At 49.5% G+C, this 67,545-nt stretch overlaps 6 protein-coding genes across 18 annotated transcripts in view; 3 read left to right on the forward strand and 3 right to left on the reverse strand.

Moving 5' to 3' along the window:
• Positions 1-3,123: 3,123 nt before the first annotated feature.
• On the reverse strand, positions 3,124-8,291 carry Bckdk (branched chain keto acid dehydrogenase kinase). Of its 2 annotated transcripts, none has more exons than XM_052712297.1 (12): positions 8,171-8,291; positions 7,215-7,577; positions 7,024-7,092; positions 6,840-6,950; positions 6,539-6,586; positions 6,344-6,463; positions 6,164-6,262; positions 5,916-5,989; positions 4,391-4,519; positions 4,226-4,315; positions 3,669-3,827; positions 3,124-3,518 (listed from the first exon to the last, which is right to left on the reverse strand). In XM_052712297.1, the coding sequence occupies exons 2-12, from the start codon at positions 7,407-7,409 to the stop codon at positions 3,395-3,397; spliced, it is 1,218 nt and encodes a 405-aa protein (XP_052568257.1). In that variant the 5' UTR covers positions 7,410-7,577; positions 8,171-8,291; the 3' UTR covers positions 3,124-3,394. The 2 variants fall into 2 exon arrangements, with proteins under 2 accessions (XP_052568257.1, XP_052568256.1); XM_052712296.1 differs by having other exon boundaries at positions 3,124-3,579; positions 8,171-8,290.
• An 8,694-nt stretch (positions 8,292-16,985) lies between these two features.
• Vkorc1 (vitamin K epoxide reductase complex subunit 1) lies at positions 16,986-19,806 on the forward strand. Of its 2 annotated transcripts, XM_052760986.1 has the most exons (3): positions 17,003-17,245; positions 17,994-18,103; positions 19,374-19,806. In XM_052760986.1, exons 1-3 carry the CDS (start codon positions 17,073-17,075, stop codon positions 19,574-19,576), a joined length of 486 nt encoding a protein of 161 aa, XP_052616946.1. In that variant the 5' UTR covers positions 17,003-17,072; the 3' UTR covers positions 19,577-19,806. The 2 variants fall into 2 exon arrangements, with proteins under 2 accessions (XP_052616947.1, XP_052616946.1); XM_052760987.1 differs by lacking the exon at positions 17,994-18,103 and having other exon boundaries at positions 16,986-17,245.
• Positions 19,807-19,931: 125 nt separating this feature from the next.
• Positions 19,932-27,201, forward strand: Prss53 (serine protease 53). Of its 6 annotated transcripts, XM_052760969.1 has the most exons (11): positions 19,932-22,383; positions 23,434-23,454; positions 23,567-23,729; positions 24,023-24,288; positions 24,405-24,559; positions 24,692-24,911; positions 25,575-25,725; positions 25,800-26,041; positions 26,124-26,269; positions 26,466-26,682; positions 26,944-27,201. In XM_052760969.1, exons 1-11 carry the CDS (start codon positions 22,326-22,328, stop codon positions 26,961-26,963), a joined length of 1,659 nt encoding a protein of 552 aa, XP_052616929.1. In that variant the 5' UTR covers positions 19,932-22,325; the 3' UTR covers positions 26,964-27,201. The 6 variants fall into 6 exon arrangements, with proteins under 6 accessions (XP_052616929.1, XP_052616925.1, XP_052616926.1 ...); XM_052760965.1 differs by having other exon boundaries at positions 19,932-20,768; positions 23,434-23,729; XM_052760966.1 differs by having other exon boundaries at positions 19,932-20,142; positions 20,498-23,729.
• A 119-nt stretch (positions 27,202-27,320) lies between these two features.
• Positions 27,321-36,781, reverse strand: Znf646 (zinc finger protein 646). 5 transcript variants are annotated; one of them, XM_052760949.1, is made up of 3 exons: positions 36,668-36,781; positions 29,083-34,477; positions 27,321-27,774 (listed from the first exon to the last, which is right to left on the reverse strand). In XM_052760949.1, the coding sequence occupies exons 2-3, from the start codon at positions 34,391-34,393 to the stop codon at positions 27,674-27,676; spliced, it is 5,412 nt and encodes a 1,803-aa protein (XP_052616909.1). In that variant the 5' UTR covers positions 34,394-34,477; positions 36,668-36,781; the 3' UTR covers positions 27,321-27,673. The 5 variants fall into 5 exon arrangements, with proteins under 5 accessions (XP_052616909.1, XP_052616908.1, XP_052616907.1 ...); XM_052760948.1 differs by lacking the exon at positions 36,668-36,781 and adding an exon at positions 36,063-36,174; XM_052760947.1 differs by lacking the exon at positions 36,668-36,781 and adding an exon at positions 35,808-35,921.
• A 95-nt stretch (positions 36,782-36,876) lies between these two features.
• Znf668 (zinc finger protein 668) lies at positions 36,877-51,663 on the forward strand. Its single transcript, XM_052760961.1, is given in 4 exon segments — positions 36,877-36,981; positions 44,361-45,029; positions 45,599-46,457; positions 46,459-51,663. Coding segments are annotated over 3 exon segments (1,863 nt in total). The 5' UTR covers positions 36,877-36,981; positions 44,361-44,382; the 3' UTR covers positions 46,816-51,663.
• A 13,822-nt stretch (positions 51,664-65,485) lies between these two features.
• The window catches only part of Stx4 (syntaxin 4), a 6,300-nt gene continuing 4,240 nt past the window's right edge, over positions 65,486-67,545 (reverse strand). The window contains exons 7-11 of one of the 2 annotated variants that reach the window (XM_052760980.1): positions 67,453-67,529; positions 67,108-67,245; positions 65,971-66,081; positions 65,802-65,900; positions 65,486-65,718 (exon numbers count right to left, since the gene is read on the reverse strand). In XM_052760980.1, coding sequence (XP_052616940.1) covers positions 65,817-65,900; positions 65,971-66,081; positions 67,108-67,245; positions 67,453-67,529 — 410 coding nt within the window. In that variant the 3' untranslated portion in view covers positions 65,486-65,718; positions 65,802-65,816. The remainder of the gene's footprint in view (positions 65,719-65,801; positions 65,901-65,970; positions 66,082-67,107; positions 67,246-67,452; positions 67,530-67,545) is intronic. The other variant, XM_052760981.1, reaches the window with a different exon arrangement.

Consider the following 67,545-nt stretch of genomic DNA (forward strand, 5'->3'; position numbering starts at 1 on the left):
CACTACAACCCTGTTGTGGAGTATTAGTTTAAGATGTGGGGGATTTAGCTCAGTGGTAGAGTGCTTGCCTAGCAAGTGCAAGGCCCTGGGTTCGGTCCTCAGCTCTAAGGGAAAAAAAAAAAAAAAGATTTATACTCGAAAAACCAAAAAAAAAATGTTACATTCGTTTATGCTGTGGAATATTTGTTTAATGGTGCAAAGATGTGATGCATTCTTTTATGTTGCATTTGCTTAACTCTGTAAAGCTGTGTTACTTAGCCTGTCTAAAACAACTGATGGTCTAATAAAGAGCTGAACGGCCAATAGCAAGGCAGGAGAAAGGATAGGCGGGGCTGGCAGGCAGAGAGAATAAATAAGAGAAAAAGAGGGAAATGAGAAAAGGAGGAGAGAGGACGCCAGGGGCCAGCCAGCCACAGATTAAGAAGGAAAGAAAGATAAAAAGCCCAGAGGCAAAGTGCAGTTAAAGAGAAATGTGATAATTTAAGTTAGAAAAGCTGGCTAGAAACGAGCCAAGCTAAGGCCAGGCATTCATAAGTAATAAGTCTCCGTGTATTTATTTCGGAGCTGGATGGTGGGACCCCAAAGAGTAAAAAACAGAAAACCAAAAAACCCTTTTCAGGATTGCATTTGCTCAGGCTTCTGTTACCTCACTTAATACTTCACCTGACATCTTCAGTTACAGATGATGTCCTTCCTAGGTAAGGATTAGCCTAGGCACAGTAAATCCTTTGATCAGATGTAAACACACACACACACACACACACACACACACACACACACACACACACCCATGCTGCCTTCATGCCAATGTCCACCATGATTCTAACATGCAAATCAACTGTTCTTCCTAAAACTGTATAGGGACCGCACTCAGACCACCCCCTTATTATTATTATTATTATTATTAGTGTGTGTGTGTGTGTGTGTGTGTGTGTGTGTGTGTGTGTGTGTGTGTGTGAGTGTAGACATACATGCATGCAGGTAAGGACTTCTCAGGATTCAGTTTTCCTTCTGTCATGAACCAAGGGCAGAATTCAGTGTCAAGTGCTTTTACGTGCTGAACCATCTCACCGGGCCCAGATCCTTTTTGTTGCTGATGATTAGATGTGTGTTATTTCTCTGTGTGTATCAGCTCTCTGTGCTTTCAAAGACTAGAGACTCTTCTCTGACAGCTGCCTAAGGGATTTGTTGAGACAGGGTTCTGCCAAGCAGCCCAGACAGGCCTTGAACTCACGATCCTCCTGTGTTTAAGTGTCCCAAGTGCCAGGATCCCAGGTGTGTATCACATTTGATTCTGCCAGAAAAGGCTAAAGAGTTTTGTTTTGTTGTTGTTGTTTGAGACAGGGTTTCTCTGTGTAACAGCTCTGGCTCCTGGAACTCACTTTGTAGACCAGGATGGCCTCAAATTCACAGATATCTGCCTGACTCTGCCTCCCAAATGTTGGGATTAAGTGCTGGGATTAAAGGTGTGGGCCACCACCTCTGGCTAAGAGTTTTCAGTCTAGGAATTTAAATACTTTCCCATCTCTATGTCCCCAAACAGGGAATTACCACGGAGCTTATGCTCATGACTACTTCTGAGGAATAGTGTGCTAGCTCTGGACTTTTTATTAAGATCCCTTGATTGACCTCTCCTATTTCCTTTCTTGCTTCCCCTACTTGATTTTGGAAGTAACCCCCCCCACCCCACCCCACCCACACACAATGGAACTGAGGACATTACAGTCTCCCAGCCCTGGAACCACTTTAACAAATTATTTGGACACAAATCTTCCTCAGGATCAGCTCCTAAAGAATCCAGCCTGGGGTGCTGGAGAGATGGCTCAGAGATTAACCACATGGTGGCTCACAGCCATCTATCTATACTGAGATCTGGTGCCCTCTTCTGGTGTGCAGGCATACATGCAGGCAGAACATTGTAAATTAATACTTACATAATAAATAAATAAATCTTTAAAAATGAAAAAAAAAAAGAAGACTCCAACCTGAACCATCCCTTCTTATCTTAAAACCCATCCACAGAGCCCTACTGCCTCAGGGTAAGGCCCAAGTTCCAAGCCAGCAGGATTTTCAGTGTGGCAAATCTTTGTAGTTTCCTACCTGCCATTTGGTCCCCAGATACAATTTCCTGTTTCCCCTCAATCCAACAGTTCTGTCCAGGAGAGGCAGGAGATGGTATTGACCCACAACTAGCCTCACGAAGAGATCTGACAGGGATCAGACATGAAATCAAGAGATGGGTCTATCCCAGCACTTAGAAGGCAGAGGCAGGAGAGACTGAGGCAAGTTTAAGGCCAGCCTGGTCTATAAGTCAAATTTCAAACTAGGTAAGGCTACAGAGAAGCAGTCTCAAAAAAGGAAAGTCTGGGGATGTAACTCACTCGGAAGACTGTTTGTCTAGCATGAAAGAAGCTCTGGTTCTGTCCCTAGCACAGCATAAAAATAGGTATGGTACCGGATGATTGTATTTCCATGGAGAAGATCAGAAGTTCAAGGTCAACCTTGACTGATAGCAAAGGCAAGCCAGCCTGGGCTATAGGATACCCTGACTCAAAGCAAAACAAACAAAAAGATCTGATTCTTCTATCCAGTCCCACCAGGCAAGCCCTTAGGTCCTAAACAAGGGGGAGAGATGCTTTCAGTTGAAATTCTATCAGAAGTTCTGTTCCACCACAGTTCTCCTCGTGCTTCTTCCCCAAGTCCTAGGCCCTCCCTAAGAAGACTTCTTTATCTGTGTGAAGTGGTCTCTGCATAACCTTAGGCATTTCTTTTTGCAGCCACAGCAGCCACAGTTGGCAGGCAGTATTTTTAACCTCACTCAAGCTCAGGAATCAGGTGGCCTAAAAGGCTGCCCGGTCTAGCGACCTTCACCTCTAAACTCCGTGACTGCCAGGAAGGGGAGCGCTCCATCTGGGCCTCTAACACCGTCTGGGGCCCAGAAAGTTTTGTCCAATAAGCGGAAGCTGCCAAAGTCACCCCCACTCCTGCCAAGTCAAATAGGCAAGAACCTTGGGGCCAGTCCTCCTCCTGCCAGGGTGCCAGCTAGAGGCTGGGGCATGGCCCACGTTAACTTCCAGGGCCCAGGGAACCCAAGAGGCAGAAACAAAAGCTCACCTGCCCTCCTAACATTTGGGGCCCAAGAGGGCCTTCAAAATGCAGACTTTAATAAACAGCAGGTCCAATAAGGATTCTTCAAGAGTGAGAACAGCAGAACTGGTATGAGAGGCCTCAGGGGCTCCCACTTCCTCCCTCCAAGACTCGGAGGTAAAAAGCAGTGGGCCCTGCTGAGGAGGAGTGGTGCCCAGCTCCATGTAAGTCCGTCTGTCTGAGGCCCTAAGCTCCACAAAGCAGCAGTGTGTGGAGCATAGTGGCCTCCTGCCAGGCCCAGAAGGTCCTAGGAGGAGTGTGGCAGGCTAGCAGGCCAACATCTGCCGTCAGATCCTGAAGCTTTCCTCCCGGCCATCAATGTGGCGGAGCCGAAGGTAGACATCTGTGCCAATGCCCTGGAGGGACTGTAGCTGCAGGGAGCCACCGAGATACTCCGCATAGGCCCTGGACGTGGGCAGCCCGAAGCCAAAGCTGGGGGCAGTGGATAGGATAGGGGGCTTCAGAAGCTTGAGTGTCCTGGTCTACCCTTCCCCCCATCTTGGGCAGGTAGGGGGCCTTACCCATGCATAGGTCCTGACTGGCTGCCACTGTGCATATCCAGGTGGCCGAAGAGGGGGCTGATTCGGGGGTCCTGGGTGCTGGCCTCAGCTGTGGTGAAGTGGTAGTCCATGACCCGATCCAGGTCTTTGTGAGCGATTCCTCCACCCCGGTCTGAAATCCTGGCAGGATGTTGACAACACGGACTTGGTCAGGTCTGCTGAGGTCTCACTAGCCCTCTAAGCAGACAGTGCTGAGTATGACTTCCTGTTCCATGAAAGTAGAAAGTGGCTTCCTTTATGTTTACCACCTCTGCCTGGGCCACAGACTGCTGATACCCGATCATTCCATTTGACATTTGCTCTTACTCTCATCAAACACCATTTGCCCAACTCCAGGTTCCCCAGCTGGCCCCAAATCCACAGTGCCCAGGTCCTGGCAATCTCAAGATCCAAGAATATCTTTTCTGACCAGGCTCCAAGCCCCAGAGGTGGGTAGGTTCTGGCTTGAGGTCCTACAGCAAGTTAGAAATAGCGCCCAGAATCTTCATCCACCCCAGCCCAATTCAATTTGAGCAAACCTGATGATGAGATCAATATCGTTATTGGCGATGGTGATGACCACATCTGGAACATTGTAGGGAGTATCTAGGTGACTCTCCATTGTGGCTCTGTTCAGGAGAGAGACCAGTCGATGGTGGCACCCTAGCTTGTCTTCCCCCACCTAACACAACCAGCCTGCCTACCTCATAGCATTCTTGAGCAGCTCAGGCAGGATGTAGTCCAGCGGCATGGGGATGAAGGGGAAACGAGCAGCCACGTGTCCGTTGATGCGGACTCGAGGGGCATTGCCATACTTGTGCTCACACAGGCGTCTGTGGATACAAAGGTCCAGTAGGTATTTCTAGAGCTGTAGCTCCTAACCGAGGTAATTCTTCCCAAGGGGCATTGGGCAACACACAGATAGTTTTGCTCATCCCATGGAAGGGCATTCCTGCTGTCAAGTGAGCAGAAATCAAAGGTTGCACTAAACAGCCTATGTCAAATGCACAAAAGCCCTCACTAGCTTAAGATGTCAGTCGTAGGGCTGGAGAGATGGTTCACTGGTTCTTTTTTTTTTTTTTTTTCAGAGCTGAGGACCGAAGTCAGGGCCTTGCGCTTGCTAGGCAAGCACTCTACCACTGAGCTAAATCCCCAACCCCTCACTGGTTCTTAAGAACATTTATCCTTGCAGGGGATTCAAGTTCCCAGCACCCATGTCGGGCAGCTCACAACTGCCTATAACTGGTTCCAGGGGGACCTCTGTGGGCACCCAGCACAAACACGGCACACATCCACCCATGGAGACAAACCCTCATGCACACAGAGAACAAGTAAATCCTTATGGAGATGTCAACAGTGCCACTGAGAACCCTGCCCACACTGCCCACGGTGACATACATCTGTAATCCCAGCACTAAGGAAGACTGACACAAGCCTGGCAGTGGTGGCGCACACCTTTAATCCAGTACTTGAGAGGAAGAGGCAGGTGGATCTCTGAGTTCAAGGCCAGCCTGGTCTACATAAGAGAGTTCCAGGACAGCTAGAGCTACCTAGTGACACCTGATCTCAAAAAAAAAAAAAGAGAAAGAACTGGCTTTGTAGGGGCTAGCAAGACGGCTCAGTGATTAAGAGCACTGGCTGCTCTTGCAGAGGACCTGGGTTCGATTCCTAGCACCCACATGGCAGGTCACAACTGTCTGTAACTCCTCTTCCAGGGGACCCAGCACCCTCACACAGACATACATGCAGGCCAAACGCCAATGTACATAAAATACAATATAAATAAATTATTAAAAGAGAACGAAGTGGCTTAGTGTGTAAAGGCGCCTGCTGCCAAGCCTGACTACCCGAGCTTGATCCCTGACCCCGCACGGTGGGAGGAGAAAACTGACCCCATCACGTTGTCTTCTGACAGAATTGTGGCACATGAATACACACGTTATTGTAATACCCTCAGAAATAATTAAATGTAATAAAATTTAAACCAAAACTGGCCAGAGAGATGGCTTGGTAGTTAAGAGCATCTGGTGTTCTTGCAGAGGACCCAGGTTTGGTTCCCAGCACCCACATGGCACACAGACACACGTGCAGGCAAAACACCCATACGCATAAAATACTGTTTTTAAAAAAGCAAAACGAAAAAGAGCCCTTGCCCTGGACCACACGAGGACTCAGACAGACACTCTCTCTGCCCCTGGACATCAACCCCCTGCTCCATGCTAGTCTCACCTGGCAAAATCCACCCACTTTTCAATAATCTTCTTGGGTGACAGACGGGTGCAGATAATACCGACAAAATCGGGCTGGCAGGAAGAAAGAAGGCCGGAGCTAGCAAGACCCCACCCCAGCTGCCAAATGCCCAGGGTTTCCGGAATGCCAGAGCACCCCCAAAGCCCGTCCCTAGCCCCAAGGGGCTCGTGGCTCATGTGTCCCCATTTAACATTCCCAGGTCAGTCAGTGCTGGCCCTCGGCTCCACCTTGTCTTCATGCAATGCCAGGTGATGAGTGGCCAGCATGCGGATCCCAAGTCTCGAAGTCAGAGTCTTGTCCAAGAAGTACCGGACCAGCTTTTCATCCTATAAAGAGTCGGCCTCTAAAACCTCTGTCCCGTCTCAACCATCCTACTTCGCCGGGCCCCATTCTCTACTGCCGCTGACCTCTATGTGTTTCCGGCTCTCGCGGAGACCCTCAGCTAACAGGGTCACCACATCCTTGTGGTCATCCAGCAGCTGTCGTACCAGCTGGCAATACTGGGCCTCGTCGGCCTGGTCCTTGATCTGCAGGTCACAGAGTCATAAGCACAGTGGTCTGACCCGGACCTTGGCCCCTCACCCTACTCAGCCAAGCCTCACCGGAGGGAAGTCGGTCAGCTTCTGGAAGGCCCGGATGTATAGCTCATGCTGCGTGGAATAAGTATGAGAATTCACAGTGCTGTCACAGACACTCGAATAGAAGAGTCACCAGAGGGCTCACCACCCGACTCAATTAGTAAGGTCCAAGCCCCAATAGACCCTTCCAGTTCCCACTGATGGGCCTCTGATGTACTGAGGCTCAGTCCCCGTCTGGACCTGACACCTTGCAGCAGGCCGGAGCTCCCCCGACCTTTGCCTCTTGGGCAGGGTGCATGCTGACAGGAAGTCCCCTCTACCTTACCACATGCAGTATGGTGGGATTGCAACCAATGATGAAGGGAAGGCTACGGAAGCCCTTGATGCGGTGAGCGATCCTCACTGGTAACTCCTGCTGCAAGTAGCGGCCACTTTTCTATAAGAAAAAGAGGGAGGGCCTAAGCAGCTGGCTAGAGTCTCTGGAGCAGCAAGGGAAGAGAGAGCCTTACCAGAAGGTGGCTGCCATCCTGTGAGCGGCCAGAATAGAGCATCATGGTGGGAGTGAGGCGGACCGAGGGCTGAAAGGGAAGATGGACTTTGAGCACCAGACATTCAAGACCCCACCAACCCCACATTAGCTCAGCCCTTTCCCTTAAGACTTATTCCAACTTGACTTCTGCTAATCACCCAAGCATCCTACCTTCTCTGCTGCCACGTCAATGGCTGACTGGTTGTAAAAAGAGGTGACAGTCTTGGAGCGTTCTCTGGCCAGCTCCACATGGTGTGTATCGGTGGCTGATGTTGATCGAGCCCGGAGTGACAGTGAGGACCCTAAGAGGGGCCGAAGTGAAGGCCCTCTCCGAGGGCCGCTGCCCAGCACCAAAGTCAATATCATTGTCTTGTTTCTTTGTTGGACTAGGCTGCCACTATAGGATTAAGGACCCGACAGGCAGTGGTGACCCCAAAGCGGAGCAGAGGCAGTAGGCAGGGCTTTTCTCGGATTTCAGGGATGTGGGTCCCTCAACGATGCTGACATGCTCCGCGCAGGCACAACAGTTTCCATCTATTGGAGTGGTGGAAGACAGTTGTAAGGATCCGAATCCAGATGGTCTGCACTATTTCTCCAAGTGCACACCAGTATCCTCAGACCTGGACAACCTTGCCCAACCCTTAACAACCACCATCTCCCCAGACACTCAGACTGGACAACACTTTCCGGGGGGGGGGGGGGGGTTGTACTCTTCTACATGAAACTCAACCTGGGGGTACGTATGCGCGCTCGGGGAAGCGGGTGGAGAAATCTCCAGTTCATTCTAGCCATAAAACCTCTCCCCAGCTCCCTCAGGTTCCGGACAACCCCATTCAGGGGTGGATCTGACCCCTAATCGGCATTACGGGACCCCAGCCCTTGAAGACCGGCCTGCGTCCGTGCGACAAGCATAGCGTACGGGAGAACAGGGTGCATGCAGCAAAACTGCGGTCCCAGGGTTCCCCATCGGAGATCCCCCCTTCGCTGGGTCACTTAGTCCGGCCGGGGTCCCCCCATATGGTAGATGCCAGCCCCCGCCCATGCGCACTCCCGCGCAGAGGTGGAGACTGAGGACGTGTGCTGCCGAGCGTCCACCGGAGGGGTTCTGCGCGAGTTACTCCACTTACCTCGAAGCCAGACGCTGGGCCCGGGTCCGAGCGGAACCGCCGAAGCAGTCGACCCGCCCGGCTAGCCGAGCCCGCCTGCGCCCTCCTTCGATGTAACATCGCGCGGGCTGTGTGTGCCCAGTGCCTCCTGGGAGTTGTAGTTTGGCCACGAGGACTTGCGTGGGCTCCTGCCCATCGGGCTATCCCCACCCCCTTCAGATAAGTAGTTTAGTTCCCTCCAGTGGTCCCGAAGTTAACAGTAGCCAATCATCGACTCTACTTTCTGTTTAATAAAATGAGCTCCCTGGGAGCAAAGATTTTGAGAGCAGGAAAAACCCTTAGATCCTTAGATCCCAGGGTCCCATCCTTCAAGCTTCTAACTCACTCATGGTCTGCTTGGTTCAAACTCCAGCTCAGCTTCCTTAACACCCGAGGAAAGTAAGCTAATTTCTCAGTACTCTAATTTTGGTATTGGCAAAAACGAGGACCTCTGTAGATTATATAAATTTATATATTCAAGCTGCCTAGAACAGTGCTAGGTGTGGAATTAGCATGGGCGTTACTATTTCTACCTGCCGGCAAGTTAACATGACTGGGTGACTTTTCTGTCCAAGGGAGGTAGGGTGTCTCAAATAAATAGCTCTCTGCTCTGAGGAGGAAAACGGTGTGATAGCTGTCTAGTGGCTTCACGGGAGTTTGTGAGAGAGCCAGGTGTAGGATACGAGCAGAACGTGGCCAGGCAAGGAGACTGGGACCGGATAAAGAACAGCCTGGAAGATCTGAAGGTATGGCTGGAGCCGTTTGGAATCTCGGAGGGAGGGGATTCATGGAGTGCCTAACAGCTGAAAGTTAGGAACCGCCTAATGATTTTGTTTTATGTTTTGATTGGTGTTTTGAGACCAATCTCAAATAGTGAATCTCACTATTGTGGACAGACTGGCCTGGAACTCTCTTTCCTCCTGCCCCAAGCCTGAGAATCTGGCCCTGCCTACCTCAGCCTCAGTTTACCGGCAAGTGCCACCACACCTGGGTTCAATAAGGGTTTTAATTATCCCCTCCTCCTTAGAACTGTAGTGATGGAAACATGGACCAGGTGGCAAAAAGAACGGAGAAGACAATTAAGCAGAAAGATGATCAGGGGAGGTTTTTCAGAATGTGTGTACTGATTTCTTAATATTTAAAGATAATATGTTAAATAAGGCAGTGGTTTCCTTTGAAAACGTCCTGCCTTGGGGGTGGAATCCCTCACATGGCTGACCTGCCTGAGGAAGTGGGGGAAGGTCTGCAGAGACACCTTCCAGACTTAGAGAATCTCTAGGTCTCCTAATTGATTCTTCCCCTACTCCGGTCCTCCCCCTCCCCCACTTTTTTTTACAACTTCCTGGCAACATCCTGGTGCAAAGCCAGGCCATTCAGCTCTGGCTGGCAGGCATAACTTTAGCACGTGGAAGAAGAGGGAGAGAAGGGTGACAGCCTTCATCACAAGCAGAGGACTCTGAGTGACTGTTAGGTTCCTGGACTTGCCGCTCACGTGGCTGCGGCGTGGATGGGAGCCACCCCAGGCGGCGCCTGTGACAGCCGGTAGGCGGAGGCGTCTGGCAACTGCTTCACCTCATTTAACCTGGCTCTAGACTAGCGCATCATCTGAACTGGCTGTAGCTGCTGGCTACCTAGGTTGAGCACACATGTCCTTAGCTCTTTCTTGTTCACAAAGCTGCCAGCTCATAGGTAGCTTAAAGGTGCTTCGGCACTGCTTTATATGTGTTGATTTTTTATCTTTGTAACTGTTCTATAAGGTGGGCACTGTTTTCATCTTCCTATTACAGATGCAAGAATCGGGACACAGAAAGATGAGAAGATACGTCTCCCTCTCCGTCCTCGCCTCCTCACATTCGTTCTGTTCCACACTGGTGGCCTCTCAGTGGCTCACCAAACATGCTGGGCTTATTCCATCTCTCACTGGCTGTTCTCTCTGCATGGAACACCCTTACCCTAGACAGCCTCATAACGCGTTTCCTCATCTCCGGGATTTTACTCAACTGGATGAAGCTCACACTGTCCATCCTAGTTAAAACTGTGGTCACTTCCACCTCCCCCACTCTGCCTTTTCTTGTCTGTACCTGCCCATTTCTTTGGTTGTGTTTTAGTTTTAGTTTTTTGAGACAGGGTTTCTCTGTGTAGCCTTGGCTGTCCTGGATCTTGCTCTGTAGACCAGGCTGGCCTTGAACTCACAGAGATCCGCCTGCCTCTGCCTCCTAAGTGCTGGGATTAAAGGCGTGTGCCACCACCACCCGGCTATCACCCATTTCTTGTCTGTACCATTCTCCCCAATAACACGCACACACACTGTGGAGATTATATATATCAAAAGTACTGAGGGTTTTATAAATATACACATATATTTTATATATATATAATATATATGTGTGTGTATACATGTGCATGTGGGAAATATAGTGAATCAAACCCAGTATCTCATACATACTAAGCAAGACAATTGATCTCCACCTCCAGCCACCAAATTTATTAGTTGCTAATGTTGGACCCCAAAGTTTAGGGTCTCAAGTGAGCACCCCAAGAACCCAGACTCCAGTCCAGTTGATGCAACAGCATGAGGATTTATTAAGCTTCTATATAGAAGGGCAAACTCTGCTCCTAAGAGCAAGAGCCGCATCTTACTGCAGCCCCATAAGGGCTTTTAAAGGAAAAACCCACAAGATTACAATTCCCATACAATTTCATGGCCTGATCACAGGGTGATCACAGAGGGGGTACAGTTATGTAAACCTCAAGGGGGGTATCAGGGCGGGAGTGGAGCTTACACACAAGTCACGGTGGTCCTTCCTGGAACACCTGCAACTATCCCAGTCACAGTTGAGCACATCTCTTAACAGAAATCTTTTTACATTGTTATATTGTTTTTTTTTTTTTTTTGGTTTTTCGAGACAGGGTTTCTCTGTGTAGCTTTGCGCCTTTCCTGGAACTCGCTTTGGAGACCAGGCTGGCCTCGAACTCACAGAGATCCGCCTGGCTCTGCCTCCCGAGTGCTGGGATCAAAGGCGTGCGCCACCACCGCCCGGCTACATTGTTATATTGTTACAGGGGTGATTGAGTAGTGGCTGAGTCAGGTTGCCCTGGGAACTGATTTTTAGTTTCTCATTTCCTGGTGCTTGAAGTTTCTCTTTTCCTGAGGCTTGGGGGTGTAAACCTGAAGGGCTAGGGTCTTTCATCTAATTCCCTAATTTTAACAATACAGGAAGACAGCATGTAAATTATTTGTTTGACAGGGCTGGAAAGGTGGCTTAGCAGTTAGGAGACCCTGATTGGAATCCCAGCACCCACATGGCAATTAACAACCATCTATAACTTCAGTTCCAGGGGATCTGACACCCTCTTTTGGCCTCTGAGGGCACTGTGTACACACCATGCACAGATATACATGCAGACATAAACACCCATACACATAAAGTCAAAACATAACAAAACAACAAAAATGTGTGCACACCTTGTTTTATGCCACATCCCTAATCTAGTAATCCAACTCTCTCTCTCTCTCTCTCTCTCTCTGTCTCTGTCTCTCTCTCTCTCTCTCTCTCTCTCTCTCTCTCTCTCTCTCTCTCTCTCTCTCACACACACACACACACACACACACACACACTTTATTTTATTATTTTTGTTTTGTTTTGTTTTCGAGACAGGGTTTCTCTGTGTAGTTTTGGTGCCTGTCCTGAATCTCGCTCTGTAGACCAGGCTGGCCTCAAACTCACAAGAGATCCACCTGCCTCTGCCTCCCGAGTGCTGGGATTAAAGGTGTGCACCGCCATCACTGCCTGGCCCAACATTACTTCTTATTGCTTTAACGTATTATTGTTAAGTTGCTATTGCTGTTTTGTGGTTATTTACTAGGTACTGATAGGTCCTCGGCCTTATCTGCTGTGTAAACTCTTCCCATGCTGAATAGAACTGGCCCGTGAGGCTGAATCATAAAGTAACTGTGTCTTCCAACCTTTCCTTGTTGTTGTTTTGCTTTAAGTGACAGGGTCTCAGTATGTAGCTCTGACTAGCCTGAAACTTACTCTGTAGACCAGGCTAGACTCAAATTTGCAGTGATCCTCCTGGCTCTGCTTCCTGTTGTATGACATTTTGTTTGTGTTCTGACAAACAAAGCTTGCCTGGAGATCAGAGGGAAGAGCTAGCCACTAGGTAACCATAGAGGCCAGGCCATGGTGGCACACACCTTTAATCCCAGCACTTGGGAGGAGGAAGCAGGAAGATTGGGAATTCAAGGCCACCCTGGGCTACACAAGATTGATCCAGTCTAAAGGAGAAACAGAGCCAGGCGGTGGTGGCTCACACCTTTAAACCCAGCACTTGAGGTCTCATGCCTTTAATCCTGGCACTAGGGAGGTGGAGACAGGATCTCAGCCGCCATTCAATCTGGGGATTCATAGAGACAGGATTTCCCCCATTCAGTCTGAGACAGGACAGCCCATTTCAGTCTGAGGACTGGTAGAGGCAGGATCTTGCCCTTTCCGTCTGAGGATTCCTAGAGGTAAGAAGTCTCTCTGGTAGCTGGCTGCTCTCATCTTTCAGCTTTGACCCTCGATATCTGACTCTAGGTTTTTATTGTTAAGACTAATTAGGATCACACTTCAGCTTCCCAAGTGCCGGGATCACAGGCACGTACCATCATGCTCAGCTGTGGCTTCTGTCTTTTTCCTACTCATATCACTCTGTCTAATCTAGGAGAAGTCAGCAGTAGATAACAGGAGTTGAGAAATAGGCCTAAATCCTATTGTCTATATTCATTTCCATGAGCTGTTATAACAAATTACAACAGGTTTGGTGGTTAGCAACATCAAAAAGTAATTTTCTTTTTCTTTTAAAAAGGGTATGTGGGGCTGGAGAGATGGCTCAGAGGTTAAAGAGCACTGACTGCTCTTCCAGAGGTCCTGAGTTCAATTCCCAGCAACCACATGGTGGCTCACAACCATCTGTAATGAGATCTGGTGCCCTCTTCTGGCCTGTAGGCATGCATGCAGACAGAACACTGTATACATAATAAATAAATAAATCTTTGCCTGGTGGTGGTGGTGCACGCCTTTAATCCCAGCACTCGGGAGGCAGAGCCTGGTGGATCTCTGTGAGTTCAAGGCCAGCCTGGTCTATTGAGCAAGATCCAGGAAAGGTGCAAAGCTACGCAGAGCAACCCCGTCTCGGAAAAACTAAAAAAATAAAAATAAAAAAAAATAAAAAGGGTATGTGTGTGTGAGTGTGTGTGTGTACAAGTGTGCACATGCATGTGGAGATCGTAGGATAATTTTGTGGAGTTGGTTCCACCTGTTAGATTTTGGGTACAGAGTAAAAAGACGTAATAAGAGACCAGAGTTTGACCTCAACAGACAGGATTGTTTATGTCAAACATCAAAGAACAGACGCTCTCCATGGGAAAGGGGGTCTGCAAAAGGAGAAAGTTGGTTGGGGCCCTTAATGGAGGCAAATGAAAGGCTTGGGAAGAGGAAGTTAATGCAGTTTCAAGGGGCTACATCTGTCCATTGTGCACATGAAGCCATTTTATCTTTAGAAACTGCCTTGCCTGGCTATCAGGAAGCAGGTGATGGTGGGTGACCAAGTCAGGCAGTGGCAGTGATGGGGAAGAGGCTGGAGTGTCAGCACAGGGCAGGGATTTCAGCAAGCCTTAGGGGAACAGAAAGTTCATCGGTCAGGGTCTTGCAGAGTTCAAGGTTTATTGGGAACCCACATCACCTTCACATGGGTTCTGGGGATTAAACTCAGGTCATCAGATTTGTGCAGTAGGAAAACCTTTTTCTGCTGAGCAATCTCATGTAGCTAAATATTTCTAATTGTTCTTTAGTGCAGAAGTCTAATATAGGTGTCACTAGACTAAAAGAAAAATATCAATAGCTTTTTGGGTCTGGTGATCCAGGTCTGTGATCCTAGTAACTAGGGAACTGGAGGCAAGAAAATTGAGGGGGTCAAAGAAATGAGACTGGTTTGTACAGTACCACATCACTGAATCCTGCCTGTATGGCTTCCTCCCAGAAACCTGACTCGGGCAGTGAGGGAAGGAAGAAAGAATTGACACACAAACACAGGTACTGGCCTTGCTCTGATGGAGTGCACCTTCGATACAAAAACCTCAGCCCTCAGAGAGTTTATTATGTGCAGCAGAGGGACAGGCGATAGCTAGTCTCAGTAGGAGGCTCCTGTAGGTGAGCAGTCTCAGGCTGTAACCGCTGGTAGGTGGAAGCTACAGTTGCTACTTTTTGCCCACGTTGGTCAGTTGTTCTCAGACACTCATACTTGCACATACATACTATCAGCATGTTCACTTGGACCAGAGGAAGACTTTGGCATCTCTCTGAGCCTCACTCCAGGACTGAGGAAGCTTTGCCAAATTCCCATGGGTCTGGGGCATTGGTCCTTGAGATGGCCCTGACCATGCCAACAATACACATTCACTCAGGACTTCATCCCGTCCTTACACACTTGTTCAAGGCTTCCTTGGCTCCCCACAGCACAGTACTAACTGATTAATTAGTTAATTCTGGCCAAACATGATGACACATGTCTGTAACCCCAACATTCAGGAAGCTGAGGTAGGAGTCTTGGGAAAAGTTTTGTTAGCCAGGGCTGTATGGAGAGGCTGTTCTAGAAACTCGGGAAGGAAGATCTGTTTCTGTTTCTCTGCCCTTGCCTGCTTTTCAAAGTTACTAACATTCATGATTAGCTCAGGACTCCCTCTGTTGCTTCTGTGGTCACTTCCCTGTGACTCTTTCCTGTGAACTTTCATTTTTTCTTGGGCCCACACAATAATCCAGGGTAGTATCTCTGGCTTATTTATTTGTAGTTCATGTTGAGGATAACCTTGAATTCTTGATCTTTCTGCCTCCAACCTCCCAAGTTTACCATCATGCCTAGCTTATCTTGTATGTATTTATTTTTGCTTGTTTCTCTGTAGGTCGTACCTGGAAAGGAGATCTTGATAAAGACAGGGAAAGATCTTGGCTGGCATAGCGGTGCAACCCTTTAATCTCAGCACACTCTGGAGGCAGGGGCAGGCTGTTCTATGTGGAGAGTTCTAGGACAGACCCCATCCACAAAAATAAAAGGAAGAGATCTTAAATAAGGGAGATGGGAAATAGAAAGGGAAACAGAATACATATAATAGGAAAGCGAAAAGGGGGCTGACTGGGGGAAGAAGGGAACTATTTGGGAGGCATGAGGGGGACAGGAAGAAGAAATTGGGATATAAATAGAGTGAAGTGTAAGTACATATGTACAGAGATGCCACAATAAAACCTGTCGTGGGTATTTGTTCCACCTATGACCTTGGGGTACCAGCCCCTAGGGCATGGCCTCTTGGCTAGCTTAAGACCTGAAGAGCATGTACATGGAGTCCCTTTTCTCTCTCCTGTTCTTGGACAGTGAAGACTGACTCAGGCATTGGGAAACAGCGTGGGACCAGCTCTCAGCCTTGCAGGACTCTACAACAGATTTGCTTTATCCTGTATCAGTGAGTTGATACCCCATACAACCCCTTGATAAATAGATTCATTATCAGTATCTGTGGATTTCTATTCCTGCATAAAAACCCCATTACTCTGTATGCTAATCCTAAAACAATAATAAAAGTCCTATGACATGAATAATAAAACAAATACTTTTGTTTGTTTGTTTTTCAAGACAGGGCTTCTCTGTGTAACAGCTCTGACTGTCCTCCTCTAGGCTGGCCTCAACACGAATAAAATGAAACACCAGGTGCCCACTTTAATTCTATGCAACATTAATTCCTTTTTGCCATACAGCCTAAGGTAGACATGAGTTCTAAGCATCTTTGGAAACTGATGCTGTACCCACCACATTCTCTGAAATAAGAGTAGTAGATCTGAGAAGGAACAGCCAAGGAGGGAGGGCAGCATCAAGAAAGAAAGAGTTACTTGAAAGCAGCAATTCGTACCACTTGGAGGTCAAAACATAAGCGTCTACAAGTAACCATTGGACTAACGTCCCCTGGTTATACTTGCAACTAGGTGTCGGGGGAGTGTTGAGGGGCAGCTAGCTTATTATATGAGTGGCAAGAAAGAAGTAAAGGAGACTGGGAATGTAAAATCTAAACTTGACTGTGAAGGGATTAGATTAAGGACAGTAGGAGAGAAAGGTAGAGGGAGCTGGGTGAAGGAACTCCATGCAGGTGGGAAGGATGGAGAAGTGGACAATATAGAATAGACGGTCCTCGAAGGCTGGGATATCTGTAAAGGGGAAATAATATGAAAGGGGTTGATGTGTTGATTCAGGCTCAGGTTTTGCCAAGAGGGCACCACAACAGTACCAAGGTCTGGGAAACCGCCGGCAGTGTGGCCTAGATAACGGAATTTATTTTGAGAGGAAGGGCGCATTCCGCCACAAGGGGCGCTAGATAGGCAGGAGGGATGGCTGGCGGCTACCTGGAAGCTCACGTTATAGCCGAATGGCATCTGAAACTATTTCAGGGAAATGCTTCCTGAATCGCATCACAGTTTTCGCTAGGTTCCATTAGTCCGTTAATCTCTAGACATGCGAAACGCATAAAACAGGACTTGGCACAGAGAACGCGCTAAGCACCGTCATATTAATAGTAGTTTTACGACTCTAGAGACTCCATTTCCCTTGATGTCTTGCAGCTTCTCCGACTACGATTCCCATCATGCTTGGCAGCTGCCGTACCAGTGATTCCCCACGTCCCTTAATCCAGTTTACTCGCCCAGCATTCCTAGCTGTCGTGCCTAAGAACAACCAATGGGATAGGAGAATGCCAACCGAGGCGGGCCAACCTGCGGGTCGAGGGACGTGGCCACCGCAGGCCCCGCCCCCCCGCCCCGTGGCGGGTTATTCCCTCCAGCTCCGGGTCTGGACTGTAGACATGGGCACCGCCTGGAGGAGCCCGGGACGCGTGCGGTTTGCGTTCTGCCTCGCTGGCTTAGCGCTCTCACTGTACGCGCTGCACGTGAAGGCGGCGCGTGCCCGCGACGAGGATTACCGCGCGCTCTGCGACGTGGGCACGGCCATCAGCTGTTCACGCGTCTTCTCCTCTCGGTGCGTGCAGAAATGAAAAGCATGGGGTCCTTGAAGGCCAGGTGTACCTGACGGCCAGGTTGCCGGATGATTTTGGAGTCTGGGATCGCAGTGTCCGCAGAACGGACACTTTGAGAGCGGATTGGCCTAGGAGTTTTTGGTGGGTAATCAGACGTGCACAGGGGCTGGACCACTCAGAGATACTTGTGTTTGATCGCTTTCTGAGGGTGCCAGTGAATAACTGTGATTGGAAAACTGGAGGAGGCAGGGCAGAATAATACATAGAGATTGAGGATGATTTGGAATGGCACAAAGTGGGAGGAGGTGGTGGAGCATTGCTGTGCTAGGGGCCAAAGGTGCAGGAGGACCGGATGTTAGTGGGTGGGGTGGTGAGGGTCCAGAGCAGATAGACCGTGCTCCAGATTTCCCAGTGTGGTCCCCATAAAGCGCGACCAAGCTGAAAAAATTAAAAACTTTTACACTTGTGGGGTGGCATGTGCATGCCACTACTTGCATGTGGAAGTTGGAGGTGGTTCTCTTCTGCTTTGTGGATCTTGGGGATCGAACTCAGTTGACAGGCTTGGCATTTCACCAGCTCCCGAAGTTACTGATGGTCTGTGATGACAGGCCAGAATAGAGCCAGACACGCCAGAAGGTCACTGACCTTTGGATTCTTGGTGGGTGGAGAGTGTTGCTAATCACTTTTCCGGGATAAAGCCCCAGGGGCTTAGGCTGACCACACTTACCTGGGTTCTTTCACTCCCACCAGGTGGGGCCAGGGCTTTGGGCTGGTGGAACAGGTGCTAGGAACTGACAGCGTCCTCAACCAATCCAACAGCATATTTGGTTGCATGTTCTACACCATACAGCTGTTGTTAGGTGAGTGGCTTTGTCCCTCCATGGCCTGTCTGCCCTAATCCAGATCAGCCTCACTCACCCCACGTCATGGTGACCAGACAGTTGACAGACAGGCAGCTGCCAATCACTGAGCAGCCTCATCACAAGGAGCCGGGAAAGGAGAACACTAGGGACTATGGTAGTTAACCAGAGCCTGAAGGGCCCTCAAGATTTCCTACGATCTCAATTCTTTTTTATCTTTTTATTTGGTTTTGTGTTTTGTTTTTCTTTTTTCTTTTTTTTCTCTTTTCTTTTTTGGTCAAGACAGAGTTTCTCTGTGTAGTCTTGGCTGTCCTGAAACTCCAGATCAGGCCTACCTCAAACTCAGAGATCCGCCTGCCTCTGCCTCCTGAGTGCTGGGATTAAAGGCGTGTGCCACCACCTGATTTTTGTTTTGTTTTGTTTTGTTGTTTTTTGAGACAGGGTTTCTCTGCCTAACAGTTCTGGCTGTCCTGGAACTCTGTAGCCCAGGCTGGCCTCGAACTCACAGAGATCCGCCTGCCTCTGCCTCTCTAGTGCTGGGATTAAAGGTGTGCGCCACCACCGCCCAGCGGTTTTTTTTGTTTTTTTAAACTTTTTTTAAAAGATTTATTTATTTATTATTATGTATACAGTGTTGTGCCTGCATGCCAGAAGAGGGCGCCAGATTTCATTACAGATGGTTGTGAGCCACCATGTGGTTGCTGGGAATTGAACTCAGGACCTCTGGAAGAACAGCCAGTGCTCTTAACCTCTGAGCCATCTCTCCAGCCCCGGTTTGGTTTTTTTTTTTGTTTTTTTTTTTTTTTTGGTTTTTCGAGACAGGGTTTCTCTGTGTAGCTTTGCGCCTTTCCTGGAACTCACTTGGTAGCCCAGGCTGGCCTCGAACTCACAGAGATCCGCCTGGCTCTGCCTCCCAAGTGCTGGGATTAAAGGCATGCGCCACCACCGCCCGGCTGTTTTTTTTTAAGACAAGTTCTCATGCATTCCAGGTTGACCTTGAACTCCTGAGCCTCCGTCTCCCAAGTGCTGAGGTTATACACATATGTTAATACATCTAGTTTACAAATTCTTTTTGAAGGTGACTTGTGTTTCATCTCAGAGAGAGTTTAGCAGGAGAATTTACTGCTCGGGTCCCAAGGATTATTGGACAGATAAGGCCGATGTCAGGTCCTGTCTTAGAAAACTTTCACCAGATGCACCTGCTGTCTGTCACTGGGGAGGCATGGCAGAGTTCTGGAGGTGCCATTACTGATCCTCTCTTGTTTTACAGGTTGCTTGAGGGGACGTTGGGCCTCTGTCCTGCTAGTCCTGAGCTCCCTGCTGTCCTTGGCTGGCTCTGTCTACCTGGCCTGGATCCTCTTCTTTGTGCTCTATGATTTCTGCATCGTCTGTATCACCACCTACGCCATCAATGTGGGCTTGTTGGTGCTGAACTTCCGGGAGGTGCCAGAACACAAGGCCAAAAGGCACTGAGGTCCCACCTCATGCCAGGCTAACGTAACCTGCTTTGCCTTGGCACATGAGCCTTGCCCAAGAGGGTCATGTGTGGGTCCCTAGAAGGCCCTACTCTTCATTCCAGTCCTCTCCATAACCATGCCCAGGACAATGACCACGTGTGCCTCTAAGTTCTGTCCCCAAGAGCCGCTTTCTGCTCTTGGCTAAAGAGAATGGTTTTGAACAATAAATTTTCCTGAGTTGGTCAAGTTTGCAGCGTATGTGTGCCAGGGACCCTTTGGGGTGTTGGTCTTGCCCTATTATTGCCTTCTCTGGAACTGAGATGAGTCAGAGAATGGAGGGCCAGTGGGGAGAGGCGGCTGCATCATCTTTAGCACGTGTAGTCAGCAAAATCTACCACATCAGCCCCCACGTCCAGGAAATAAGCTTACGCCTGCTGCCCACGGATCAGACGTCCTGTTGGAGGAGGGTCTGCCACACACCTGGAGGGCAGGCTTGCTTGGAACAACGTCTTCGATAGTCCAACTTGAATCCCTGCAATTACCTCACCTAGCATCCCAAGCCAGTCTTAACACCTGCAAAAGGTCAGGAGAAGATTCTCTGTTTGTCCTAATGTATACTAAGGACTTGACATCCCAAGCACTAAAAGCCTGTGATAGTTAATTAGATAGTTACTACCATTATTTGTATACTGGTGAGGAAGCTTAGGTACAGAGAAACTAACGTGCCTGAGAGTACATATCTAGTACTGGGAAAGACTTGGGGGAGGAAATCTCAGATGAACACATCCCACAACTCACACGGCAGGACTCTGCACATGCTAGACAAACGCTCTAGTCCTGACCCATGCTCTAGCCCGTCTCATAACCTGAGTCCCCCTGAGCTACTTGGCTCACATCTGCTCTGAACTGCTCACCGTTGCCTCTGTATTGGTGTCAGGGCTCCTGGATGGTGGTGCTAGCCTAAGTGAGGAGTTGGAAGGTTCGAACTCTATCCCAGCATTTGCAAGAAAGGAGAGCAGCAAACGCTTGACTGACAAGGCAGCAGGCCCAGAGAGAGGGTGGCATGAGACCCACCGCTTTAACACACAGTCTGCACATGTTGCCTCTGAAGCAAACCTAGAGAGGTGTATGAAACCTCCCTGGCCTCGGCCTGAGGGAGGCACAGAAGCTGAAAAGTGGAATCTAAGAGGCCTGCCACTGCCCCACAGGTGATGTTTTCATATAAGAAGTAACTTGGTTATTATTAGTCTATTAGTAAACGTTGATTTGTTTTGGGACAGGGTCTTGCTCTATAGTCCAGGTTGGCCCAGAATTTGTTAGATAGCTCAGGCTTAACCTTAAACTCATAATTCTGCCTCAGCCTCCAGGTACTAGGATTACAGACATACATCACTATACTGGGCTTTTAAGAATTAAAAAAAAAAAAAGCTGGGCGGTGGTGGCACATGCCCTTAATCCCAGCACTCGGGAGGCAGAGGCAGGCAGATCTCTGAGTTCGAGGCCAGTCTGGGCTACAGAGTGAGTTCCAGGAAAGGCTCCAAAGCTACACAGAAATCCTGTCTTGAAAAACAAAAAAAAAAAACAAAAAAAAAATTAAAAAAATTTTATGCCACCAGGCAGTGGTGGTACACGCCTTTAATCCCAGCACTTGGGAGGCAGAGCCAGGCGGATCTTTTTGAGTTCGAGGCCAGCCTGGTCTACAGAGCGAGATCCAAGAAAGGCGCAAAGCTACACAGAGAAACCCTGTCTCGGAAAAAAAAAAATTTATGCATATATATCCCTGCATGTCTGTGCACCACATATGTGCCTGGAGAGGACAAAAGAGGGTGTTTGATCCCCTGGAACTGGAATTACAGGTGGATGTCAGCTGGGTTTGGAAATCGAACCTGGGTCCTCCAGAAAGAGCAGACAGTGAAGAAACCAATGAGCAATCTCTCCAGGTCCCTAAGCATTTTTAAAAATTATTATTATTATTTTTTGTGTGTGTGTGTGTGTAAGTGCATGTTGAATGCCATGATGTGTGTAGAATTCAGCTTGCAAGAATCCTTTGTCCACCATGTAGGTCCCAGGAATCCGACTCAGGTCATTAGGCTTGGTGGCAAGTGTCTTAGAGCCAGCCCCCTAACTCTTTTGTTTATGGGCCTGGTGAGATGGCCATGTGAGTTCAAACCCTGGGACCATATGGTAGAGGAAGAAAACCCCCACAGGCTGCCCTCTTTCTGGAATAAATAATTGACAAAACAATAAAAAGAATTCCCTCCAGTCTACTTGATGGGATCAATCAATTTATTATTCTGTGTGTATGGGTGTTTTATCTGCATATATGTCTGTGTGCCACATATGTGCCTGATGACTTGGGAGGACAGAAGAGGGTGTCAGATCCCCTGGAACTGGAGTTACAGATGGTGTGGATTGTCCTATGGGTGCTGGGAATCAAACGGGTTGTGCTGTTAACTGTTGAGCTATCTCTCCAGCCCCCACTCCCCGAAACACTTGAGTTTTTTTCAGGCAAGGCACAATTTCATTGTTCAAAGTCACTGCTGTAGTAAATGGAGGAACTGGGATTTGAACTGGGGGAGTGTGGCTGGTGACAGAAACCCAGAGAGGGATAAGGGCCACACAACCACAGTCCCCAAGCTGTTGGCTCCCTTCTAGCCTAGGAAAAGTAACACCTGACGCTTAGCTGGCTGGGGGCGGAGCAGGGGTGGAGCCAGGGAGACCCAGGTGGCCTCTCTGAACAAGAGCACTGAGTGGCCTGGAGCAGCATGAGGCAGAGCTGGGGACCAGGGCTGCTTATTGTGGGAGCTGTGGTCCTGATAGAGGGTAAGTCACTCAAGCAGACTGCAATTTGGTATGCAAGGGATCCTGAGGGGCTAGTCTCCCTGTGGATGTCCTTGGCTAGGTGTGTGTGTGTTTGTGTGTGTGTGTGTGTGTGTGTGTGTGTGTGTGTGTGTGTGTGTGAGAGAGAGAGAGAGAGAGAGAGAGAGAGAGAGAGAGAGAGAGAGAGAGAGAGAGAGAGAGAGAGTGTTAGTTAGTTGTGGGGGTGAGGAGAGAGAGAGAGAGAGAGAGAGAGAGAGAGAGAGAGAGAGAGAGAGTTAGTTAGTTGTGGGGGTGAGGGGAGGTAATGAATGCACAGCCTTCTGTCACATGGTGGATACCGCCACTGTTCCTAGCTTGGCGAGGAGACAGAAAAGCTAAGTAATGTGCTTGAGACCACAGTCTAGTGTCCGGCTTAGGGAGGGAAGGATCTGAGATCACTCTATCTGTATGGAGTAACCTCTGGCCCCACAGGCTTGGAGCTGTCCACGCTAACTCTGCTTCAGATGTGCAGCAGACCCATTTGTGTGAACGTATGATTGGGTTCCAGGCAGGGCAGGGACCCTCCGGAAAGGTCAGCTTCCAGAAAGTTTGATTCATTAGCACAGTGGTGGAGTGAGTCTCACTTGGGGCCTCCCCCACTTTGGACATGACACAGGCCTCTAATCTACCCTTAGGCTTCCCCAGCTGAAGGGACAATTAAGCTAATGCTCTTCACATACACAGGCCACCTCCCTGACTCAGTGGTAGGGGCAGGAGTCAGGGGTTCAGAAGCCTGGAGGAGGGTTGGCCTACTCCCAAGGTAAATCTCAGGCCTTGCTTCTTGGGACCAGGAGTGCTGAGCACAGCTGAGAATTAATGGCTGTATACTCTGAATGGGCTCCAATAAAAGCTGCTTTTCAGCCTCATATAAATATTTTCATTCTGGGAGAGGCTGGTAAGGTAGCCAGTCATAGAAAAGGACCCAGGGCCCGTCCTTCAACTCAACCCCTCCCTCCACCAAACCTGGGCCCGGCAGTTAAGGCACCTCTACATCTTGTGTCTTTTTCTTCCTAGGTCTTCAAGCAGCTCAGCGTGGTAAGTGGTGGTGGGGACATGGGACCAGGGCTGTGCTCATGGATGATGGAGGAATGGCACCCTGTGGTCCTGAGGTCAGGACAGGGTCAGCATGACTCATCCTTCTCTACAGCATGCGGGCAGCGCGGCCCTGGCCCTCCAGAGCCTCAGGAAGGCAGCACATTACCTGGTGAGTGGCCCTGGCAGGCCAGTGTGAGGCGACGAGGGGCACACATCTGCAGTGGCTCCTTGGTGGCAGATACCTGGGTCCTCACAGCTGCCCACTGCTTTGAAAAGTGAGTCATGCTTCGGTTCAGTCTCGGTTTGAGGGTGGATTTGTCCCTGTACCTTGCAAGACTGTTTTTTGCCTCTAGAATAATAAATACCATTTATGGAGAATGCTATGTAGCAACATGTTAGCAGCTTAACTTTAGCAATCTTTCATGGTGGATGCTTTACAAAGTATATGAGAACTGAGAGGAAGGAACTGTGCTGAAAGCCATGTGCTCTATCTATCCCCCTGCCTCTGCTCTTCTCCAAGTTGTCGTTTCCAATGGCACTCAGCTGGGCCTTGCCCTTCTCCTTTCAGGGTGGCCACAACAGAACTGAGCTCCTGGTCCGTGGTCCTGGGTTCTCTGAAGCAGGAGGGGCTGAGCCCGGGGGCCGAGGAAGTGGGAGTCACTGGCCTGCAGTTGCCCAAGGCCTATAACCACTATAGCCAGGGATCGGACCTGGCCCTGCTCCAGCTCAGCCATCCCACAGCCCATACAACCCTCTGCTTGCCCCAGTCCACCCATCACTTCCCCTTTGGAGCCTCTTGCTGGGCCACAGGCTGGGACCAGAACACCAGTGACGGTAAGTCCTGTCCTAGACAGAAGCCTAGAGAGGCACTGCTTGCGCAGGCCCAACTGTGCCAGGCCCCAGGTCCCACTGCTTCCCAGAGTTAGACTCAGCTTTCTCTTCTTCGCCAGTTTCCAGGACCCTACGGAATCTGCGTCTTCGTCTCATCAGCCGCCCAACTTGTAACTGTCTCTACAATCGGCTACACCAGCGGCTGCTGGCCAGCCCCGCGAGACCTGGGATGCTGTGTGGGGGTGCACAGCCTGGGGTACAGGGACCCTGCCAGGTCTGATGAGCACAGGGAAAAGGGAGGGCCTAGTCTTGGGCTAAGGGTCTACAGAGAAGGGTAATGGGGTACAGCCAGAAGGCATCTTGTTAGTAGTGTTGGGGCTCAGATGACTCCTTTGCCTGGCTCCAGGGAGATTCTGGGGGACCTGTGATGTGCCGGGAGCCTGATGGACACTGGGTCCAGGTTGGAATCATTAGCTTCACATCAAAATGTGCCCAAGAGGACACTCCCGTGCTGCTGACTGACATGGCTACGCACAGTTCATGGCTGGAGGCTCACGTTCACGGGGCAACTTTCCTGGTACAGGACCCAGGAACTGTGGAAACCAGTGACGAGAACAGCTGTGTCGGTAGGTCTGAGCACGGGTATTGGGAGTGGGGTGTATGGGGACACCCAGGCCACATGAAGGCTTCCTGGCAGTGGGGTAGAAAGCCACAAGGGAGCAAACATCAGCTCAGACACTTGAGTCTAGACACTGCCAACGGAGAACTAGGTTTGTTAAGGCCCCTTTTAGCTCCTGGGATAGGACCAGCCCCGCTGGGGCCAGGAAGCTTTACAGACTTGGGTATATGAGTGTCTGTGAAATCTGGCTGGTTTCCGGGGGAAAGCTGCAAGTTCCCAGGCAGAAACCCAGGGAGGTGAGACAGGGCAGTGACTGCAATGCAAATCACATGCAAAGTCATTCCGGGGAAGAAGCTGGGTTCTGATGTTCACAACAGCCAGGCTTCGGAAAATCCAGGTGGGTGGCAGAGTGAGGCAGAGCTTCCAGGTAAGGCTGGCATGGCATACTGTGTGCCATCAGACATCAGGATTAAAAGCAGGCACACTGGCTCTGAGTCCCCAGTGGGCTCCTTGGTGTTGGTTACAGAGCTAGGTCAATCTTTATGTTAGCTTGGTTACCTTTGGTACTGCGAAGATAGGCCACGTCATAGCTGAATAAGGAGCACTCAGCACAGGCCCGAGCACTGAGTGGCCACTTAACAAACTGGGTGATGTAATTCACCTATTTCAGCATGCGGCTCCTTGAGGAGTGGAGGCCCCCAGGCGGGAGCCCTCTCTCAGTGGCCCTGGGATGCCAGGCTGAAGCACCATGGGAAGCTGGCTTGTGGTGGAGCCCTGGTGTCAGAGGCAGTGGTGCTGACTGCTGCTCACTGCTTTATCGGGTGAGCCTCGCGTCTCCCTCCTTTGTGCCCCTTGTCCCAGCTCCGTCAGTGCTGTCAACTCTGCCTCTCAACAGGCGCCAAACCCTAGAGGAGTGGAGTGTAGGTCTGGGGGCTGGACCAGAGGAACGGGGCCTGAAGCAACTCATTCTGCATGGGGCCTACACCCACCCAGAGGGTGGCTATGACGTGGCCCTCCTGCTGCTGGCTCAGCCTGTGACATTGGGCCCTGGCCTGAGGCCCCTTTGCTTGCCCTATGCTGACCACCGCCTGCCTGATGGTGAACATGGCTGGGTTCTCGGGCTGACTCAAGGAGCAGGTACATAGTCCTGGGGACCCTGGCAGCTGTCCACTGGACTTGCAGGCAACCGAGGCATCTAGCCTCGTCTTTTGCTTTATAGGCAACAGCTATCCCCAGACAGTACCTGTGACAGTCTTAGGGCCAACAGCCTGTAGCCAACAACATCCAGCCCCTGGGAGCACAGGCATTCCCATTCTGCCAGGGATGGTATGCACCACTGTTGTGGGTGAGCTGCCTCAATGTGAGGTGAGTTCAAACTCCAACCCTTACCCAGCAGACCCCTGGCTTCTCTCACCTTTCCACCAAGCCTGGCTGCTAGCCCTGCTTTGTCACCTGAAACTAAACCCTTCTACCACCAGCTGGCCCCAAACACCCAGGCTGTAGCCCCCAAGCCCCTCCCACCCGCCACAGGAAGTTACCAGTATAACCTGCTCCCTAACAGGGCCTGTCTGGGGCACCCCTCGTCCATGAGGTCAGGGGCACATGGTTCCTGGCTGGACTGCACAGCTTTGGAGACACCTGCCAAGGCCCTTCGAGGCCTGCCGTCTTTGCTGCCCTCTCTGCCTATGAGGACTGGGTCAGCCATCTAGACTGGCAGGTCTACTTCGCTGAGGAGCCAGAGCCAGAGGCTGAGCCTGGAAGCTGCCTGGTCAACTCAAGTATGTGTCGCTCTTCACTCTTCCTCCTTAGCCCTGGCTCTCATCTCGGGAAACACTGTTGTGACTCATCTCTAGCTGCCTGGGGTGTGGGGTAAGCAACAGACAGACCCACGTGGATGTTAGGCAGCAGGGGGTCTCAGCGTCTTGGTTTTCAGGTCTCCCATACACCACAGGGGCCGAGCTGGGTCCTGCTTCCTCAAGGGAAGTAATAAAGCTATAGGTAGGACGGGGCCAAATTAACTTCCTTCCTCTCCTTGACAGGCCAACCAGCCAGCTGCTGACTGGTGACTCTCTAGTCTACTCACAAGACGCCCGAAAAGCCAGGCAACTCCCACGTCAACACCCAATTCCACACTGATGCCCTTCCCCTCCCTGTCTTGTGGTTCCCAGCCCTGAGGCAGGTCCCACAGCTGTCTGGCTGGGAATGAGCCTGCCCAAGGTCGCTTTCCATGTGTGGCCATGACCCCACCCCTAAGCTCTGCCTTCCAACAGAGATGTCTCCAGTATTCCCTAAACAGTCCTTCAGATACAACACTAGCAGCTGTTGTGAAAAAAAAAAAGTGTTTTTTTTTTTTTAGGGGGTGGGGTGGGGAGCAATTTTCCTTTTTTAAAACTTAAATAAATTGTTACAAAATAGATTTTAGAAAATAAGTTACAAACTGTAGTAAAAGCTCCCCTTCCACAGGCCACTTTCCCACCTGTGGTACACGCTCTGAATCTGCCTCTCCCTGGGTTAGAACCTGGCTAGCCCAGCATTCTGGCCGAGCCTGGCCCTGGAAGAACATGGTGACAAGGCTTAGAAAGGAGACCCTTCATGGACACAGACATTAAGACTACCTTACGCCCTGCTTGCCAAAGAAACCAGGTCAGGGTCCTCTTCATGGGAAGAGGAGGTGGGGATGCCCAAGCAACTCCTGAGCAAATGTGGAGATGAAGCCTCTCCCTGCCTGCATCCCTGCTTCAGTGAACTGTTCTCTGGAGACTTGGAAGTTCACAGGGAGAAGTTGAGGTCTGCAGGCCACTGGGGCGAGGCGTCGAGGCGTGAGGCTGGAGAGGAGTCCCCTCTGCTTGTTGCTGGTGCCATTGAAGCTCCTGGGGAGGAGGAGAAGAGGTCAGAGGGAACCTAAACCACGTCTCCAGACCTGCGGGTCATTCCCTGACATGGCCCTGAGAGACAGAGAAGGTCAAGAGGCCAGGAGAAAAGCTCAGTGTCAAAGTGTTCAACTATCGTGTATAAGGCTTTAGGTACCATGCCCAGCATCTTCCCCTCACCAGGAAGACCAAGCCCAGGAATTCTAGAACCCCTAATATTTTTACAGCCTTGGCTGATAAGCTCCTCACTTACTTTACTTGAAGTCACAAGAAACCTTTTGTCCTGAGAATCATTTCTTTCGTTCTCAGGAACCATCACCACTATTTTGTCTTTCCCAGCCAAGCTCTGGTCAAGGGCATACCATTTCAGGGACACCCACCTTGGGTGGCTATAGATGGGATGGATTTTCCTCTCTAGATGGGGACTATGCGCTTAAGGTGTGCTGAATACACAGACTGCCCCGTGCCTCCACAGCTTTGCCCTTCAATGGGCTGGGTGGAGCAGTTTTACCCCGAGATTCACTGTGATAGAGGATGAGAGATAAGGCTAATGACGGCTGCTGGGCCTGTCTTCAAAGAAACAATTATCTATGAGTCAGTCCTTCAGCTAAAAGGCTGTGTTGGGGGAAGGTGCTGGCAGAGGGCAGTTTGGTTGGTTCTTATAAGATCTGTATCAGGAGATGGAAAAGGTTAACTAAGGAAGAACCAAAAAACTTAGTACAGCACTCACAGAAGGACCACAGGCCTCACTTCCAAGGAAACAAGGCCGAGTAAGAGTAAGTAACCTACTGTCACCCAGCAAACTGGCCGCGTCAGCAGTACAGCAGCCAGTCACAAGTCACCACAGAGCAGGCAGACCCCCTTTGCCTTAGCCCTGCAGGACAACCCAGGAATCTGCAACCCTCCACCACCACTCCCTCTCCTTCTCTGGCTTCCTGCCCACTCTAGGAAAGACCAGAACCGAAACAAAGCCCATTTCATCCCTTTCCTCTGGAAACCACTACTGGCTAAATCAAGATAGCCAGATGTGGTAGTTCCCAGACACCTCTGCCCACTGAAAGAACAAGGCCATTCGTCTTTGGCTATAGAAGAGTCCACACCACTGTCCCATCTACCATAGTGTCCATCTTCCTGACCCAGGATCCATCCTTCAGTGGCTCAAAATCGCTCCAAACTAGTTAGTCCCTGTCCAGGCCTCCCGCCACTTAGAATCTCCTTGCTTCCCTTACCGACTCAGGGTTATGCTTACTCTCCACGGTGTGCCCACCTCTTTCTGGGTCCTCTCAATCCTCTCCTCACCCAACTCACCCCACACACCTGAGCTGGACACTGTCCACTCCTCCTGGTGCTGCTGCTGCTGGTGCTGCAGGAAGCTGATTCGGTGGCGAAAATGGCGGGGACAATGAGAGCAGGGGAATGGTCCCTCCTGGGGAGCATGAACCCGTCCATGGCCCTGTAGCCGGGCAGCTGTTCGGAAAGCCTTGCCACAGATGTTGCAGCTGTAGCGCTTGGGGTCCGTGTGGGTCCTGCTGTGGTTCTTGAGAGAGAGTAGGTTGGGCAGAAGTTTGGGACACAGGGAGCAGGGGTAGAGTCCAGTGGTATGGGCCTTTTGGTGGTTCAGCAGGCTGCCAGCATGGCGGTAGGAACGCCCACACTGGGCACAGCAAAAGGGACGTTCCTTGTCTTCAGCTGCTGTGAAATTGGTTCCTTGTCCTCCATTAGCTGGCTCCCCATTCTCTTCTGGGTCTCTGGGAGGTTCGGATGGGGCCTGAGCTTTCCCTGGACCAGGGGCATCCACCTCTACCATCCCGGCTTGCGGATCTCTGGTGTCGTCTGTCTGACTTGACACCTGCCTATGGTCAACAGCATGAGTCTGCATGTGTGTGGCCAGCTCACTGTGGGTCTCAAACACTTTGCTACAGTTACTACAAGCAAAGGTCTGGGCAGCAATGTGGTTGTGGAGCTTAGTGGTCACAGGATTCAATAACTCTTTGGGACAGAGCAAACAACTGTGACAGTCTTTCTTGGGGTTCAAGAGGCCATCAGGTTGGCAGCAGGTCTTTCCACACTGGCTGCAGCAATAGGGGTGGCTCTCTGGTTGGAGTTGAGAGCTGCTGTCTCCACCATGCCAGCTATCCACATAACCTGCGGTAGGACCATTGGACTGGCTCTCGGGGAGCTGATGAAGATTCCTGGAGACTGTGCCTTCCAACTTGCCTTCTGGCTGGGTTAACTGATCCTGAAGAACCCAGGCACCATTGTGATTCATTTGTCCCCTGTCTCCTTGATACCCATCTACCTTCCCCACTTCCCAAGAAAAAGATTCTGGGACCTCTGAACGTGCTGGCCTGCTGGGACTCTGATTGTGCTCGCCAGGTCTCTTGGTTCCACGCTCCAGCTGCAGTACAGACTGAATACCTTCTGATCTGCCCTCCAGTCCCCAGTCATCAGCAAGGTTCTCCTTACTGCCTTCGGTACCATGTGGGCCTTCCTGGCCACTGGCCAGCTCGAGTTTGGTCTCCTCATGCTCCTGCAGATGCCGCTTCAGAGATCCCTGGCCAGGAAAGCCACAGCCACAAAGGGTACAACGCACGGCTGCTGCCCTCCGGGGTGGCCGCCGGCGCCGGCTATCAGAATGCAGCCTCTGATGGTCTTTCAGGGCTGTGCGGTTGGAATAGGTCTTAAAACAGAAGGGGCAGCTGTACTGGCCTGTCTCATGGATGCACTGATGGTTCAGGAGGCTGCTAGCATGGCGGTAGTTCCGGCCGCACTGCCCACACCTGAAAGGCCGATCCTCACAACTCAGCTTCTGAGCGCCCCTGCCCCTCCGTCGCTCAGTGTGGACCCGCTGGTGGTTGGCCAGCTGCTTCCGCAGGCGAAAAGCTTTCCCACATTCACTGCAGCGGAAACGTCGAGGGTCTGCATGGATGCGCCGGTGGTTCTTAAGGGACATGAGGTTTGAAAAGCCCTTGGAGCAGGCCTGGCAGCCGAAGTGGCCAGTCTGGTGGCTCTGCCGGTGATTGATGAGGCTGCCGGCATGCTTGTAGGTACGGCCACATACTTCACAGCTAAAGGGCCGCTCGGAGCTAACTTCAGTTTGACAGCCTTTCTCTGCCGTCTCCAGCCGCTGCTCCAGCTCCTCCTCCTTCACAGTGGTCTCCTCCCACACTTCTTCTTTCACCCTTGCCAGCTCCTCCAAGGGCTCCACTTTAAGTTCTTCCTGGAGCTGCCCTACGACTGCCTGCTCCTGCCCTGTCTCTGCCACATTCTGGGGTTCGTTGCTGCCTCGTGCTTCTGAGATAGACCCCACTTGGGGCTCTGAACCTTTGCAGCGAGGGTGGTTCCGCAGATGATTCCGGTAGGCAGCCAGGTTGGGGTAGCAGCGGGAACAGACAGGGCAGATGAAGTCACCTGTCTGGTGGATCTTTCGGTGGTTCACCAAGCTGCCTCCATGGCGATAGGTCTTGCCACACTGGTTACATCGGAAAGGGCGGGGGTGGGACTTCAGAAAGCTTTCACCAGCCTGCATGCAAAGGCTGTCTGCAGCTGTGCTACCTACGCCCTCCTCAGACTTTGTGTCCCCCGCCTCTTCTGAGACAGAGGTCACTGCGCCCTCAAAGACATGATCTGTAACCATTTCTATCACATCACCTGATCCTTCCAAGTGGCTAGGAACATTCTCAGTCGTATTGCTGGAACTTTGACTCTGGTGGTGACGCTCCAGGCTCCCCAGGTCATCATAGGTCTGACCACAGCAGCCACAAATGTGCCCATAACCTGCTCCATCTAGAGCTTCCACTTCCCGCTGTAGCTGATTCAGCAGCTCTGCTTCTGAGAGCTGTAGGGGAGGATTGTGGGTAGAGGCTGCTTCTGCTGTGCCTTCCTCCTCCTCCTCTTCTGAGCCCTCAGCTATGCCAGAAGCACCATGAGCCTGGCGCAGGTGACGCCTGTAGCCAGTCCTCCCCGGAAAGATCATACCGCACAGACAGCAGAGGAAGGGCCGTGTTGAGGCCACCTCCCCTGGCCTGTGGTTCTGGAAGTGACTACGCAGGGCAGGCAGAGAATCAAACTCCTTTGGACAGAGAGAGCACTGATAGATGCCTGGAGGGTGGCAGGACCTGTGGCTCAGCAGACCGGCAGCATGGGGGAAAGAGTCCCCACAGTCAGAACACGTGTGAGTGGCTTCGGCTTTCCAGACAGTGTCAGCAGAGTCGGGGGAGTTGGCCGGGCAAATGCCCGGCTTCTGGTCACTGTCCCCTCCAAGGAGGCGATCACAGAAGCCAGTCTCGCCGTTCTCATCACCTGGGATGTCCAAGTGGTCAAGGAAACAGGCCTCTTTCTTCTCTAGTCCTTCCTCAGTGCCAGCATCCTCTTTATCACCCAGGAAACAGGCCTCATCCCTTCCAAGCCCATATTCGCCGCCTTTAGACCCTGCCTGCAAAGAGTCCCCATCCCTTTCCAGGTGGTCTTCAGTCCCACAAGGACTTTCTCCCAAAGGGTCTTGTGAAGAATCCAGGTCCTCGTCATTTTCCAACTTCTTGGTCCAGGTACCCGCAGACGGCAGTTTGGACTTTTCTCCACCAGTACTATCTTGTTTCTGATGCCTCCTGTTCCACTGCCGACTATGACGTCGTAAATGGCTCTTCATGGCAGCCATCGTATGGAAATGCTTGGCACAGGCCCCACAGCTGAAGTCTCCCGTCTGGTGGGTCTGCCTGTGGTTGATAAGGCTGCCTGAGTGGCGATAGCTCTTCCCACAGTCTCGACAAGCAAATGCTCTCGGTGGTGACACTGTGCCGTCTGTCTTGCTCTTTCCTCCGTCCCCTGCCCTGTGCGTCGTGCCATGATGTTCAAGACTCTTGAGATCTTCAAAGAACATCCCACAAATGTTACATGTCTGTGGTGCCGTCCTATCTGCTGTTGCAGGGATACCTGTGGCCTCTTCTTCATGTCTGTATACATGCCCCTGATCTGTGTGGATCGCTGCTTCTGTTTCCACTGGGTCAGGTTGTTCCTTCTTGACAGGGCTAGGGGACCCCTCAGTCCCAGGGTCTGTATTTCGGCGTGGAGCTTTGCAATGGATGCGCACATGGTTGCGCAGAGCCATAAGGTTGGGGTATTTTCGAGGACAGAGTGAGCACTGGTATTCTCCTGTCCGATGGCTGTGGCGGTGGTTCACCAGGCTCCCCCTGTGGCGGTAAGCCCGACCACACTCATTGCACTTATAGGGACGATGGTCCAGGCTGCTGTCAGGGACCTCTTCCTCTTTTTGGGTAGTCTCAGCCAGCATAAGGGCAGTTGAGGACACTGATGACTGGCCATCTTCCCCAGCTCCTTGCCGGGGCCTATGATGAGCACGAACATGGTTTTTCAGAGCAGCTGCATTGAATAGCTGCTTGGAACAAACTGAGCAGGGGTAGATACCTGTTTGGTGGCTCTTTCGATGGTTGATGAGACTACCAGCATGACGGTAAGTACGACCACAGTCCCCACAACAGAAAGGCCGGTACTCCTCTGAGCTACCATCCTCTAGCTGCCCCGACGTGCCGAGTTCCCCAGAACCATTCAGCATCTGTGTTTTAGGTGGCTGATTCCAGCTCCTCCCATTCATACGTCCATTTGTGGTGGGCCTCTCGCCCTCTTCCCATGGCTGTTCCTGCTTTTCCCCCTCATGGGACTGCTGATGTTCTAGCAGATCCCGAGGGAGCCGGAAGGCACGGGGGCAGTGGGGACAATGGTAAGGACGATACTGAGCATGGAGTCGTGAGTGGTTTTTCAGAGCCATGAGGTTAGAAAACTCCTTAAAACAGATGGCGCAGGGGTAGATGCCCAGAGTGTGGCTCTGGCGGTGGTTGGTGAGGCTTCCAGCATGCTTGTAGGTCTTCCCACATTGATTACACTTGTACCTTCGCTGCTCCTCAGCAGGAAGAGGCTCGGTGGACTCCTGGCCCCCTGTGAAGTTCACTACTGATTCAGCCAAATACTGTTCCAAATTGCTGAGGAGGTTGCTAGCTGGAGTGGCGAGTGGTGGAGCCCCATCAGAATTGGTGGTGGGTACCCAGTCCTCTGCACTTTCTTTAGGATCTGGCTGGATTTCTAAGCCTTCTCTTTGTTTGGTAGGTGGATCTTCCCAAGTACCTGGAGCTGCCCTGGGATCAGATCCAGATTCACATTCATGTGTCTCTTGTACATGCCTTGTCTGATTTTCCCAGCCTTCCCTAGAACCAAGCCTCTGACCCCAGGATTCAGTAGACATTGTCTCACTCTGACGATGTGAAGCAGTGTCCTTGGCATGTGGGGGCCTGTGCCTTTGGTGGCCCTCAGGAGCATGAGTCCTCATGTGGCTCTGGAGGGCCAAGGAATTAGTAAAATCCTTGCCACAGGTGGTACAGGGGAAAAGACCAGTCTCGTGGTTCCGCTGGTGGTTGACCGAGCTCCCTGGGTGACCGTAGTCACGCCCACACTGCTGACTTGGAGAGGGGTAAGGGACACTGCCAGCTTCCTCACCGTCCCAGTTAGCAGATGGATGGAGCAGTTCTCGATGTCGTGAAAGTTCTGGGAGGCTAGGAAAGTGACGCTGGCAGTCAGAGCAACTGAACGAGAGGGGCATGTCCTCCATGGGGCAATGTGGTAGAAAAACCTGGAGGTTCAGGAGGAACAGACAGGTGGCAGCAGCATCTTTCTCTGCAGAAGGGGTCAAGGCCTAGAAAGAGGGGCAGTAGTCAGATGGAAGGACTGAGTCAGTTCCGCTTCTTGGCTATATGAACACCACATTCACTAGAAGTCACTGAGAGGTTCCCCAACCATCCACACAAAGGGAGCTGCTTTCTAATATGTCTACAGGTAGCATCATTGAAAGCTTTACTATGCACACTTCTAGGAAAGTTCCCCTAGGTGTAAGTCATCTCCAGAGCCAGAGATAAGGAAACTAAAGTCTAGACTCTAGACAGACCTTAAGACAGTATATAATAAATCCTACTGTTCCAAAGGCTCTGCTCTCTATAATTCTGGAACAAACCAACGACCATTCATGAGATTTTATAACAAACCAGAACTATTTCTGGCGTTGTTGGTGGTGGTATTTGATTCTGAGATAAGGTCTTAGCTCAATCTTTAGCTCAAGCGGCTCTGGAACTCACTATGCAGCCCAAGCTTCAAACTCATGGATTTTCCTACCTCCGCCTCCCAAGAGCTCAGGTTATAGCCACAGCAGCTGGCCAAGCCTTATAATAAGACAAGTCCAATTCTTTCTTCTCCCTTCAGCTAAAGTGAATGTTCTGGAAGCACTGGCAAAGCTTTTCAGCTGCCACCTAAGGCTTCACAGAAGTTAGAGGCCCTTTCAGAAGGGATGATCCCCCTGCCTCCGCCCTTTCGGCATCACATTGTGTTCCTGACGCGGTTAGGCATTTGTTTTACTTACTTCCTTTAAATACATGTATTCCCATCCCATCTCAGGTTGGAATTTCATTTTACCCTCTTTTCTTCTCTATCCCCTCCTGCCTTACCTTGCTGCCACCATCATTTTTCACTCTCTTCTACTGCCTCTCTACATTCTCAAGAGGACAGCAACTCACGCTGTGCAGTACCACGTGCCAGGCACTGCTGATATGTGCACTCATTTGGGGAGGGAGGCATTTGAGGCTCGCTCTCACCATATAGCTCAGTCTTCCCAAGTGCTGGCATTAAAGTCGTGGGCCACCACGCTTGCCTTCTAAGTGTACTTATGCCACTAAATCCAATGCCTGTGTTGCCCCAGTTTTCACATAAACTCCCTGCAAGAGGCAATCTTCATTCCAAAGCCCTCGCTTCCCCAGTAGCTGCCACTCATTTCCGCCACAGCATCTTGCCTTTCTCCGAAATTGACTCCAGTTTCCTGGGACCCTAACACAACTATTTCTAATCTCACCAGCTGAGTCTGTTCCCGGAATTCTCTTTTCTCAAAACTTCTTACGAGTCCCTTTCCCTAATCAACCACCATCATGATTCTCTACAGTCACTCGTCTTTTCTGCCAATTTCCTCTCTAGATCCCTACCTCGCACCAGGAGTGCCTTCTGGTTCCCGCCGCCGGCGCGTCCGTTGGAGGTCGTGAACGGGAGCGCGCCTGCGCACTGGGACCCTTACCCTAACTGCAGCCGCGAGCCCTAAGTGGTTGCTGGTGCGAGGGTTCTCGAGCTCATACACACGCACACTCAGCCAGGGCTCCCGAGAATGGTAGATGAGGGGAAAAGGGGGGGTAAAGAAGGAGATAGACGTAACAGAGCACAGCTGGGATGAGCCAAGACTGTACCCCAGTTCCGCGGACACTTCCTATTGTTAGTCGGAATCAGGAAGTGTCCTAGGTGCTAAAGCTTCCCCCCGAAACTTCCGCCTAGGAACACTTCCTGTCTCTCCTCCGAGCAGTATTTCTACACGGACACGCTTCCGGCGCTAGGTTCCGGGTGGGCCCAACTCTATGTCTGCTTTTTGTTGTTTTTGAGACCGAGTCTAACTATGCAGCCCAGGCTGGCCTCGAACTGGCAGCAATCCTCCTGTCTCAACCTCTGGAACGTGGGAATTACAGGCCGCGCGAGCTCTCACGCTGGACTGTGGGCGCAACTCTGGCTCCGCCCACGCAGGTCGGCGCGGCGCTCGGATGGACTTAAGCCACTGTTCCGTCCAAAGCGGCTGAAATCGTCCCAGCGCTTATTCAGTAAGCACAGTAGTAAATAAAGCACCGACTACAGCACTTTGGTGACACTTTTCACGAGGCTCCATAAAAGACTCTTCCCAAGGCAGGCGTGTGTGTGGGGGGATCCTCACTAAGTTCACTCCTCGCTGTTAAGAGAAAACGTGGACTATAAACGGGTTCAGGCACTACAACAAAACCTGAGTGCCCTGTCCGGTTCTTCCCACCTCCTAGCTCTTGGAGACACTTCCGGCGCCCTGGCGGGTGTACACCGTCAATCGACCCGGCGTCCCATCCCCTTAGCACCCAGAGACCCTTTGCAAGATACTTCTCTGCTACTGTAGGCTCGGGGCTGCTTCCGTAAGTTTTTCCTTCCTCCTGAGCAAGGAAGGCGCCCTTCCACTTCCGCTGTCGGGCCGCCGGCCCCGCCCCTAACCTCCCTCCCGTTGGGTCCTAGCGCCGGCCCCACTCCGAGTGGCCCGGGCTCTGCCGGTGCTGGGCACCGCCGCCGAAGCTGCGGAGCCTGTGCAAGTCGAACCAGGTAGGACACGTCTGCGGGAAGTCGCAAGGGCTTCAGGCAGCGGGCACCAACGCGGTTTGAGCTGCCTCCAGTTTTCCCGCTGATGCCGAGCGGACCGAGTTGACCAGGCGCGAGCATCGCGGGCGGGGCGAGCGGTGAGCGGCCTCGGGCGGGCTGCGGGCCCAGCAGGTCCTAGAACCCGCCCGGTGCCCGCCGGTCAGCGCTCTGGCTGCCTGGGCTCAGCGGACGGACGCGACGGCCGGTCTTGCTCCGCGCGGGCCCGGGGGTCCTAGAGCCCGCCATGTTCCGGGCTTTTGTCTGTGTGGCGAGGGCCTCCCAGCCAAGGCCTCCGCGGCTGCGCGCCCCCCTCCCGGGCCGAGGTCCCGGCCGCCCCTCCCGCGGTCCTAAAGAACGCCATTTTGCAGGCCTTTGTCCTGCTCGGGATCCTCTGTCCATTCATTTGTTCATTCCTTCCTTCTTCATTCATTCTGTCTTGCTACGCTCGCCGAAGCCACGTTATCCTAGGGTTTAGTCCCAAATGAGTCAGCATACAGCCCCGCTCTGCGGGGGCTGCCTGTCTGGCGAGGACACCCGCACAAACACGGTTGCAGAGAGCGAGGAGCGCTGGGTTTCTGCAGCTCTTGTCCCTCCTCAGAGCGTCTGGTAGGCCCTACCGCCCTGCAAACTCCCATTTGCTTCAGGGGCCCCATTCGACTGAAGAAATTGAGGCCCAGAAAGCTATGCATCCCTCATCTTTACTGCTCGTTAAATATTCTTGAGGGCACGGAGTACTGGGGAATGGAGTATTGGAAGCATGCAAGAATCTTCCCGTGGGAGAAGGAAGGGCAAAGGGGATTGCCTATGGAGGTGGTAGTTTGTGAATTTTGGATGGAGCTTAGGTTGCTGACCAGAGGGGACACCGCCGCAGAAACCGGTCAGAAAAATGGGATCATTTTTGCGCTAATTGGTTGTTAGGCCTAGGATATAATTAAACAATCACCCCAACACAGTTCCATCAACTCACCAAAAGGAGATGGGGGATGTAGGTGCCTGTTTTATTGTTTTATTTTTTAACCACACCTGCGGCCGGAGTGGTTAAAAATAACCACTTTGGGGGAACTGAGGCTGTATTCAGAGAGCAAAAATGTCATTCCCCTCATAGGCGAGTAGTGACAGTGTGTTCCATCACAACAGCGAACAAATTGGGAGTGCTGGTGACTGAATCTCACCAACTCCTATGATGGAAGCGGCAGAGGCTGTAGGTAGACCTGGGTTTGAATTCCACCTGAAGTTTGCTTTCAGTCACCAGCTGTGGACATAAAGAGTGCATAGAACAAAGTGCACTGGACCCTAATGCTGGAGGCAGCAAATTAGCAACCAAATAATAAAATGTGTTAGTGCTAGTAAAGCAGTAGTCAAGGGGACAGATGGCAGAAAGTTGAATATCTGACCACCTAGTTCAAATACTAGCGCTATCTATGACTAATTAGCATTTCTGTGCTGTCTCTTATTTTAAGAACTTGTTTAGTTAATTTTTTATTTATCTTGTGTGTGCATATGTGTGTTTTTTGCAGCACATGTGTGGAGGTCAGAGGACAACTTATTGGAGTCTATTCTTTCTTTCCACCATGTGGGTCCTGAGGTGGTCAGGCGTGGTGAAACGCCTTTTTACCTACCCAGCCATCTTGCCAGCCCCAGGGACACTAATCTTACAGGACTAAAGCTCTACCCTTATGGCTTTATTTAACCTAATTATTTCTGAAAAGACCTTAAGTTTCCAAATACAGAATTTTAGAAGAACACAAATGTTCAGCCTATAACAGACTTCTAGGAATTGAGAGATGAGCTTGAGTAGTTGAATCGGTGTGTATAAAATGCTGATGATACCCAGTCCATGACAGTAAGCCTGCAAATAGTATTTGATCCAGACAGCACCATAAAGATTTTTTTTGAAAGAAGTTAAATGGTAGTTAGCCAGGATAAAGATATCATTATTTAAAAGAAGTCTTTGAGGTGTGGTGGCATACACCCTTAAATCCCAGCACTCAGGAGATAGGCAGCCTGATCTCTGTGAGCTCCTGGCCTGCCTGGACTATATAATGAAACCTTGTCTCAGTGGTACAGCGGTAGAGTGCTTACCAAGCATGCATGGGACCCTAAGTTCAATTCTAAGCACTGCCAAAAAGAAATGAAGGTAGGTGATCAAAGCCAGAGTACATGATCCACATCTGTAATCCCAACACCAAGGAGGCTAGGGTAAAAAGAATCAGGACCAGCCTGGGTTACATAGTAAGACCCTGAACACCCCCCCCCCAAGAAAAGATAGTCAAGAAAACCTTTATTTTATGTGTATGAATGTTATGCTTACATGTATGTGTGTGCACCAAGTGTATGCCTGATGCCTATAACTGGAGTTACACATGATTATGAGCTACCATGTGTGTGATGGGAACCAAACCTGGGTCCTCTGGAAGAACAGTAATTGCTCTTAATGCTGTACCATTTCTCCAGTGCCCAGGGAAGCCTCCTTAGGTGGAAGGAGATGACCAAACTTGAGAACTGAGTTCAGCCTCCTAGACCTGTATGGTAAAAGAGTCTTGACTCCTGCAAGTTGTCCTCTGGCCACCACACATGCACCCATGTGAGTGTACATACATAGAGTAAATAAAATTTTTAAAGAAAAAGAGAAGAAAGAACGCCCTAACAAAGGAAGTGTCTGGGAGCTGAGACCCAATGGTAACCCAAGAGATCATACACAAAGATGCTCAGGAGACTGTGAGAAAGAATGGTTCTGACCCAGAGAACTGCTAGTGGAGACACCCTGAGGTGGGAAGAAGTTGAAGTGGAAAAGGAAGACAGGAGGCGTGGAGGAGGGGGCGCCCCTAGTGCTGGAAGCCAGGAATTGAACGGAGCTAAGCAGGAGTGAGATGGATTAGGGATTTGCTGATCAAAGAAAAAGGCTGGTCTTTGTCCTGGGAAGTGTCAGGATTTTGCTAAAGAATTTCAAGTGGATAAAGAGTGATCGAAAGAGTCTAACTCGAGGGTGTGAGGATTTGAGTTTTGACTCTGGGCATCTTAATTAGTTATGTGCACTTTTTGCCTTGTGAGGATTTAAAGTAGAGTTGTAAAAGCACATTTTAAAACAGTTGTAGTAAAAATGTTTCCCCCCTAGAAGCATTTGAAGACCTAGGAAATGTGTGTATCTGTCTATCTATTTTTCTTTCTTTCTCTTATTTGTTTGTGGTACTGAGGATGGAACCCAGTACCTCACATGTGTCGGGCAAGTACTTTTCCTGGCTCACATATCTGGTCCTTAATGATCCACAGAGTTTGTTTAAAGTACAGATTGCAGGGCTGGAGAGATGGTTTGGTGGGTTAAAACACTAGCCGTACAAGCCTAACAACGTGAGTTCAAGCCCCCAAAACACATACAAAAAGCTGGATTTTGTGGCACACATCTGTAATCCAGCACAGCTAGCTATAGGGAGATGGAATGCAGACAGGAGAATGGTCAGGAAGCTTGCCAGCAAGCTAGTCTGGAGTACACAGTCTAGTAACAAAAACAATATGAAAGAGATACCCCCCACCCCTCCACACCCCCACCCCATCAACAAAGTGAAAGACAGGAACTGACTCCTCGTTTTTTTCTGCATGCGCGCGCGCGCACACACACACACACACACACACACACACACACACACACACACACGGAGCTGAGCGTGGTGACACACACCTTTACTCCCAGCACTCAGGAAGCTAAGGCAGGTAGATCTCTGAATTCAAGGACAGTCACAGCTACAGAGAAACCCTGTCTTGAAGAAAAAAAGAAAAAGATTCTGAATGCATGTGTGTTTGTATGTACAGAGGACAGGAAAATGTCAGGAACTGAATTCATGTCCTCTAGAGCATTAGTTCTCAGCCTTCCCAGTGCTGTGACCCTTTAATACAGTTCCTCATGCTGTGGTGACCTCCAGTCATTGCTACTTCATAGCTGTAATTGTTATGAATTGTAATGTGAATATCTGTGTTTTCCAATGGGCTTAGACGACCACTGTTATTCCACCCCAAAAAGAGGTGAGGCCCACGGGCCAAGAACCACTGCTCTAGATCAGTGAGCGCTCTTAACCACTTAGCAATCTCTCCGGCCTATGACTTTTTTTTTTTTTAATTTCAAAGAATAAAAGTACAGATTGTAGTGGCTTACATCAACTTCCTTATATGATGGTTCTTTTTGTTTGCTTATTTCCCCCCTATTTTTTAAAGGGTTTCTCTGTGTAGCCCTGGCTGTCCTGGAACTCACTCTGTAAACCAGGTTGGCCTCGAACTCAGAGTTCGCCTGCCTCTGCCTCCTAAGTGCTGGATTAAAGGCCTGAGCCACCACTGCCTGGCTTTTGTTTGCCTTTTTAAAAGGATTTGTGTGTGTGTGCGTGCGTGCGTGCGTGCGCGCGAGCGAGCGCTCTTTTTCAGACATGTCTGCAGATGTTCAGGGAGGCCAGAAGAGGGTATCGGATCCCTCGGAGCTTAAGTTATGGGTGGTTGTGAGCTGCACAATGCAGTACTAGGAACTGGACTCGGGTCCTGGAAGAGCAGCAAGGCTCTTAACCACAGAGCCATCTCTCCAGCCCCTTGTTTTTGTTAAGTCAGGATCTTACTATATAGCTTAGGCTGGCCTTGACCTAATGATCCTCCCGTCTCAGCCTCCCAAGTATTAGGATTGTAGGTGTGCTTCCTAGATGAGGATTTTGATGCAGGGGTTTGTCAGAGCTCACTTGGAAAAACATCACTCTTGGAAATGTGGCTGCGATGCAGCCTAACCTGCCCGACTCCACTCTTTATGGAGCTGGGTGCCTGCTGGGACCGATTAGGACATCTCCCTACCACTTCCAAGTGCCTTCGGAGGGATTTGCCCCTCCAGCAGCGTGGAGGACTGAAGCACAGACCTGGCAAGGGCCAGGCTAGGGGCCAGAGCTCAAGAGGAGCGAGTCTGGGTGAGACAGTGCTGGCTCCTGGATCTGGTCTCGGCCAGAGTCAGCACGGCGAAGGAAGGTGTGGGTGCCATGAGCTCAGGCTGGGCAGACACTGGGCCAGGCCCAGACGGTAGGCCTGCTCCCAACCTTCTGAGCTGGGGCTCCAACACTTTAAACACAGTCAAGTCTCCGCAGTGCTAAGTCCGAACTGTATGACTTGACAAGTCTCTTTACTCTCAGAACTCCACTCATTCGCATCTATGCAGCGGGGTCAGTGATTCCTGTTTCAGCAGTGTGAGAACTGTGACAGGTGCCACCCCCAGCTGACTGGCTCTGAGGAGACTCCATAACTGAGGGAAGCGATCTGGTTCCTATCAGTCCTCTTCAGTCCCATGAGTTAGTACCATTCTTACCTCCATTTTTCAGCTGAGAAAACAGATTCTAAGATACACAGTAAATTATACAGACAGTCCTATCGGCTTGCAAGTGGCTAGATTTGAAGCTGGGCCTTCTGGCTTCAGAATGTACTTAGTGACTCTGAAGGGCTGTTTCTCTGGATCTTGCTTTCTTATGGTGTTGATATAAGGATGAGTTGATTTATGCAAAAAGGTTAGGATGCTGTGGAATTTGGCGAGTACTTAGTAGATGGGAGCGGTCTTTTTTTTTTTTTTTTAGCAGTCTTAGGGATCAAGACCAGCAAAGCCTCATGTGTCCTCACCCTGTTTTTTGTTTTTTCCCCTCTTGGAGAAATTTAGGAGGCTAAGGATGTGACTCAGTGGTAGAGCACCTGTCTTACCTGCACCAGGCCCTAGGTTCAAGTCTCAAAACTCCCCCCCCCCAAAAAAAAATGCTTCCTGGTATGGGGCTGACCCTAAGGAGCTTCTCACTTAGGACTCCCTCAGTCAGCCACATAAACTGTTTCTGTGTACCGTTTCTGGAATAGGCCCGGAACCCATCTCCCCCTCCACAGCTCCGCCCTCCTTCTCCACCCCAGCTCCTGCCTGTGATGTACAGATGAGGACATAAACATCCTAGTCAATGATCCATAAGCCTGGACATGGAACCCCGGCCTGCCACCCTCTGGGGGGGCACACCTGACTCCTGCCCACTCACCCCTTCCCCAGCACAACACCTAATCTCCCCTAAGAGGATCTGCCCTAATCCTTTTCCCTTCATCCCTCGGGGAGGATGAGCGGGCGTTAAGACCAGTGCAGCTGTTAATCCTATTTTTCCCCAACTATGATCCTAGGAGCAGCTGTGTGGATGTTGTCTGGGCTCTTGGCCAGAAAGTAGGGACTCAGCAAGAGCTAGTATCCCAGGAGGCCTCGCTAGCTCAGACAATCAGTTGTGACTGAGAAAGGCTGACTGCCAGCAGTAGGTCAGGCTGCCTTGAGAGTGAGTGAGCTCCCCATTTCCAGAGTTTTGGAGCAGAGACTAAAAGGGATTCCAGCTCAGAGAATGGACCAAAATTCCTGTCTGGGGTGGAGTCCCTCATAGCCACGCATGGTCAGAATTCTTGGAACGCTTGCTTCTCTCCAAGAGCTGACCAAGCAGGGGGAGAGCAATGCACACATCAGAGACCCATTACCTCCAACATTGCCAGCCACCCTGTCTAAACATGACTCTTCTCTCTGGACCCACGTCTGCCTTCCTTGAGTGCTTGGAGACCTTCAGGCCTTGGTTGAAACTGAGAAAGAAAGACTGTGAGAATAACGGAACCTAGGCATTCTGGGAATGCTGGGGGTCAGAAAACAAGGTTACGGAGCAGGATATAGCTGGTTCTTTTGTGATTCTGGCCTCTTACTTAATGGTTTCTACCCCTAATAAGCAGATCACAGGTGAAACTTGAACACAATATCAAACCTGGGGACCGTTAGCATAAAGGATATAGAGGTCCTGCGGTTTGGGCTGAGGCGCCCCAGGTTTGGAAGTCCTGCTATGATTCAGTTGCCTTTGAGATTGGAGAGATGGTTCAGTGGTTAAGAGCACTTGCTGTTCTTGTAGACCATTTAGGTTTGATTCCCAGCACACACAGCGTAGCTCACAAACATCTGTAACTCCAGTTCCAGGGGATGGAACAGCCTTCCTGGGCACCAGGCATGGGCATGGTGCCAGTAAACCCTCACACAGGTAAAGTAAAAGTGATTTTTTTTTTTTTTTTTTTTTTTTTTTGGTTTTTTGAGACAGGGTTTCTCTGTGTAGCTTTGAGCCTTTCCTGGAACTTACTCTGTAGACCAGGCTGGCCTTGAACTCACAGAGATCCACCTGGCTCTGCCTCCCGAGTGCTGGGATTAAAGGCGTGTGCCACCACAGCCCGGCTGTAATTTTTTCTTAAAGATAGGATTGCCTCCGATCTTGAGAGAGCTTTAGTGAAGAGGGAAGCTTTGAAGAATACAGAGGGATGGCTTTGGTCTAATTTTGCTTCTCTTGCAGAGGAGGCCCACCCACCAAGGCCATGGAAGAGGAGGCTACTGAGGCCAAGTCCCCAGGCCCCTGCTACAAGCGCTCTGGACGCCGTTTCAAGTGCCTATTGTGTACAAAGACGTTTCCAAATGCTCCCAGGGCGGCGCGCCATGCTGCTACACATACGCCTTCCGACTGCCCGGAGGAGGTGAATGAGGTCCAGCCAAAGGCGGACGCAGAGCCCAAGGCCGAGGAGGCCAGTGGAGACAAGGTGTCTGGCTCAGCCGCCAAGCCCAGGCCCTATGCCTGCCCACTGTGCCCCAAGGCCTACAAGACGGCTCCTGAGCTCCGCAGCCATGGGCGCAGTCACACTGGCGAGAAGCCCTTCCCGTGCCCAGAGTGCGGCCGCCGTTTCATGCAGCCAGTGTGCCTGCGTGTGCACCTGGCCTCCCATGCTGGTGAGCTGCCCTTCCGATGTACGCACTGCCCCAAGGCTTATGGTACGCTCTCTAAACTCAAGATCCACCAGCGTGGACACACCGGTGAGCGGCCCTACGCCTGCACCGACTGCGGCAAGAGCTTCGCTGATCCTTCCGTGTTCCGCAAGCATCGGCGCACCCATGCGGGCCTGCGGCCCTACAGCTGCGAGCGCTGTGGCAAGGCCTACGCTGAGCTCAAGGACTTACGAAACCACGAGCGGTGAGACCCCCGGATACCCCGGATACGGCGGGGAAACTTAAGTAGGAACTGGCGTCTTAATAGATTATGCCGACGGGAAAAGGGGCAGCTGGATGCTTACCTAAAGATGGGAGCATCGGGTTGGATAGGGCAGGCTCGTTGACAGAGCGAAGTACCTGGAGATGGGGCCCTGAGAGCGGGCGGGGTCTTATTGGCCTAGATTCCAGTACAGTTGGGAAGGGGATGGCGTTCGGAATCTGTCACTCACAGGGGGAGGGGCATATGTGGGTAGGCCCTAGGAAAGATGGCTCTTTAGATTTTGTTTGTTTGGTTTGGTTTTTGAGACAGGATTCTTTAGTTGCCTTGGCTGTCCTGGAACTCACTCTGTAGCCCAGGCTGGCCTTGAACTCAGAGCTCCGCCTGCCTCTGCCTCCCTCATGCTGGGATTAAAGGCATGCGCCCCCACCGCCCGGCTGGATTTCTTACTCCAGGTCCAGCCCGTGGCTCTTAGGGAGCTGCAGCCCATACAGGCTCTGGGGTGTCCCACGGGAGTCGCTTGCCCTCTAACCAGGCCCTCCGTTACTCCGCAGGTCCCACACGGGTGAGCGCCCCTTCCTCTGCTCTGAGTGTGGTAAAAGCTTCTCCCGATCCTCTTCCCTCACGTGCCACCAGCGTATCCACGCAGCCCAGAAACCCTATCGCTGCCCGGCTTGTGGCAAAGGCTTCACGCAGCTCAGCTCCTACCAAAGCCACGAGCGCACGCACTCGGGCGAGAAGCCCTTCCTGTGCCCTCGCTGTGGCCGCATGTTCTCTGACCCGTCGAGCTTCCGCCGCCACCAGCGGGCACATGAGGGCGTGAAGCCTTACCGCTGCGAGAAGTGCGGCAAGGACTTCCGGCAGCCGGCCGACCTGGCCATGCATCGGCGGGTGCACACGGGCGACCGGCCCTTCAAGTGCCTGCAGTGCGACAAGACTTTCGTGGCTTCCTGGGACCTTAAGCGGCATGCATTGGTGCACTCAGGACAGCGGCCGTTCCGCTGCGAGGAGTGTGGGCGGGCCTTTGCCGAGCGAGCTAGCCTCACCAAGCACAGCCGCATGCACTCGGGCGAGCGCCCTTTCCACTGTAATGCCTGTGGGAAATCCTTTGTGGTGTTATCCAGCCTCAGGAAGCACGAGCGTACCCACAGAAGCAGTGAGACAACAGGAGCTGCCCCCCAGCAGGAGCTGGTACTAGGGCTGGCGCTGCCCGTGGGTGTCGTGGGGGAGGGCTCGGCTGCCCCTGTGGCCGGTGCAGGGTTAGGGGACCCTCCGGCAGGGCTGCTAGGGTTACCCCCGGAGTCCGGTGGTGTAGTGGCCACACAGTGGCAAGTGGTGGGCATGACGGTAGAGCATGTGGAGTGCCAAGAGGCTGGCATTGGGGAAGCTGCTGGTACCCTGGGAGATGCGGGAGGAGAGGTGGGGGGGTGAGGAGGCCGATGAGAAGCCCCCACAGTTTGTGTGCCGTGAGTGTAAAGAAACTTTCTCCACACTGACCTTGCTCCGCAGGCACGAGCGCTCGCACCCGGAGCTCCGGCCCTTTCCCTGCACGCAGTGTGGGAAGAGCTTCTCAGACAGGGCGGGGCTCCGTAAACACAGCCGCACCCACAGTTCTGTACGCCCCTACTCCTGTCCCCAGTGCCCCAAAGCTTTCTTGAGTGCCAGCGACCTGCGCAAACATGAACGCACTCACCCTGTGCCCATTGGGACCCCCATACCCCTGGAGCCTCTTGTGGCTTTGCTAGGAATGCCAGAGGAAGGGTCAGCTTGAAGGTCATAGCTCTCTCCACCCCACTCCCAGGTGCCCATTTCCAGCCTCCAGAGCCCTGCCGCTGGGCATCTAGCTCAGTCCACTAAGAGCTGGGGACAGTGGAGGCTGGTAGCACTTGTGAGAGACACTCATTAAAGCGTTGGCTTTGACACCAAGCCGTCTTCTGTACTCTGGTTAGCCTGATCCAGAACTCACTATATAGCCCAGGCTCACTTTGACCTCAATCAATCCCCCTGTCTCAGCCTCTCAAGTACTAGGATCACAGGTGTTTACCACCACAAGTTGCTCCTAGAAGGGTCTTGAAATTCATTGTTTGCCAAAGTATATTTTGGGTTTCTTGTGAAAGAGCTTTCAGTGGCCGAGTCAGGACAGAAGGTATCTGTGCCTCTGAGAATTCTTGGTGATTAAAAGGTGTTTTGAAGCATTAGTCCTGCAGTGAACACACCTGTGTAGCTTTGTTTAGCCCACACTCATGATCGTGAAACCTTTACTAAGTACTTCTATCTTTTTATGGATAGTAAGCTGGGCTTAAACGATCTTTTCTCAGGGCTGGAGAAATGGCTCCGTTTTTAAAGGCTAAGGCTTACAATAAAAAAGTACCCAGCTTGTCTCTCCAACTACTTTTAAAAAAAATTTCCCCCCCCTCAGGTGTGAGATAACTAAAAAAAGATTATCTTTTCTGTTTATCACAGTAACAAATTAGGAGACTAGGTTGGAGGAAAAGAGATCCCTCTTCACATGAAAACCCATGAACTACAAAGGAAGTTAACCTCATTTCAAAAGTGCTGTCTGGACATGGCGGTACACATCTATCTTTACTCCCAGCACTCAGGAGGCAGAGGCAGGCAGGTCTCTGAGGCCAGCCTGGTCTACATAGTGTTTTTCAGGACAGCCAGGACTACATAGAGAAACCCTGTCTCAAAAAAAGGCTAAGACAAGCTAAGACTATATGAAAAAAATCATATATATGGCCTAAGCAGCGGGGACATACTATGTACCTGAATGGATGGGGTTGTTATTAAAAGATGTTAATAGGCTCCACCACGCAGAGGCAAGGGCATCTCTGTGAGTTCAAGGCCAGCTTGGTCTCCACCAGGAGTTCCAGGCAGCCAGGGCCACACAGTGACACACACACAGAAAGTTGACAACAGGAGTTTTTATCTTGGTGGTGGAGCACTTACCTGCTCTGTGAGGTCCTGGGTTCTGTCTACACCATTAGGTGGAAAAAGTTGACTTTCCCAATTGAATCTTTAAATTCATTGCCTGTGCAGTTTGGCTAGCATTAAATTGACAGTGTAGCCCAAGCTGACCTCAGACTGGTACTTCCGATGTAGCTACCCAAGCATGTGCCCATCACCCCATCTACCTTTCACTTGTAGGAGAAACAGCAAAACCGGCTTTCCCCCTCCGGTCTTTGCTACCATTTCTTTGACTTCGTGCTGCCAGCTGGTCAGCGCAGTGAAACCAGCTTGGGGGCAGATTATTTTGCCGTTTCCCCAGAGTTAATGGAATTTGTATCAAACCTGGGGCTGGTCACTGTGCACACTCTGTAACCGGCCTGTGAAGTTCACAACAATCTCCCAGTGCCGTGATCATCAGGGTTTTCAAGTTTTCAATATGGCTGTCACAACTAGGAAATGGAAGATGACTTTGGCACATGGCTTGCTGCTGGCCTGATATTTGCCTGTATTTGGCATTATTGACGGTTTTGAAAGCATCCAACAGCACATTAATTGTGCCGTTATGGTGTATAGAAAGAGCCTGAAGGATTTTTTTTTTTTTTTTTGAGACAGGGTTTCTCTGTGTAGTTTTGGTTCTTGCCCTGGATCTCGCTCAGTAGACCAGGCTGGCCTCGAACTCACAGAGACCCACCTGGCTCTGCTTCCTGAGTGCTGGGATTAAAGGCATGCGCCACCACCGCCCAGCCCCAAAGGATTTTTAAATCCAATCTGAAAATCCAAAGCTCATATGGAACATAATAAGTACTTGCTCTACCACTGAGCTACACCTCTAGCCCATGATACTTAAAAGAAAAAAGAGAGAGGGGGGTGTGATGTGTTTGATACTATAAACCAAAGCATTAGAATAAAAAATACATGATTGGTACAAAAATAAAAGTCAACCAGAAGAGTAAGAGAGGGTCCAGAGACAGCCTTGAGTGTATCTGTGAACTTACTAGTATTTGTCTGAAGTTTTGCGGTACTGATGATTGAACCAGAGCCGCCAGCAGGCTGGACAAACCCTTTATCACCGAGCAGCTGCCTCTAGCCCTTGATCATTGGTATCTTGAGACAGACTCACTAAGTTGACGAGACTTCAGCCTGCTGAGTAATTGCAACAGACTTGTACCACGAAGCCCGACACATTTCACTTACCATTCATTCCTTTGTTGTATTTGCTTTGCTTTGCCTTTTTGAGACAGTCTTGCTGTATAGTCCAGACTGGCCCTTGATCTTATGATGTTTTCATTCAGCATCTAAAGTGCTGGGGTTACTACCAATTTTGGTGAATTTTTTTTTTTTTTTTTAATGACAAATGTGATTGTTCACATCACTGGGGAAAAGATAGACTAGTATATAGCATTCCTTGACAGATGTCTAGATGAGCCGTGAATTTTATCTTCATCAGCACATGGGCATACATGCATACATAAACACACACAGGGAAGGTACCCAGAAAATGAGTTATCCAGGGGTAGCCCATATGCCTATAAACCTAGCACTTGGAAGGTAGAAGCAGAAGATCAAGATTTAAAGGCCAGCCTTGGCTACATGGCAGATTTGAAAGGGGTCTAAAGTGAAATGAGACTGTTTCAAAACAATAACAAAACAAACAAACAAAACCACCTGTTACACAGAGAAACACTGTCTTAAAAAAAAAAAACAAGGTGAGGATAAGATTTGCAGACAGAATTGTGGAGTGTGGCAGGGCAGAAGCCATTAGTATGCTCCCCTTTAGGGTCAAGTTATATAAGTCTGCAATTTTTCACAGAAAACTTCTTTTTAAAAAATTTACATTTAGCTGGACAGTGGTGGCACTCGACTTTAATCCCAGCACTCGGGAGGCAGAGGCAGGGATCTCTATGAGTTCGAGCCAGCCTGGTCTACAGAGGGAATTCCAGGACAGCCAGGGCTACACAGAGAAACCCTGTCTCAAAAAAAAGAAAAAATTGCATTTATACTTGTTTTGTGTGTGTGCATGTGTATGTATGTGGCTACATGTGTGCCATGGTGCATGTATGCATTCAGAGGACAGCCGGGGGGTCAGTTCTCTTCTTTCGCCATTTGGGACCTAGGGATGGGACTCAGGTTGTCAGGATTGACAGCAAGCACCCTTGCCTGCCTAGCAGGCTGCTGAAGAAGATTCTTAGGTCATACATTATAACCACTAGGGCCTCCATTTCCATTGGTAGCTGTAGCAAAGCCAAAGGCCAAAGTGAGCTAAAACTCCCTTCCTAAGCTCTATTTTCTTTTCCTCCTTTTTTGAGAAAGAGTCTTACTATAGGAAAACTTTTTTTTTTTTTTTTTTTTTTAAAGACAGTGTCTCCCTGTGTTAGCCCAGACTAGCCTTGAACTTGAGGTGATTCTCCTGCCTCAGCCTCCTGAGTGCTGAGGTTATAACCATGCACCACCACACTGGGATTCTGTGCTCTTGTTGTAAGAGTTGAGGACCACCACGTTGGCGATGTGGGAAGTAACCAGGATACAGTTCATGTGTTAGTCATTGGGGACATTGCAGCAAGCAGCTGTAGTTCAGAAATGGTAAACCAGGGAGTGAGCCCCAGGAGAAACAGCAGTCTCAATGGCAGAAAGCAGAGGCATGCCCAGGTTCTCAGTATTTATAGGGAAATCTTTTGGATTTGTGAGATGGTTCAGCCAGTAAAATGTATTTGCCACCAACCTTGACAACCCAAGTTCAATAGTCAAGACCTGCATGATGGAAGAGAGAACTGATCTTAGACGTTCTGACCTCTAACAAGCGATGTGGTACACACACGCGTGCGCGCGCGCGCGCGCACACACACACACACACACACACACACACACACACACACACCCCTAAACTAAATGGAGGGGGTTCTTTAGAGTTGAGAGTGTATGTAGTTCAGTGGTAGAGCATTTGCTTAGCTCTTAATGAGGACTTTGGTATCATAAAAATAAGTTAGGTGGCCGTGAGGGGAGCGGGGGTCATGGGTCTTTAATGCCAGTACTTGGGAGGCAGAAGCAGGTGGACAGCGAGATGACTCATAGAGTAAAAGCACTTGCCACCGAGGCTGATGACCTGAGTTCCATCACCAGAACCTACATTGTCAAAGCAGAGCATTCACTACAGAAAGTCACCCTCTTGACCTTCCATGTGCCCTGGCACAAATGCACAGACACACATGACCGCATACACACATGAACACACACAAAACAGTCATAAAGTTTATAGTTTATTACAAATTTCCTGTTTTTAATTTTTATTTTAATTATGTTTGGATGTGGGTTATATGCATGTCAGAGCAGGTGTTCACAGAGGGTGTCAGATCCCCTGGAGCTGGAATGCTAAGCAATCGTGAGCCCCCAATATGGCAGCAAGTTCTTAAGAGTGGAGCCATTCCTTCCTCCAGCCACCACAAATGTATTTTCACAAGCTATGTATGTTGTTATAGCTAGAAACCCTTAGACTTACGATACCTGGCCCACTTTGAGTAATTTCTGTAAATGGATTGAGGCAGGTGATTCACCTTCATTCTTTTGCCTATGAATTCTCAGTTGTTTCAGAAGCATCTGTTGAAAAGCCCTTTCTTTGTCTATTGAATTGTCTTGGCCTTCTTAAAAAAAAATAAACTAACTGTAAATATGAGGGGTTTTGTTTGGTTTTTAGCTGGAGATCAAACCCAAGGCCTGGAACCTGCTGGGCAAATGCTCCACATCTTCAGCTTCATGTCTGCCATTATGCCAGAACCACACTATTTTGACTATTGTAGGAATTTTTAAAAGAGATTTCTTTATTTCTAAGTATTTTGACTGCATGGATGTCTGTGCACCAGGAGAAGGTGTTGGATCTCCTAGAACGGGCGTTATGGATGGTTGTGAATGACTATGTGGGTGCTGGGAACTGAACCCTAGATCTCTGCAATAGCAATAAGTGCTCTTAACTGTTCTCCAGCCCCCTGGTTAGTACAGTTTTGGAGGAACTTCAAATCAGGGCTTACAAGACTTCCAACTTGTTTATTTTATGTTATTTTTTTTATTCTCCCAACTTGTTTTATTTCAAGATTTTTTTTTCTGGTCTTACAATTCCATTTTAATTATTTTACTTCGTGGTTTTTGAGATTGGGTCGGAGAGCTGCATGTTGGCCCCAGATTCACTATGTAGCCCTTGCTGGCTTTAACCCTTCATTCTCCTCCTGCCTCAGCCTCCTGAGTGCTGCAATTACAGATGTATGTCATCACACTCACCTCCATTTGGATTTTTGGATCAGATTGTCAGATTTTCCTGCCAAGAAATTTAAAAAGCTAGTTTAGGTTTTGGTAGTTGTATTGAATCAGTTGATCCATTTGTGGCATATTAACAGTATTAAATTTTCTGACCTGTGGGCATGAGATTTAAATTTAATTAGATATTTATTTTGATTTCTAAAGTTTTTGTTTATTTGTTTGTTTGTTTAGGGGAGTTGGTTTTCTGAGACAGGGTTTCTCTGTGTAGCCCTGGCTGTCCTGAAAACTCACTCTGTAGACAAGGCTGGCCTTGAACCCAGAGATCTGCCTGCCTCTGCCTCCCAAGTGCTGGGATTAAAGGTGTGCACCACTACCACCTGGCCTTAAAGATTTATTTTATTATGTGCATGGGTATTTTGCTGGGATGTATATCTGTGCACCATGTGCATGCAATGCCCGAAGAGGTGTTGGATTCCCTGAACTGGAGTTACAGACAGGTGTGAGTTGTTATGCTGTTATGTTACCCAGGAAGCAAGACCAGGTCCTATGGAAGAGCAGCCAGTGTGCTCTTAACCTCTGGGCCACCTCTCCAGTCCCACCTTAGATCTTTAATTTCTTCCAACAGTATTTTTTCACTTTATCTCTAAATCTTACACTTCTGTTATTAAACATATCAAATTATTCTTTTTGTTGCTATTACAAATGATTTTTTTCCCTTCATTACATTTAGTTTTGTTTTGAGACTGGGTCTCCTATAGTCTCGCCTGGCCACAAACTCACTGTGTAGCCATGGCTAGCCTTGGAACTCCTTCTGCTTCTCAGGTGCTAGAATTATAATAGGCCAGCCACCAGGCTTAAGTGGATCGTTTTATCTCCACTTTTGGATTGTTCCTTGTTAGTGATACCGTGTTTTGATATAATGAGGAAGTTTCCCCTTTTACTCCTATTGTGCTGGGCTTTTTATTTTTTTTTAAAGAGGTTTCATGGGGTCTAGGTTGGCTTGGAATTCAGTACACAACCGAGAATGACCTTGAACTTCTGATCCTCCTGCCTCCACTTCCTGAGTGTTGGAATTACTGGTTTATTTGGTGCTTGGGACCAAACACAGGCCTTTGTTCGGGCTAACAAGCACTCTACCAACTAAGTTACATCTCCAGTCTCTAATATGTTAAGATTTTTTTATATGAAAGCAAGTTTTATTTTATCAAATGTATTTTCTGTGTCTATTGAGATTATTCTATGGCTTTTGTTCTTTATTAATAATCTGTATTATGGGCTGGAGAGATGGATCAGAGGTTAAGAGCACTGGCTGTTCTTCCAAAGGTCCTGAGTTCAATTCCCAGCAACCACATGGTGGCTCACAACCATCTGTAATGAGATCTGGTGACCTCTTCTGGCCTGCAGGCTTACATGCAGGCAGAACACTGTATACATAAATAAATAAATCTTTAAAAAAAAAATAATAATCTGTATTATTTGACTTCTGGATAGTAAACCAAGCTTGTATTCCTGGGATAAATCCCACTTGGTCATGTCATATAATCCTTTTCCATGATGTTGGATTAGATTTGCTTTGCAAATATTTTATTGGAGACTTCTGTGTCTGTATTCCTTAAGGTTTTTGTTTGTTTGGTGTGTGTGTGTGTGTGTGTGTGTGTGTGTGTGTGTGTGTGTGTGTGTGTGTTTAAGGTTTATTGATTTTAGTTCAAGGCCAGCCTGGTCTACAAAATGAGTTCCAGGATAGCCAGGGCTATAATAGAGAAACCCTCAACAACAAAAAAGCTAGGCAGAGGTGGTTCACGCCTTTAATCCCAGCACTCAGGAGGCAGAGGCATGCAGATCTCTGCAAGTTCAAGGCCAGCCTGGTCTACAGAGTGAGTTACAGGACAGTCTGGACTGTTACACAGAGAAACTCTGTCTCAAACAAACAAACAAACAAAGACTTACTCATTTTATGTTCAAATGTTTGGCCTGTATATGTGTGCACCATGTGCGTGTCTGGTGCCTGCAGAGGTCAGAAGAGGGCATTGCATACCCAGGAACTGGAGTCACAGATGTTTGTGAGCCACCATGTGGGTGCTGGGAAATGAGCCCAGGTTCTCTACAGGAGCAATACATGCTGTTAACTGCTGAACCATCTCTCTAGGCCAAGATTGTTTTCCCCTTGAGACAGGATCCTGTGTGTCCCAGGCAGGCCTCAAACTAGCTAAGCAGCCAAGGATGACTGAGCTTCCTCTTTGTACTTCCTGAGTGCTATGCTTAGAGGTGTGCCTTACTATAGCCACTTTATGTGGTGCTGAATCAAACCCAGAGCTTTGTGCTGGCTACACAAGTCCTCCACCAGCTGAGCTACACTTCCAGACGTTTCCTAAGAACATTGATCTGCCATTTCCCTGGGTGTCTTTGTCCAGTTTTATTTTCAGAGTAATGTCTATAAATCTTTTTGTTTCTTTGTTTTTGTTTTTAATTTTTGATACAGGGTCTGTCTACATAGCCCCAGCTGTCCTGGAACTCACTGTGTAGACCAGGCTGGCCTCAAATGCCTCTGCTCCTGAGGGCTGTGATTGAAGGCGTGGGCCATCACACCTGCAGTAATATCTAGAAGTCTTGAGCTCTGTCCCTCACTAGTCCTCTGGTTTCCCGTCACTCCCAGTCTCCTGCTGGGTCTTGTGTAGCTGTGAATGCAGATTCAGAGGCTCTGGAGCTAAGACAGAAGCTGGCTTCAGCTTTCCATCTGCGGACCGTGGTCGTCATCCCCTCTGAATAGACAGGCTCACCGTGGGCTCAGTTCCCAGGAAAGTCAGGGGTGGTGGGAGAGGGAAGAACGGGAAAGAGGAGGGAAGTATAGTGTAAATTCTAATTAGTCTTAATAATAAAAACCTGGAGTGAGATATCCGGGTGGAAGTTGAAAGATCAGAAAATCAGATCAGCCAGCCACTAGAGAGACTTTTACCTCTAGGAATCCCCAGACTGAAAGGGTGGAGCTCCTGTTTCCACCCTGCCTTATCACTTCCTTTCTCCGCCCAGCCATATCACTTCCTGTTTCCTCCTCCCAAATGCTGGGATCAAAAGCATGAGATCCCAAGTGCTGAGATTAAAGATGTATTCCACCACTGCCTGGCATCTAGTGACTAGTTCTGCACTCTGATCTCCAGGCAAGCTTTATTTGTCAGAGCACAAACAAAATGTCACCACATTTCCCCTTTTTTATCTAAAATAAAAGAGAATGTTATAATTAATATGAGAAAAACTATATACAATAAGTACAATAACTATATACAATATATACAGGCAATAAATACATCAACAGTGTCTAGTCTATTAACAATTGACAAATTCAGAGAAAATACTCCATATCTATCCTATCTTGGTGAGTCTAAAACGTTGTACCTAATTTATTTTCTATTCTAACTTGCATTACCGAAATTATCTTTTAGTGTCTCTCAACCTTATACACTTTATACCTCTTTGGTGAAATTCTTTTCTGAATCTGATAACAAGGAAAACTATAACTACAAAATCTTCAACTCCATCAGAGACCTGAGAAGGAAATAATATTTCCTGAGTAAGCAGGAAGTGCAAGCAAGTGACTTCCAGAAAATATGAGAAATGACAGAAACAGCTGACTGCCTGGACAAATTTCCTCTGTAATGTTGGGGCATCCATCTTTGGTCTACAGGTCTAGCATACCTGACAGACTTATGTGTGAAGCAGGATTTTCTGAAGGGCTTTCCTACCTTGTCTTGGCAAAGTTTGGCAGTCCTTTGTTTTGTGTCCTGCTTGTTCCATTTGGACAGCATTCTGTCAGCAGTCAAGGGAAGGACATTTTCTTGCCCAGTGGCTAACTTTTGCCACGAAGAAAGTAAATTCCATATGGTATTTCTTTAATACCCATCTCCAAAGTAGGTTGTTGCTGCCAGGACAGACATGTCTCATTGTCATAAAAAAAAAAAAAGAACCTATGTTATTAAAATATCTTACATGTCATATTCTATAGATCTCTGAAGTGTTTGAAGACCACCTGTCTACCTAAAATATATCTGTTTGACCTTGAAAAGATACCTAACATAACTAAACGTTTAATTGCAATAGGTGATTAACTACTAACCTGCATTTCTTTATTATCCTAAACAGTTTGTAATAATAACTTTCAAGGACTAGCAATTTGCACTACATTGTTAAATGAGATGTATAGGTACAATATCTTGAACAAAATTAGCAATATATGTACAGCATGTTCTAACAAAAATAATCTCAACTTTGTATCAATAAACAAAGATCCATAACAATGTAAAATATTTAAAACAAGTAGTTGCTTTTTAAAAGTAGATTCAATGTCCTACCCTTTTTTCCTACCATATCTATATCCCCCCTTTTTCTTTTCAGAGTAGATTCAGTATTCTATCCTTTATCCTATCATTTCTATATCCCCCTGAATCTAATCTCCTTTGTTCAGCTTTTTTTCCTGACCATTACCAATAACAACTTGTAACCAATCCCCCTAAACAATGACAAATATCCATAACCCATTGAACAACCAAAAACCACCCATCCCACCTCTTGGGAATGTGGGCATCCTGTTCTTAAATTTACTTCCTGCTGTCTGGGGGTGATGTCATCTTTAGGGGATCATGAAAAGAAAAGTTTGGGTTAATTGTCAAGTCCTTGGAGAACTAGCTGTAACATTTGTTGTCCAATCTCTGTGTAATGGGAAATGTCTCAAGTCCTGGCTAGAGTAGTCTGTGAGGCTGGATCATCTCAGCTAGCCACCTCGAAATTGTTCTGAGCAGTTTGTAGTCCAAAGCTGATCATTGAGTGGTGTTTGTCAGCTTAGTGGCATTATCATAATCCTGGTGGAATCATCGTTGTGGGGCCCCATCCTCCTTTTGGAGACTTCAAAGGTTAGGCATGGTCATGGTTCACAGCAGAAAACTTAAACATTTTAAATGTCATATTCAGATCTCAAAGAAGTAAAAGGATCAATATTTGTTATGTACATCCAGAGTACAAAAATTTAATTCCTAATTTCCTGATAGAGTCTCAAACCTGAAATCATGTGCAGGAAGCTAGATGAAGCCTTTTTCTAGAATTAGTTAGTACTCTATATGACCATTGATATGATGACAAAAAGTTAAATATATATATTAACTTTATAAATTTTGAGATAATATTTATACCTTAAGAAAAGCTTTAGCTGGGTGGCAGTGGCGCACACGTTTAATCCCAGCACTCGGGAAGCAGAGCCAGGTGGATCTCTGTGAGTTCGAGGCCAGCCTGGTCTACAGAACCAGATCCAGGACAGGCACCAAAACTACACGGAGAAACCCTGTCTCAACAAAAACAAAAACAAAAAAGAAAAGAAAAGCTTTAAAGAGTCAAAATAAAACCAAAGGATCATGAGATTAGAAGCAATAAAATAGTCCCTAAATTTTGTTTTTCTTCTGTCCCATATCAGGTGGCTCTTCTGACATGAGACAGAGATTTTGAATTTTACTTTTAACAAGCATTGGGTTTAGAGAAGGAGAGAGCCACACTCCAACTCCAAAGCCAGCTTTAATTTTTAATTGAACTGGGACTACAAAAAGACCATGTGTGTTATGTGTCTGTAGAGAACAGCAGGAACAAACCTTTGGGAAGATTTATGAAATTGTATCCTGTTGGAGATGTGATATATCAATAGGCCAATTTATTCTTTTTCTTGGGACATTTTTTTCTGGATGATTTGTCCTTTTCTTCAGATGTCTCATTTGTCCAGTGGTCTTCCTCAGCTAGATACCCTCATTCTCCTGGAAAGACAAAAACAAAACCCTTCCCCAACCCTCATTTTGGGGAGGTTCCCTTATAGCAAGTTATATCTGATCAAATGAAAAGCATTGGTTAGTCTTATAAGTTAGTTTAAATTGGATAGTCACGCTGGTTGATGAACTATCACTCTTCTAATTAAGAGGTCTCTCTTGTTCATATGGAACCTTTATCAATTTTGATGGTATCCACAGCTTTTCTTCTCCTAAGGAAACAAAAGGGAGAGAGGGGGAAGGGGGGAGCAGGGAGAGAGGGGAAAGGAAAATGGGGGGGGGGAGGCCGGTGTGTGCACACCTGTGACCTGGGCATTGGAAGATGGAGGCAGGAGTCTCAGGGCCAGCCCAGAAAGAAGATGGCTTCCTCAGGGGAGGGGAGTGCTTCAGACTAGGGCTAAGGCTGAAGCAGGGGGCAGCGACATTCTGGACCCAGCTGAGGCGCTGTGGAGACCAGTCAGTTCTGGACTGCTGACAGCATTTGCAGTAGAAGCCTCTGTCCTGGGTCAGCCTTCTTTTTGGTCTCTCCACTGTCTCATCTCCCACCTGTCCCCATCAAGCCGACTCCAGCCACAACAGCCTTATCAGGTTCATGTGCGTATGTGTGCACATGTGTGTGGAAGCCAGAAGTCAACATGAGGGGCTTTCCTCAATTGTTTCTCTGGCTTACTAGTTTATTGTCCTTTTTGTCTTGTCTTGTTTTGTTTTTTTTGAGACAGGGTCTCACTACATAGCCCTGGCTGGCCGGGAGCTCACTATGTAGACCAGGATAGCCCCAAACTCACCGGCTGCTGCCTCCCACATGCTGAGATTAAAGGCATGTGCCCCCATCCTCAGCAGAACCTTATTTTTGAAGACATGCTCTTACTAAACATGGAACTCATGAATTTGGCCAGACTGGCTGCCACCAAGCCCTAGGGATACCCCTGACCTTCCCAGGCTGCTGTGCCTGTTTCTCTCATGGGTGCTAAAGATACCCCTGACCTTCCCAGGCTGCTGTGCCCGTTTCTCTCATGGGTGCTAAAGATGCCCCTGACCTTCCCAGGCTGCTGTGCCTGTTTCTCTCACAGGTGCTAGAGATGCCCCTGACCTTCCCAGGCTGCTGTGCCCGTCTCTCACATGGGTGCTAGCTATTCAAGTTCGGGTTTGCTTCTGCAGCAAACACTACCAGCAGAACCATCTTTCTAGCCCATATTGGTGTTTGTTTGTTTTTTTGAGACAGGGTCCTGCTACATAACCCAGGCTGATTTCAAACTTGAAATTCTTCTGCTCCAGCCTGCTGAGTGCTAGGATTACAACTCTGAGTGACGAACCCCAGCTGCTGACTCTTCATTCTGCCTTAGTCTTCCATTGCTAGATGGAGAGACTTCCCTGTTATTTGTGTGATTACATTGGGCTCATCCGCATAACCCAATTTTAACCTTCATCTTAGTTAGTGACTCTAGTTACACCTGCAGTTCCTTTTGCCAGCTGTATGTGATGCTAGACACCTGTAGTAATCACAGCTCCTTAGCACTTAGAGGCAGGGGACCGCAAGTCAAGCACCAGCATGGGATACCCAGTGAGACCTAGTCATTGATCAGTCACTGGTTCTGTAGCTCAGCAGTAGAGTATCATTTCCTGGCATTTACAAGGTCCTGAGTTCAATCCCCCAAACTGAAACAAAACAAAACAAACCCACTAAGCACCTTTCGCCCTGTAAAGGAATATATTCATAGATATCAGGGCATGGAATATTCAGGGGGCTGTTATTTTCCTAGCACATCTCTCCTTCTGGCCTTCAGAGATCTATGTCTGTCTCATATGCAAAAAGACATTTCCCAAAATTCTAACCCTGTCAAACTCCAAAAAAGTCTCATATTCTGAAGTCTCAAATTTTATTAATCATCAAAATCCGATGCAGGTCACATTGTGGGTATAGTCTTCTCTGAAACCCAATTGCCCAGCTGTGGACCTGTGAGACTAAAGAAGGACTGAGATGTGGCTCAGCAGTACAGTGCTTACCCAGCTTGTATGACGACCTCGGTTATTCCCAGCACTGCTCCCCCCCAGTGGGGAGCTGCAGACACCTGGGCAGACGGAAGGGGAAAGGGAGCCACCCACTTGAAGCAATGTACAAATCCACTTGGAAGACGACAGAGATGACTCAGAATTTAAGAGTATCATTGCTCTTGCAGAGGATCTGGGTTTGGTTCCCAGGACCCATATCAGGTAGTTCACAACTGCCTGTAACTCCAGACCCAGAGGATCCAGTGCCTCTGGCATCCTTGGGTTCAACACACATATACATAAATTAAAGTAAACAAACATTTAAAACATTTTTAAAATCTACCTAGTGTGGTGGCACTTGACTTTAATCTCAGCATGTGGCAGGTAGAGGCAAACAGATCTCTCTGAGTTCGAGGCCAGCCTGGTCTATATAGTGAGTTCCAGGTCAGCTGGGGCTACAAAGAAAGACCCTGTCTCCAAACACAAATAAACCAACAAAACTCCACCTTGAGAAATTCTCCTAGGTTTTCAGACTAGAAATAATCCTTCATGGCTTTGTTCTGCCCTCTGGGTGTCAGTACCAACCTGGGTATTAGTCATCTTTCCTAAAATGGCTCCTGTGAGAACCTATTAGAACAGTTAGCTCCAGCATCCTGCCAATTTTACTGTATTGTGTTGTTTATTTACTTTTTTTTTTTTTTGGTTTTTCGAGACAGGGTTTCTCTGTGCAGCTTTGCGCCTTTTCCTGGGACTCACTTGGTAGCCCAGGCTGGCCTCGAACTCACAGAGATCCGCCTGGCTCTGCCTCCCGAGTGCTGGGATTAAAGGCGTGCGCCACCACCGCCCGGCCTACTTTTTTTTTTTTTAAAGACAAGGCATCACTCTGTAGCCCTGGCTAGCCTGGAACTTGTAATATAGACCAGAAAGATCAGCCCGCCCCTGCCTCCCCACATCTTGATATGTGGCCCAGGCTGGAATCAAACGCCCCATCTTTTTGCCTTGGCCTCCCTCTCCTCCACAAGGTAAGAAGAGCCTTCTGCCATCCTCTTTTTCATAACGCCTCTCTTAACAATTTATTCACCTGACGTCTCCACTAACAGACACTGTGTATAAAGCAGAGACCTCACCTTTATTTCTTTCTCTTCCCCAGACACCTAAAACAGTGTCTGGAACATAAATCGTGCTCAATAAATACTTTGTGAATAAATTGAGTTAAACGTAAAATAGGAAATAAGGCACTGGCGCGCGCACACACACACACACACACACACACACACACACACACACACACACACACACACTCATATGTTCATACCCTAATCACTGGAACCTGCTAAGGTTAATTTATATGGCAGAAGCCTTGGAAGATGTGAAAATTTACAGACTCAGCTGAGAGAGTCTGCTCTACAATTATCATCTGTGGACCTGTGCAACCGAAGAGGGCTGGCGATGTAGCTTGATTGTTTGGGTGGGTTCTATGCAATCATGAAGGCATTTATTTTTGTTTGCTTTTTGAGACGGGATTTCCCTGTGTAGCCCTGGCTGTCCTGGAACTTGCTCTGTAGGCTGGCCTCAGAGATTCGCTGCCTCTGCCTCCCGAGTGCTGGGATTAAAGGTGTGTGTGCCACCACACCAGGCCCTACAAAGGTATTTCTAAGAGACACAAAGAAGTTACTGCTCGAAAGTGGCAGTGAGACTGATGTGCTTGCAAGTGGAAGATGGTCCACCAGCCAAGGGATACAAGCGACAGTTGGACCTGAGAAGGGAACAGAGCCACCAGCAGAAAGCAGTTCTGCACACCCTGCCTTGGCTGAGTGACACTGGCTTTGGACTTCTCACCTCCAGAACTGTAAAATAGTAAATGTGGGCTGTAAGCCTCTAAGTGTGATCATTTGATGAGTAATAGAAAGCACATGCTTGCAATCCCAGCACCAAGGAGGCTAAGCTAAGAGAAGTGGCATAGGTTTGAGATCAACCTGGGCTACACGTTCCATGGGACAGCAGTGACACCTAGAATTCTTTATAAAAATGCTTCCTCTCTAGTTGTGACTGTAGGCAGCTAAGTCTACCAAGCCTTGGGAGAACCAATTCATCTGTTAATCTCTTTTTTTTTTCCTTTTTTCTTTTTCTTTCTTTTTTCAAGGCAGGGTTTCTTTGTGTAGCTTTGGGGCCTGTCCTGGAACTCACTCTGAAGCCCAGGCTGGCCTTGAACTCACAGAGATCTGCCTGGCTCTGCCTCCCAAGCACTGGGATTAAAGGTGTACACCCACCCCCACCCCACCCCCACCCCCACTGGCCTGTTAATCTTTCTTTTTTCCATATCACCTTGATGAACTGAACAGCTTTGTTGAGAATCACTATGAAGGCTTTTTACAAAAGGCATGAACTGGCTGGGTGGTGGTGATGCCCGCCTTTGATCCCAGCACTCAGGAGGCAGAGGCCGGGATCTCTGAGTTTGAGGCCAACTTGGTCTACAGAGAGAGTTCCAGGACAGCCAGGGCTACACAGGGAAACCCTGTCTTGAAAAACAAACAAAAACAAAACAACAAACAAAAGGTATGAATTATACACTTGATATGGCTTTGTCACAAGGATGAATTTTAATAGTTTATGTGTTATGGTATGTGTGTATGTGTGTGCATGTTCATCTATGTGTGAGTGAATATAGAGGTCAGAGGACAACCACCTTCCACCTTGTTTGAGACAAGGTCTCTTGTTTACCAGGCCAGCTGGCTCTGAGGTTCTTGCGGCCTCTCCTGTCTCCAACTCCCGGCTCACCAGAGCTCCACGGGATGGCCTGTGTGCACATACGCTTCACGTGAGTTCTCAGGATTTGATCTCCAGTCTTCAGGCTTACGTGGCAAGTGATCTGCCCAGTCCCTGAATTTGTTGCTCGCAACCCTCTCAGCTTATCCCCACCCGCACCCTCTTGAGACAGTGTTTCATGTTTCCCAGGCTGGCCTCAAACTGAGGATGACCTTCAGATGACCTCCAGGGCTGCATAGCCAGACCTCACTACCTTTCTCTTTCCTTTTTTGTTTATTGATAGACAGGCTTGAAGCAGAGCCCTGGCTAGCCCGCTGGGACTTGTTATGTAACCCACACTGGCCTGAAACTCATAGTGATCCTCCTGTCTTAGCCTCCTGAGTTCTGGGATTACAGGCATACACTACCATACCTGACTGTAAATGACAGCTCCCTGGATAATGGTACTTGCCTCCAAGTCTTCCACGCTGTGGAAGGAGAGGACTGTATGTAGTCTTTTGAGTTGTGCTCTGACCTCCACACGTGTGTGCACAAAAAAATAAATAAATAAACAATAAAAATTTAAAGACAGACATCCAGTCGTATACATTGTAGAAGTCCAGATCTCGGTTGGTGTCTAGATCTGTTTGCTCTGAAGGCAGCATGAGAAATTGGACAAAGGCAGCCAACAGAAGTGAGGTGGAGATGGAGGTGTCTGGGACAAAGACGTAAAACAGGGAAGCCTGGAGTCCCCAGAGACAAATACATGTGGTGCTCAGGCAGGACCCCCGGGCCCGGCTTCCCCATCCAGCAGTCATCTAGTTAGCGTCTGTTCCCGGAACAACGAGGGCTCTTTCCTGTGAAGTCCCCATTCACTCCCCTGCCATTCCTCCACAAGCCCAAGACCTCTGTGGAGATTTACCTTGTCCCTTACACTCGGTGACTCTACTACTTTCGGGTGTGTCAGGGGACTCACGTGATGCCCCGCACATGACCACTCTATGCTGAGGGGAGGGCCGCTCCCTGGACACCGAACAACCCTGGTGCTCCTCAGGGAAACCTAGGCTGTCTAACCAACCACTGCTGCCCAGTTGAGATCAAAGCACATCCCATATGCAGACAGCAAGAAGCATGCAGCCTAAGGCCAACACTCCAGCTGCTGGCTGGCCGCTATCCACTGAAGACCGGCAGGGGTCCACTTGGCCAATCCGTTTCTATCCCTCCCCAGATAGTCAGGAAGCATACCAGCCTGCCTCTTCTAGCCCTTTCAGGACTCGGGAGCGGGTCAAGAACCACTGAATCTAACCAAGCCTGAGCCAGGAGCGGCTTACTCCTGAACCATGTGTTTTCACAAAAAGCTACATTCTTCTCTGGAAACTAGGCACCTGGAGGGCAAGCTCTTGAAAATTCAGAATCAGGGGCCAGCGAGATGGTTCAGCAGGTAAGAGCACTTGCCACACAAATCTGACAACTTAAGCTTGACCCTGGAACCTACAATGGAGGAAGAGAACCTATCCCTCCAAGTTTAACCTCTGACCTCTGCATGCATGCCTGTGTACATACACACACACACAAAAAATTTTTTTTGGACAGGATTTCTCTACGCAGTCTTGGAGCTTGTTATGCAGACCAGGCTGGGCCCAAACTCAAAGAGATCCACTCATCTCTGCCTCCTGAATGCTGGGATTCTTTTTTCCCCCTGAGACAGAGTCCTTCTAAGTAGCTCTGAATAGCTTGGAATGTGCTATGTAGACCAGGCTGGCCTTGAAAAAGAATCAGGGTCTTCAACTCATGTGCCTTATAAAAAAAAAAAAAACAGGCTCCAGGATCCTCTGCCTACTTCCACTGGATAATCCCCATAAATCAGGCAGCTACTATGGGGTTATAGGTCTCAAACATTCCTCTTATAAAAGGCAATGCCCATCTCTGGTCACAGGACCTGGCCTGCTGGTTCCTGTGCCTGGCAACTTCTTTTTTTTTTTTTTTTTTTTTGTTTTTTTGAGACAGGGTTTCTCTGTGTAGCTTTGCGCCTTTCCTGGATCTCGCTCTGTAGACCAGGCTGGCCTCAAACTCAAAAAGATCCGCCTGGCTCTGCCTCCCGAGTGCTGGGATTAAAGGCGTGCACCGCCACTGCCCAGCTGCCTGGCAACTTCTTATGCTGCCTGTCTCTATTATGTTTAACATTCCACATAAATGTCCCCACTGAGAACTAGTCTTCCTGTCTGGTCATGAGTTTCTCAAGATGTCTTTTCCTCTTGGCCTCAGGCATGCCACTGGTACCTCTCACACACACACCTCACCCATGTCCCGGCATTGGACTAGGCAGCCTATTGTTTCAGGGATGTGCATCCCCGCTGTGGGTGCTAGCTCCCCCTGGCCCACCTCACCCACCCTGTGGGCAGAGCCAGCTGTGGCTGCGCTTCCACAGAAGTCTGGTCTGCACCAGGCGGTGGTGGCGCACGCCTTTAATCCCAGCACTTGGGAGGCAGAGGCAGGCAGATCTCTGAGTTCGAGGCCAGCCTGGGCTACAGAGTGAGTTCCAGGAAAGGTGCAAAGTTACACAGAGATCTAAAAACAAACAAACAAAAAAACCCCAGAAGTCTGGTCTGAGCCTGTCGAGACCGGGTCCAGTACCAGCAATGGCCGGAGAGAAGGGAGGACGGATACTTGGAGGCCTGGGCCAGTCTTTCCAGGAACGCACAGGCACAGGCGGCGTCAAGCTTTTTTGTTTTTGTTTTTTTAATTTTTTACAAAACCATGTGTCCCAGACAAACAGGACACTGCAAACTCTCTCCCAGGCATTGTGGTGTGAAGGGAGGGCTCCATGAAGGAGCAGCTGCCAACCCCAGAAGAACCATATGCCCCTCTGCACAAGGGCCAGTGTGAGGGCGGGTTCAGCTGGAGGCCTGCCCTGCTCCACACATGCTGGGTCTCTGGCTCTCCCAGTCCTGCAAGGGAAGGAGAAAGAAATGGGTCCGACAGGAGGCAGCAAGCCTGGTGCCAGGGACGGGGCATGCCCACCACATCTCACCGAGAACATGTGGCACTATCCAATGGTTATGGTGATGCCAATGATGACAGCCAGGATGAGGACAGTGACAGAGACACAGATGGCAATCATGACTTTTTTCTGTGGGAGAGGAAGGGTCATGGAGAGTCCCTCTGGAGAGCCCAAGGCTGGGGCAGGAGACGAGGCTTACCTTCCTCGCCTTCTTCTGGTTCTCTAGGGCTATCTTGACATGCTCCTGCCCACGTTCCACATAGTCTGCTGAGCTCAGGATGTTCTTCTCAATACGGTTGATCATCTCCCCCTGCTCAGAGAAAGGGACAGTTCGGAGAGGGAGGGATCACCAGGCATGGAGGCCGGGAATAGTTACTGAAATAATCGACATTGTTGTTTTGTTTTGTTTTTTTTTTTGAGATAGAGTTTCTCTGTATAGCTCTGGCTGTCCTGGAACTCGATCTGTAAACCAGGCTGGCCTCGAACTCACAGAGATACATCTGCCTCTGCCTCCCGAGTGCTGGGATTAAAGGTGTGAGCCACCACCGCCTGGCTAGTCAAGACACTCTTGGCAGAAAAAACCTACGCTAACAAAGGTGAGGCAGGACGAGAGCTGACCAACGTTCAGTGTGAGCATGGTTTCCAGGCCCCACCACCGCCATGTCCCTTCTCTCTGCTCCTTTGTCCCATATACCCTCCATTTGCAGTGGAGGCCTGCAGCCAACGCCTCACATGGCTAGTACCTTTTTCATAGACAGTAAACTTTCGTCTCGATGTACCCATTCTTCTAGGCCTGTCTCATCCCTCTCCCTGCCTCCTCCTGGCACTGCCAGCTTTGGCTCTGGTATTCCCACGGGATGAAAGCCCTTCCCCATGACTACCACCTGCAGCAGAGAACAGCTGCAGCGCTGTGGAGTTCAGCTCAGGAGGTCAGGACAAGGCTGGAAGCTCACCTTGACCCCTACAGCCAGGCCTAAGAGTGCCGTTCCAACCTTCGAGAGACTAAGGTTGGCCCTCTAGGGACAGCTTTCCACCGCTCTAACAGCATGGGGTGGGGGGTGCGTGGGCCTCTTTCACAGGAAGAGAAGTCATGATCAAGGCCATGCCTAGGTGATGGGCAAGCTGGAGGCGCAGGTGGGATGCTATGTATAAAGGAGTGACCATCAGGGTAGATGTGGAGGTGGGTAGAATTTGGCTAAGCATGAAGTGGGGACCACCTGGGAGCATGCCTGAGCTTGGAAGAGCATAAAAGCCCAGGTGAGTGTCTTAAGGGTGGAGCTTAACTCCAGGTCACAGCTAGGGCTTCAGGTTGCACAGGGCTTCCTTGGGCACCCACCTGCATCTCCACCTCGGTTGCTAGAAAAGTGAAGATCTCGTGGAGTTCACGGATACTGCGCTCTAGCTGCTGGATCTCACTGTGTCGTGCTGAGATCTCATTCAGGGCCTGGCGTGTCACCTGTGTGTCCTTCAGTATCTGGAGGGCAGACAGGAATTGGAGAAGATGTCACAGGGAGACCAGCAGCGGGTCCAAAGTTTCTGCTGAGCTTCTGGAACAGCCCTCTAACCTATGACCCCAGCATTCTAATTCACTCCCGTCTGGGCCCTGGTCTGCCCTCCATACAAAGAAACCAGGACTCAAAGATGGAAGGCCCACAGAGGGATGCTGGCCGGGGCCACTTACGTTGGAGACAAACACTTCGCTCTGCCCGCTGTCCAGCATCTGCTCCAGCTCCTCGTCAGACACCATTCCTGCATTGGCTGTAACAGGAAAGGC

This window comes from Peromyscus californicus, unplaced genomic scaffold, assembly GCF_007827085.1.
Source record: "Peromyscus californicus insignis strain IS unplaced genomic scaffold, ASM782708v3 Scaffold_4__1_contigs__length_199733344, whole genome shotgun sequence".
Classification (NCBI taxonomy): Eukaryota; Metazoa; Chordata; class Mammalia; order Rodentia; family Cricetidae; genus Peromyscus; species Peromyscus californicus.

Coding starts and splice junctions, on each gene's coding strand:
- Bckdk (XM_052712296.1), bottom strand. CDS start 7,409: ATGATATTGACTTTGGTGCTGGGCAGCGGCCCTCGGAGAGGGCCTTCA. Junction 6,464..6,538: donor AGCTGACCGACTTCCCTCCG/GTGAGGCTTGGC, acceptor TGTGACCTGCAG/ATCAAGGACCAGGCCGACGA. Junction 5,990..6,163: donor TGGCATTGCATGAAGACAAG/GTGGAGCCGAGG, acceptor TCTTCCTGCCAG/CCCGATTTTGTCGGTATTAT.
- Vkorc1 (XM_052760986.1), top strand. CDS start 17,073: ATGGGCACCGCCTGGAGGAGCCCGGGACGCGTGCGGTTTGCGTTCTGC. Junction 17,246..17,993: donor TCACGCGTCTTCTCCTCTCG/GTGCGTGCAGAA, acceptor CACTCCCACCAG/GTGGGGCCAGGGCTTTGGGC. Junction 18,104..19,373: donor CACCATACAGCTGTTGTTAG/GTGAGTGGCTTT, acceptor CTTGTTTTACAG/GTTGCTTGAGGGGACGTTGG.
- Prss53 (XM_052760964.1), top strand. CDS start 23,473: ATGGGACCAGGGCTGTGCTCATGGATGATGGAGGAATGGCACCCTGTG. Junction 24,289..24,404: donor GGACCAGAACACCAGTGACG/GTAAGTCCTGTC, acceptor CTTCTTCGCCAG/TTTCCAGGACCCTACGGAAT. Junction 25,726..25,799: donor GCTGCTCACTGCTTTATCGG/GTGAGCCTCGCG, acceptor GCCTCTCAACAG/GCGCCAAACCCTAGAGGAGT.
- Znf646 (XM_052760949.1), bottom strand. CDS start 34,393: ATGGAGGACATGCCCCTCTCGTTCAGTTGCTCTGACTGCCAGCGTCAC. Junction 27,775..29,082: donor GTCCAGCTCAGGTGTGTGGG/GTGAGTTGGGTG, acceptor CCTCCTCCCCAG/GAGCTTCAATGGCACCAGCA.